Here is a 72,089-nt window from a genome sequence, read left to right as displayed (position 1 = left end):
TGGCGAGCCTAGTTTGTCAATAATCTGAAATGGGCCCATCCATAACCTCTGAAACGTAGTTTGTTTACCTTTTTATTCATGTGCTTTGTCCCATTTTAGAACTAGATCTCCAATTTCAAAAGTTTTATTGTTGACTGAACTTGTATCAAAAGAAGATTTAACCAATTGTTGATGATGAATATGAACTTGTTTTTCTTTATCCCTTTCTTCCTCTAACTTAAAAATTTGGGACATTCTTAATTGTAAAGTAGAGGAAGGTTTTTATTCAATGGAATGGACTAGGGATAGTGATGGAATAGCTAGATTAGGAGGTAGAATAACTTCTTTTGCATACAATAATTGAAAAGGAGAAGTGCCTATAGAGAACTTCTGACTCATTTTATCAGCCCATAAATAAAAAACTAGAGCTTTGTGCCAATTTCTTTGATTTTGGTCACCTATTCTTTTGATTATCTTGAGGAGATTTTTATTAGTAGATTTTGCTATGTCATTTCCTTGAGGGTAATAATTTGTAGAATACTTAAGTTTAAAACCTCTTCTAAGAGAAAATTCAGTAATGGAATTTCTTGAGAAATAAGATGCATTATCAAAAACAAGGGCATGGGAAAGACTAAACCTGGTAACAATGAATTGATTAATAAATTCAATAATATTCTCAGAATTTTCCACTCTGAGGGGTATTGCATCGACCCATTTGGTGAAATAGTCTGTAGCAGTCAAGATGTGTTTATGATTCTTGGAAAAGTTAGGAAAAATATCACCTATTATGTCCAATCCCCATTGTTCAAAAGGTTGTTCAATGTTAACTGGCTATAATGGTAAGGCTGGTTTCTTTTGCCTTCCTAAAGTAGTCTGGAAGACTTTACATTTTTTAACATATGCATGAGTGTCCCTGAATAAATTTGGCCAAGATTATCCGACATGTATAATTTTATGAGTAGTGGTGTCTCCACCATAATGTCCACCTGCTGGTCCATCATGTAGTCCCTGAAAAACCTTTTTAGCTTCAGATTTCTCTAAATATCTCAGCTAAACATAATCATAACTCCTTCTAAATAAGACATCAATCACAAGCTGATATTGATTATCTTTGAATCTAAGAGCTCTTTTCCTCTTGTAATTGAGTGCTAATGGATCATAATCGCTTTTCAAGTAAAAAATAAGATCAGCATATCGAGATTCATTATTGATGGGACATACCTCTGTGATTTGGACATTATTACTTGAATATTCATTAGCTAAGTTGTCATTAGCTCTAGTAATCAACCTGCAAAAACCTTGACCTCTAATAATTTTAGTTGGTTTAATATCTAGGTCATATTCCTGCAAGGAAGTAACCCAATTGGCTCTTTTCTCTCTCAATTATTTCTAGGTAAGTAATTGTTTGACAGCAGGGAAAGGCAAAATTACTTTTGTATGTGTTTTGAAGACTACAAAGGCTTGCTTCTCAACCTTTGAATAATTCAGCTCATCTCCATGTAGATTGGAACTAAAGAATCAAGTTGGAGCTTCAATTTGTTTCTCATTTGGTTAAGGTAGGACTATTGCGTAAGATTGTTGGGAAACAAAAGTATAAAGAATAATTTTTTTGGTAAAATCTGGGGTTGATAACAAAGGAGCATCAATTATTTCTTGCTTTATTGACTCAAATGCTTTTCTATTAATCAGTCCCCATTTGAAAATTGACTTCTTATCATGGTCTGCAAATGAAGTACAATTTGAGAGAAGTCTAGAACAAATCTTATAACAAAATTAATTTGTCCAAGGAAGGATTACATGAAAAAAAAATTGTATGGTAAGGGGATTGTCAGACCAGGAGTAACTCCAGACTTGGCAGAAAAACTGATTCATTTATTTCATTAGGTAGCTATTGTTATATACATGAATGTGACTAATCAGTTCATCTTCTTGATGACTGTTCACATTCCACATTCACCCAATCGCAGAGGATTAGGTGTCAACATTCCCCCCCTTAATCTGAAGGGATGTTGGTGAGTCCAAGCATCATTCTGAATCTTTCAAGCTTTTCTCTTCCAAGCGCTTTGGTGAAGATGTCTGCAATTTGCTCATTTGTGGAATAATGACGAAGATGGATTGTTTTGGCCTCAACATGATGTCGGATCAGATGATATTTAGTATTGATGTGCTTTGTACGATCATGGAACTTTGGGTTCTTGGCCAACTTTATTGCAGAGGTGTTGTCAATCATGAGTGGAGTTGATTGTACTTGTTTAACCTGCAAATCTTCAAGAATTTTCCTGAGCCACACAATTTCTTTTGTTGCTTCAGCTGCTGCCACGTATTCTGCTTCAGTTGTGGAATCTGCTGGAACTGATTGTTTGCGTGATCTCCAGGAGACAACTCCTGATCCAAGACTCATAGCATATCCTGAAGTAGATACCCTAGTTTCTTTGTCTCCATCGAATTCTGAATCAAAGTATCCAATCAAGTTGAAGTCGTCCACCTGTGTATACTTGATTCCAAGGTCTTGAGTTCCCTTCAAGTACCTTAGAACTCTTTTTGCAGCAGATCAATGTCCCTCACAAGGCTTTTGCATGAACCTGGAGAGGATTCCAACAGTAAATGAAATGTCTGGTCTGGTAGTAGTGAGGTAGATGAGACTTCCTACAAGTTGTCTATACTTTGTTGCATCCTCAAATTCCTTTCCTTCAATAGATTTGAGCTTTAAGTTTTGTTCCATTGGAGTAGAAAGAGGATTGCACTCTGTCATGCCAAATCTGTTTAACAAATCTCCAATGTATTTCTTTTGAGAAAGAAATATGGATTTTGGATGTTGGGTTACTTCAATGCCAAGATAGTAATGAACATAGCCCAAATCAGTCATTTCAAAACTTTTTCCTAATTCTTTCTTTATGGATGAAATATAGCTTTCATTGTTCCCTGTCATTAAAAGATCATCTACATATACCACAAGATATACAATTGTTTTGCCAACTTTCTTGACAAATAAAGTTGCATCATCAAGATCAAAATGATTGAAGTTGAGTTTCAGAAGATGCTCGGTTAGTTTTTCATACCAGGCTCGTGGTGCTTGTTTGAGGCCATACAAGGACTTCACAAGTTTGCATACTTTATGTTCATGTCCTTTCACAGCAAATCCTTCAGGCTGGGACATAAAAACATTCTCTTTTAGATCTCCATTCAAGAATGCAATTTTTACATCCATTTGATGGACTTTCCAACCGTTCTGAGCAGCTAGTGCAAAGAGTGTCCGGATGGTGGCCCATTTTGCTATGGGGGAAAAAGTTTCCTCATAATCGACCCCTTCCTTCTGTGCAAAGCCTTTTGCCACAAGCCTAGCTTTGTGCTTGTCAAGTGAGCCATCAGCTTTGTACTTGTTCTTGTAGACCCACTTGCAGCCAATTGGTTTGGTTCCAAATGGAGGATCAACCAGCTTCCAAGTGCCATTCTTTATGAGGGCATCATACTCCTTTTTCATCGCTTCTTTCCATTCATCATGAGAAGTAGCTTCTTTGAAGGAAGTTGGTTCAAAATTTGTAGACAAGTTCAATTCATAATCATAAGTAACATCCATATCAACAGGTGAATTAGAGTCATCTACATCACCTCCATTTTGTCGGTTTGAATTTCTGGTTCCTGTTTTTCCAATTTCATCAGGATGAACACTTTCAAGTGTCTTTGTCAGCCACTTTGGGGACCTTTCTGAGATGGTCCAGGCTACTCTGTTGATTGAGTTGGGACTGAATCAAGATTGAGTCTCCCAATTCTATCAATTACATCACTTAAAGCATCATCCGTTGTTGGAGTTTCATGCAAGGGAGATTGTTCTTCATAAGAAGATTCCACATGTTGATCTAGTATAGGAATCCCCCCTTCAAGATTTGGAATCTGATTATCAAATTCTTGAAATGATTTTGTTTTTGCGAATCTATCCAAGCGATCAAGTTGCCGCTTAACAACATTGTCAGATTTGGATGATTTAAGAAAAATGACATCTCTAGATACAACAAACTTTTTATTTACTTCATCATAGAGGTGGTATGCTTTAGAGGTGTTTGAATACCCCAGGAAGATACACTTACGACTTCTAGCACCAAGTTTGTTTCTATGTACCTTTGGTATCAAAGCATAACAGGTGGAACCAAAGATCCTGAGATGTTTTACCGAAGGAACATGTCCATACCACAATTCATAAGGAGTCTTGTTTCTTATAGCATTAGATGGACATCTATTCTTTATATATGCAGCACATAGAACAGCATCAGCCCAAAACATTATCTTTACATTTTTGAAGAAAAGCATAGATTGTACCATATTCAAAATTGTTCTATTCATTCTTTCTGCTACACCATTCTGTTGGGGATTATAAGGTACAGTTGTTTGATGTTTGATCCCATGTTGGCGAAGATAGTTTTCAAATTCATTTGATGTATATTCTTTTCCATTATCAGTGCGAATAGACCCAATATGAGATTTTGCATCATTTCAATCCATTTATGAAAATTCTTGAATGTTTGAAAAGCATCAGATTTGTTCTTCAATAAATAAACCCAACACATTCTGGTGTAATCATCAATAAATGTCATGATATATTTATTTCCATTTGCAGAAGGAACAGGCATTGGACCACATAAATCTGAATGAATGAGTTCAAGCTTCCTACGTGCTCTTGAATGTGAATCATGAAAAGACTGTTTGCTATGCTTTCCTAGAATGCAAGCATCACATTGCTTATGTTTCCTAGGAATTGTAGGCAAACCAACAACACCATTTTTCTTCAATAAGCGGAGACTGTCATAGTTTAAATGTCCAAATCTAGCATGCCATAATAAAATTGATGGAAGCGTACCTTCTTCATGATGAGAAATATATGAGAAATCTTGTGCATGAGCAGAAGTTCCTTGCAGTTTGAGAAGTCTTTCTTCTTCTATTCCCCTCATGACAAGTGAGTGGTCAGATGCTTTTCTTACCTCAAGCTTGCCATCAAACATATGAATGGAGTGACCTTGCTGGCGGATGTGGACCAAGGACAGCAAGTTTCTCTTGAGCTGTGGGAGATATAGAACATGATCCAGAAGAAAGTCTGGAAGACCAGGCAGTTTAAGCCTGATTGTGCCAAGCCCTGATGGCTTGATTTTTGACTGATCTGCAAAGTATACTGCTCCATCAACATTGTCAGTGAAATCTTCAAAAAAATATTTCCTATGAGTCATATGACAGGTTGCTCCTGAATCAAGCAACCAATCATTTTTCGAAGAAGCAAGTGAAGCATTAAACAAATCTTCATTTGCTCCAATGTTACATTGTGCCTCAATATAGTGAGCGGATTCAAGTGCTTTACCTTTGTCTGTATCATCAGTTTTACCTTTCTGCTGGTTTCTTTTCTGCTCAATTTTGTCCCATGGTAGCTTGCATGTAGAAGCATCATGTGATCCATTTCGTTTGCAGCGAATGCAATGCAGATCTGCTTTTTCTCCTTGAGAATGTCTGCCCCCCCTGCCTCTGAAGTATCTTCCTCTTCCTCTTCGTCCACCTCTTCCTCTTGTAGAATCTTGAGCAGGATGCTTTTCTTTATGAGCAAGGCAAACAGTCTCTTCAGAAGATTCAGGGACTGTCTTCTTTCCAAAGGCTTTCTCTCTTTCAGCAAACTTTTTCACAAGAGAGTCAAAGGTTATATCTTTAAGATTTCCATTTGCTTGTAAAGACTCAAGATAATTGGAATAAGTAGGATAAAGTTCCTTGAGAAAAGCAATAAGAGGGATATCCAGCTCAACCTTAGTGGATTTGATATCATGCATTATGGATTTTACTTCAGATGCAAGAGCAAGAGGATCATTATTTCTCAGTTCAAGAGTGAAGAGTTTAATCATGAGCTGAACAACTTCAAGTGGAGAATGTGAGTCATAGAGTTCTTTGAGCTTTTGTAAAGCTTCAAAGGCAGTTGAATATGATGAAATATGGCGACTTACTTCTTCATTTACAGATGCTGCGATTAATGCATATGCTTTGCTGTTCTTGTTATCCCAAATGACGAGCTCTTTGTCTGATGTAGGTTGTACTAGGTCATTGTCTCCTTCTCCGACACACACTCCCTTCCACAACTCATTGAAGATGAGGGTGTGTTTTATCATCCGGGACCATTCAGGATAGTTCTCCTTGCCAGTGAGAACTATTCCTACCATAGAGATGATTGAATGCATTATGTAAAAAATACTTCTGCTGGAAAAAAAATCCTTACGTTACAGCCTTATGCACTTTATTTTCCTCTAATGTTTGATAGAAGCATCAGCATTTCATTGTACATATCACTTCAATATATCAATATATCATGCAATACTACTTTGAAAGCAGCGCAATATATCACTATATCACTTCAATGTATCAATATATCACTTCAATATATCAATATATCATGCAATACTCAAACTGTGTGAACGTGTTTAGAATTATAAAATCTTTCTTCGTCTCATTTTACATTGAGTACGGCTATTAGGATATTAATATTATGTTTGAAACTAGTGCATAAAACTGATCCCATTTGTTCCTCGATTCTGGAAGGTCGTAGAACTGATCTCTGTAACGCAAACGCAAATATCACCTTTGTCCTCAATTATCATCCTCCCAACGCGGTCATTCGAGGATCTACGTCTCTATACTTGTATCCAACCACGTGGAAACATATTCTCACTCAAGGAGAGAACTCGATACCACAGCAGATTGAGTCTCCCATGCGCAGAGACAGTGTACTCTGCTCCACCGTCAGTCAATTCATAAAATTGTTGTAGCGGCTGCTGCTACCATCCGGAAGCGAAAGAAGAAAATAACAGCGTTCAAAGACGCCTCCTCCAACACCAAGGAATCACCATAATGAAGGAGCAACAAAGACGCAGTGATGAACGTTATAAAACCTTACAAAAAAAATTTCATACCAAAACATGGAAAGCGGCTTTCGTTGCAGAGCCTTATTGGATTCGAACTCTGAACTCCTGTGAAGAAAGTATATTTATATACACAGAGGAGAGAACCAGAAACGCTAACTAAAAGGCAATGTCAGGCTTTGTGTGTTGCTTGCGGTCGGTAGCAGAGTCAGCCAAACCAAACACATTCAAACAAAACCCCTTATTGAGCTATGAAAAATAAAGATCCTCTCTTCTCCTCACAGAAGCGGTGATTCAGTGTGTGGGCACGCAGGTATCATGAGCCAGGGATTGTGGGCTCTATCTTGCATAGTTGAGCCGAGCATCTTGTGTGGAGAGGCAGCGAATTTGGGTTGCGATGGAATCTAGTCAAGGTATTCATGCGCAGAGAGGCAGCGAAAAAAGGGCTATAACCGATGCAATCCAGTCAAGGTATTCATGCGCAGAGAATCAACATTGTTGAGACGCAGGACAGAGGCAGCGCTCAGGACAGAGTAATCAGATGAATGCAATGCAATGGAGGCAGAGCATTTCAGGACAGAGGCAGTGGCAGAGATAAGGGAGTTACAATTATTTTTAGAACTGGCTCTGATACCATGTCAGACCAGGAGTAACTCCAAACTTGGCAGAAAAACTGATTCGTTTATTTCATTAGGTAGCTATTGTCATATACATGAATGTGACTGATCAGTTCATCTTCTTGATGACTGTTCACATTCCACATTCACCCAATCGCAGAGGATTAGGTGTCAACAGGGATTTCATATATTGCCTTAATTGTATCTGGATCTATGCAGATTCCTTATTTAGACACTATAAATCCTAGATGTTTTCCTTCATCAAGAGAAAAAAAAACATTTTTAGGATTTAGGGAGATTCCAAACTTTCTACATCTCTCAAAGATTTGTTTTAAATCATGTAAATGATTACCACTTTGTTTGGAATAAATTGTAATGTCATCCAGATACACTACAACTATCTTATTGATCAAACCTTTGAAAGCAATATCCATAGATCTTTGGAAAGTAGCCCTGGTATTAATCAGTCTGAAAGGCATTTTTTGATAAGCATAAGTCCATCAATGGTCCTGATGTGGTTTTCAGTCTGTCATATAGATGTACAAGAATCTGATTGTAACCTGAAAAGCCATCTAAAAAATACATTAATTCAGAACCAGCAACAGATTATAAAACTTGTTCCATTAGGGCCAAAGGAAAGTTATCATTTTCACAGGCTTTGTTCAAATTTCTAAAATCTATACAAATATGAATATCCCCATTTTTCTTTCTAACTGGCACAAGGTTTGAGACCCACTTGGAATGTCTGACTGGAAAAATGATTTTAGCTTTAAGAATCTTATTCAGTTCAGTTTTAATCTGAGTTTCCAAGTTAGGGTGGATTTTCCTAAGCTTCTGTTGGATTGGTTTGACATTTGAAAGCATAGGAATAGTGTGTTGAATGATGGAAGTGTCATAGGTTTTTAGATCATCATAATTCCATGCAAATATATCCTTATATCTTTTCAACAAATGAATGAAAGCAGATCTTTCATCTGGTGAAAGTCCAAGGCCTAAATTGATGTTCTGAGGTTTATGATCAAATCCTAAGTTAACTAATTCAAATATCTGAGTTGAACTTTGAAGTTTGGAATTAGTTACTCTTTTGAACCTATCTTTCAAATCATACAAATATTTCAATTTAACTACATGTTTGGGTAAATAATTTTCCTCAGAAGATTTATTCAATTGTTTTTCATGTTCATCTTCATTGATAATCTAACTATAATAAGACCCTTCAGATGTCAAAAAAATCGAGATTTCATTACCATCATTAAACACTCACCAATTACTAATATTTTCCAGAATGGAAGGGCGAAAAATCAATTCAATAGAAAATCTATCTTGATTTAAATCTTCGAATGGAATGAGTTTGGAAGCAACATTTGCTAGGAGGTCGACATTATCACTTTGTATTCTTGGAGAAGGAGATATGTTGAATGTAGTGAAATGAGATGTAACTTCTTGGATCAAGGATTGATAATGCTTAAGGTGAATAGAAACACAATGGATGTTGTTTCTAACTTGTTTGATAACAATCTTTACGTCATCGAAAACTTTGAGATATTTGGTATCAAGACTAATAGATTTTTGTAAGCCATGTAACAATGCTTCATATTCAGTAACATTATTGGTACAGTCAAACTCTAGTCTACAAGCTAGCCTAGTTTTTTCTCCATGAGGATTAATCAATATGCAACTAGCTCATCCTCTTTCATTAGATTTCTATCCATCAAAATAAAGATTCCAAAATGCATTGTCATGCTTATTTACAATATTATTTACAACATTAATACATTTAGAAGAATCGGTTTGGGAGAACTTCTCAATTTGAGATGAAACAAAGTCAACTAAAAAAGGAGATTCTTGTGCTTGAAAATTTCCAAAGAAATAGACTCAAAGGAATAATTTCCAAGAATATTGTTTGTAAAAACCATTGATTCATTCGGGGAGTCCGGAGTAGGAGGGGCAATAATCAACCTAGAAGAAAATACAAAAGTAAAATACACATTGTGACATGGTGTTACAACCAAAAATCAGGCCAACGCTCTTGCACTTTGGCAAGGAGTGAAAATATGCTTGCATAAAGGTTTCAAAACTTTGAATATAGTGGGTGATTCCAAGCTAATCATCCAAAAATGTATTAAGCTTCTCGAGAATGCCACTCACCTAGAAGACAAAACTTCCTCAATCATGGTAAGGATCACATACTCGTTAAAAAAATTGAGAAAGTTCACTTGTTCAACATGTTGCACGCCAAAAACCATTTGGTGGATAGTCACGCTAACACGGGGGTTATATTAAGAATCGGTTGAATTTGCATTAACCATCATGTTGTAGTGTTTTCTTCTCAAAGATGTAAGAAAATAACCCACTTAAGATTGTGGATGACAAACAATATCAACAATATAAATGGTTGTTAAATATTGTAGATCCGCAGCACCTGATAGAAACAAAACCTGCCAAAATTATAATCTATGCCACAATCATAGTTAAACAACAAAAGGAAATAGTAATAACTCCAATCATCCAATGGAAACCAGATATACAAAGAATGGTTTTTATTATAACACCTCTGAAGGGAACAAATAAATGTTACCAGTCCCCCTCTATGGGATGGATTCTTGGCTATCCTCAAACGTCTTCAACTTGTGTAGAGTCTCTCCCCTCTATAATGTGTAAACCCAGCAAAAATATGGTGTGCAAAAATGAAAATAATCAGAGTTACAATAGTGAGTGCAATAACAAAAATAATCAAAAAGTGAATAATGAATGGAAAACCATTCTATTTATAACAAGATATTGAGTTATCCTCGAATAATGAGCAATAATAAAAATTATAACCGCATTCTTGGAATAACCACTTGGAATATTTTATTATATTTGTTTAGGAAGGAAAAAGTATCTAAACTTTTATTTAGAAATAATAAATAAATAAATGATTTATTTATCATCTCAAGAAATTAGTTAAGGAATAATAAAAAAATAATGATTTATTTAATTATTCCTAAGGGATTTAGTCAAATTTGACAAAGAATAATAATTAATTAATTATTCTTCGAGAAAATAAAATAATTAATGATTTATCTATTTATTTTTCATAATTGGGTCAAATATGACAAGGAGTAATAATTGAACAATGGTTTAATTAATTATTCCTAGAATAAAATCAAATAATTAGTGATTTATTTAATTATTCTTCATGGGTTTAACTATAAATTACTTAACAAAGGTGGTTTATTAAGTAATTTCTCAAAGTGAAAGCAATTTTACTATGGTAAAATTGGCTTTATATGGTGCACTACGATCCATCTAGTAAATTAGGCTAGATGATCAATTTTTTTGTGATAACACATCATATTACATCATGTCCCATCCCTTAATCGAAGGCTTCTGGACAGCGATGTATATTGGGGGTTGATGAGCCTCGGTATTGCAACAAGAATGCTACAAATCTCAAGGCTACCGAATTTAATTATCAACCCGAGGTTCGTACAAACTTAAGAGGTATTAGCACTATATATACAACATACAATGTGTCCTTCGTTTGTTGTCATGATGTAATAGAGTGCATGTACTGAAGTCAAATCCTAAACTAATTGCAAAAAATGAAATGTTCGAAATGGAACCTTAACCTATTGCAAGAAAGAAAGTACAAGGAAAGAAACATATTCTAATTGCATAAAAATCATGAACTAAATGTAAAAAAAAACCTAACTTAACCATATTTATCACATGTGATGATTTAAACTAACTGAGCATGAAATATGATCTAGAGAGTACTAACTGTTGTGTGCATGTGTAAATATAAAAGAACTCATTTTTTAAATATTTTTGCTTTATGAATGCAAATGTTAATCTTTACTTGATCTTTGGTAGGGGAGACAAGTGTGGAGCAAGAGGGTTAAAATGGTCTTGACGGCATGGAGGTCAAGTAGAGGCCTAATCCCAGCTAAAATGATGATTTTTCTCAATTCGGACTCAAAACAGGCTTTCCTATAGGATGCTATAGTGATTTCCTACAGGATCCCCTGATTTACTACAGGATGTTACAGATTTATTGTACAAAATTATAATTCATCGAATGACCAAGAAAATCTAATCCAAATTGGATGGGAAAAATTTTGTTATAAATAGGATGTCTTAGGTCCCCATTCCAAGTGAAATCACTCAAAAAGACCTCTGTTAACCCGTGTTAGAAAATAGAAAAACATTACTATTTGAAAATCTAGAAATTCGAGAACTAGTGAGCTAGTAAATCTAAAAAATGTCTAACCTGATCAAGTGCAAATGTAGTAGGGTAATTTTTTTTATGAAATAGAATGGCTTTTTTGATCTAATGCAAATGGAACCAACTCGATTGAAGCTCGTTAACATTCTCTAAAAAATAGCATAAATTCATTGTTCTTTGCCACAAAGGAGTTCCAAAAATCTAGATTTGGGAATGATACAGGAGGATCTTGTAAGATCAGTTGCACAGGTTCAGTTCATTATCAGCGTGCAGTTCATGGGCATCGTTCAGACGCCGTCAGTAACATGTGGTTCAAAGATGTGGTCTTTGGGTGATGTCACATTGTGACAATTTGTTGTAAAAGGGTTTTGTAACTTGATGTTCCAAGTCATAAAAGACTTGTATTCAAAACATTGAATTAAAAAATCTATTGACACCTAATCTACAAACCCAAACCCATGTATTCAAAAATGCATTAAAATACATAACTCTATGTTATAAACCCTATCGGCCTATGTAATACATTACAAAACTATGTAATAAACCATATAGCAGTCCTAATCGTTGTCTTGACTGCGTCGAAACCGCGGGCTCATGTGAGCAGTTGGGAGGTTACATGAAATAGTTCCCGCAATAGTTAGCCACATCGGGAACCGCGTGGCATGTGAACACGTTACAACCATGGCAAATAGCTATAAATCGGGTGGAGATTACATAACCGTGGCATGAAAAGTGCAACCATATGAACACGCAACAACAGTTGAATGGAACCGTCGGGGATAAGACCACCAGGTACGCCACAATAGTAGGATGGTATGCGTAATCACATGCATCATCACCAACTATATCCGAAACCATCAGAGGATGACCACGAAGGTGGAAGCTTGTGGTTAGACCACCTGTTCACATGCTGTCAGACAACTAATCTCATGCTGTTAGTTAAACCGCCAGCAGATTATGTTTATTATATGGTTTATTTTGGGTTTTTCATTAAATTTTGTTGCTATGTTAATTCAACTACCATGGAACCTAATCCCTAGGTGTCAAATAATGAAAAGACCGAGACATATGAACCCCTTTGCTAGCTCATTCACTCCTAAATTTGGCATAAGGAGTTCGAATGCATTTGCAGGGTTATAAAAGACAGTTTTTCTCATTGAAGAGGAGGGTGGTTTTTTTTAGTTTTGTATGCAGATTTTGGAGGATATAGGTTGTTTTGTTTTTAGTGTAGTAGGAGCATTGGGAGTCAGAATTGGTAACCGAGATAGGCGTTGGAAAGCTGATTCAGAGAGCTTTATTGTGACAATGACTAGAAGTGTCTGCATGCACATTCAGTTTGGTAAATTTTCTGTGTAAATCGACCTCCTCGGATTCAATCCTAATAAAGTGGCTACCCATCTTGAAACTGGACCCGGAGACGTAGTCCATTAGGGACGAAATCTGTAATCAATCTTGCTACCTGGTATTGCTATGTATTTGGTGTTTTCACTTTTTTTTTGCATCTTTCTTATTTTTATTATCCGTTGTAAAGTCTTTCTTCTCAATTGTTGGCATTTTGGCACAGGTGTGGCGCTATGGTACAGGTGTTGTCCTTGATGGCAACTCTCTTTGATGACAGATCTCAGTCCAGACTACAAGAATGAAGAGAAATTTCATATACGCAGGTTCATTAAGCCCAAGATTCGTATACACGCCGGTATGCTATATACTAAGTCGCGGATACGCAGGCTTGCTATATACGAAGTCGCGTATACACGCAGTTTCATGAACAGAAAAGAGCGTACATGTCGAGAAGCTTCCCTTTGGTTCGTGGTAGTTAGTCCTCGGTACTTGAGCCTATGTTTTTGGACCAAGGTATCTTGACAGTCATGTTGATCCCGAGTTTTGAAGTTGATGCTATTGTATTACTATGGTTTTGGCCCGTGGTATTGAGGAGGGCCTAATGCTATATAAGGAGAAGAAGATTATTAGGCTAGTGTATCGAAAAAGTCTTGAATATATAATGAAGAAAGAGATCTAGTATGCAGGTTCTGGGTTGATGATACATTGCTTGATCTGAGCTAAGGAGAGATCACATCGGTTGATGGAAGGATAGATCGGGATCAAATTGTTTGAAATGAACTATCGGTATATGGTTGACTACGCATATTTTTAGATCTGCATACTGACGCAATGTTATGTTCTGAGTATGACTGATGACTGGTACAGCTGCAAGTTATGAGAAATTATTTTTAGATCTGTACGTAGGTTGGCTTCGGTAAAAGTGCGTGTATACGCGGGTTTATTTCATTGAAGTAGCGTATATCTTTTGAAGCTTAATTTTTGGGTTGCAGTTGGGTCTGTCTGTTATTGCAGGGTTCTGTAGTCTGCTCTGTGTTCTGGTGACTGGGTGTTGACAGGGTTTTAGTGGTTCAGTGATTCAAAGTTTGATGATGCTAGTATTGGTTGTTTTGTGCTTCTATGATTTGCTATGAAAAGTGAATGAATCGTGGTCTTCAGATTGAAATGTTGTGCTTCAGGAGTATCCAGTCTCAAAATTGATGAAAAGTGGTACCTGAAGGAAAGAAGATTGTAGGCCAGCACCTACGTACTAGTATCTTAGCTAGTACAAGAGCAAAGGGGGTTGGAGCTTCCTTCCAAGAGAGTTTGGAAAACGAGAGAAGGTTGTAGCCTTCTGCAGGTTGTAGCATGCGTACTGGTATAAGGCTGCACCAGTACAAAAGATTGTAAACTGAAGTTTCTTATTAAAGAAAGATAGAGACGACTTGCGGCAGGTGGTTTTCACCCACATTGGGTTTCCACCTTATATCATGGTGTTCATGTGTGTGGCTTTTGTGTGATGATCTGTTCTGCACCTGTTTACTTTTAATATGGTTAATAATGTCATGATGCATTTACTAAAGATAAACTAACTGAAGCATAAGACTTATGGTTATACGCTGGTTGCTTTAGACACAATAGCGTGTACACGCTGGTTCACTTAACTGAAGTAGCGTATATGTTTCTGAGTATTGAAAAAGTTTTATTGATCTGATAATACTGATTCACCCCCCCTCTCAGTATTATTTCCAACAAAGCAGTTCTCACAGTTTAACCATCTTAAGTTAACATTCAGTTCACTATTGGCATAATCAATTTTATTTCAGTTTAACATATGATCATTTTAGATCATATAATTTGGTATCAAAGCAGGTTGCGTTTGCAAAATTTGTCAGTGAATTTTAACCAGGTCAAAGTCGCAACGTGGAGAAGGAATTCTCAAGCAGATTAATCCAAAGATTGGAAAACGAAGAGTCGTTCATAAGTCAACCATGAGAGGATCTGATGCAGGTGAAATGCCAAAAACTAAGATGAGTGATGAACAGTTTCAGAAAGCATTCTTGACTATGCAGTAGATGTTGGGAGAACTTTATGAAGCTAAGAAGGCGAGAGAGGTAACTTCTTCTTCAAAGACATCAAAGAAGGACAAAGGTAAAGGTAAGGTTGATAAACATCCTTCACCTCCATCATCTCCATCCTCATCTTCTTCTTCTTCTTCTTCCAGTGCAGAATCTAAAACAGAAAAGAGACCTAAGAAAACATCTCTTTTGAAACTTGATGTAAAATTTGAGTTACCTATTTATGATGGTGAAATGAATCCTGAAAAGCTAAATAACTGTATTAAGCAGTTAGAAGTGTATTTTTGTATTTAGAACATTTATGATGATAAAACGAAAATTCAGTTAGCTACACTTAGAATGGGGGGAACATCTTTAATCTGGTGGGAAAGTAAAACTCAAATTGATGTAAAGCGGAAAGGTAAAGTCATCTCTTCATGGTATAAGTTTTTAAAATCTCTTAGGAAACAATTCTATCCTTTAGGATACTTGCAGCAAGTTGTTATTGATTGGAAGAATTTGAGGCAAGGTAAAGGGAAAAGTGTTCAGGAGTTTACTCAGGAGTTCAGAAAGAAAGCATTGGCGCTTGGTATATCATTGGATACACATGAAACTTTATTAAAATACATCAGCAGTTTACATTCATATTTTCAACATACATTATTGATGTTTAATCCTGATGATTTTGATGAAGTGTTTGTTCACGACATACATATTGAATCAAGTGGCAGACCATTCAAGTTTTCACAGAAACCATCCAGGCATTTGGAAATCAAGGATTCCAAAGACAGCAAGAAGAAGGGAAATCTGAAGGGAAAGAGATCAGTGACAGCTCAGAAGGAAGGTTAAATACCTACTTGTACTCATTGTCAGAGGATTCGACATGATGAGTTCAAATGTTGGAAACTTCACCCAGAACTCAGACCAAAGAAGTTTCAGAAGAAGAAAGGTGAAAAGAATGCCAATACAACAGTCCAATAATATTTGGGCTCTAACTCAGGTGATAAAGGTAAAATAACTGCAATGGTTTCAATAGGTAAAACTTCTAATACTGGTTCAAGTTCTAGCACTTTTATACCTTCTTTAAACCAAAATCATCTAAATGAGGATAAAAGGGTTGAACTATTTCACATAAGGATAACTTCTAAGCACATAAAGATAGATACATTATTTGAGAGTGGATCATAGGCAAATTTAATATCTAAATATTTAGTTAAGAAATTGGGTTTGGAGACACATAATCATCCAAGACCATACCCTCTAGGTTGGCTAAATAAAGAGACTCGGATTAATGTCACAAAGTAGTGTCAGTAAACATTTGCCATAACAAATAACTACATTGATGAAGTGGATTTAGATGTGATTCCAGCAGATATATGTTGAGTAGTGCTATGAATTCCTTATCTCTATGATCGTGATGCAGTATTTTATAGGAAAGAGCATAAATATCATCTTAAGAAAGATGGGATTGAATTTATTGTCAGGGCACATAAACTTAAAACACACTTGGATTTAGTTTTAGTTAATTAGATGAAGAGCTTAATAAGTTCAAGTAAGAAATATGTATTTATTGTGGTAAAAGAACAACATAAGGATCGACAGGATGTTTTTTCAGGTTGTGAATCTTAGTTCAAAGATAGATTGGTTAAAGTGGTAGATTCTTTTCAAAATCTATTTAAGGAACCAAAAAATATTCCTCCTAAAAGAGAAATACAACATGAAATACAATTAATGTCTGATGCCCCTCTTCCTAATATCGGAATGTATCTCCTATCAGTTATAGAGAACGAAGAAATAAAGAAACAAATACAAGAATTGATTGAAAAAGGTTTTATTCGACCTAGTTCATCTCCATGTGGCTCACCCATAATTTTGGTTCCTAAGAAAGACGGGACATGGAGAATGTGTGTCAACTTTAGGGCCTTAAACAAGATAACAATCAAAAACAGGTACCCTCTTCCCAGGATAGATGATTTATTTGATCAATTGAAAAATGTTGTCTATTTCACTAAGTTAGATTTAAGAAGTGGGTATCATCAAATCCGCATAGCAGAAAATGACTCATGGAAGACTGCATTCAAAACTAGACAAGGACTATTTGAATGGTTGGTAGTGCCTTTTGGTTTGTGTAATGCACCAACAACTTTCATGCGGGTTATGAATGATTTTTTCCTCCCATACATTGATAAATTTGTCATAATCTACTTAGATGACATTTTGATTTTCAGTTCCAGTATAGAAGAGCATGTTAAGCAAGTTTTCAAGGTATTGCACAAAGAAACATTGTACCTTAAACTTTCCAAATGTGATTCTAGGAAAACTTCACTGAATTATCTTGGTTACATAGTTGGAGGTGGAAGTTTAAAAATAGATCTAGCTAAAATCTATGTGATTGTTAAGTGGCCAAAACCACAAAATGTGACTGAAGTTAGAAGTTTTTAGGTGCAATTCAGTATTGGAGAAAATTTATTGCTCAGTTTTCTTTGATTGCTTCACCATTACATGCTTTAACAGGTTCTAAAGTTCCCCTTCAATGGGGAGGTAAGCAACAAAAATATTTTGATACACTTAAGTAGAAAATAGTCACAACACCAATCTTAGCTTTACCAAATATTCAACAGCCATTTGAAATTGAAACAAATGCTAGTGGCATGCAATGGGTGCAGTCTTACTTCAAAAAGGAAAACCAATTTGTTTTCATTCAGAAACTTTTTCTAAGGCATTAATGAATTATCCGACATATGATAAAGAACTATTTTTTTTGGTTGAAAGTGTTAAGAAGTGGAAAAATTATTTAATGGGTAAGGAAATAACGATTCACACAGATCATTAGCCGCTTCAGTACCTTCAGTCTCAAACTAAGTTGTAAAAATCTCGTCATTACATATGGATGGGATTTCTTCAGCAATTTCACTTAGTAATTAAGTACAATAAAGGTGTCACAAACAAAGTAGTTGATATGTTGTCTAGACCATCTTTGAATTCTTTAGTAGTGCTGCATAGTAGTTCTTTAAATCATGAAAGTTATATAGAACAATATAGTATGGATGTTGATTTCAAAGATATTTATGAATCACTAACTCATGGTGCTCAGGTGGAAGAAATCAATTATCATGTTCATGATAGGTTGTTATATCATATGGGTAAGTTATGCATACCACAAACAGAAAGAGCCCATGTTTTCTGGGAAGCACATGTTTCTCGCATTCAGGACATTTTGGAGTAAGAAAAACAATAGCACAAGTTCAAAGGTATTGTTACTAGCCTCATATGTATGAAACTGCTACTAAATACATTAAAGGATGTGTGATGTGTTCAACCAGAAAACCAGGAAATCGAAAGATTGGTTTATACATGCCACTTATAGTTCCTTTGCGACCATGGAACAATATTTCCATGGATTTTGTTGGAGGACTTCCTATGTTCAATAGAGGGCATGATTACCTGTATGTTGTGGTGGACTGATTCAGCAAGATGTGTATTCTTGTTCCATGCAAAAAGCAAGTGACAGCTGAAAAGACTGCAAAGATGTTCTTCGATTAGGTATGGATTCATTTTGGGTTACCTACTTCCATTATTTCTGATCAAGACCCCCTTTTTGTAGGATAATTTTGGTCCATTTTATGGAAACTCATGGACACAAAGCTGAAGAAGAGCACATCTTTTCATCCACAGACCGACGGACAAAATGAAGTGTTGAACAGGACAATCATGCATATTCTCCGAGGTTATTGCAGTAAACATCCTAAGTTGTGGGATGAATCTTTACCTTATGTGCAACATGCTTACAACCAAGCCTTACGTTCATCAACTAATCAATCGCCATTTGAAACATGTTTTGGGTATCTACCGAAGTCACCAATGTATCTCATGTTTGGTGAAGAGGACAAAGTGGGTGAACATGATGATGTCAACAAAGCAGTTAAGTTCATTCAACATATACATGCAGCAATGCAGGATCAGTTAGAGAAGAGTTAGGCCAAGTATAAAATGTTCCATGACAAGCATCGAGTTGATCATCATTTACAGGTTGGCGATCAGGTATGATTCTATATCAGTAAAGACAAGTTGAAAGGAGAAGGTAAGAAACTGAAACCTATTAGGTATGGCCCTTTCAAGATTATGGAAAAGATTGGAAATAATGCATTTCAATTAAATTTACCTCCTTACATGTGAATTTACTCAGTTGTAAATGTGGACAATCTGAAATTTATGAACCTCCGATGATCATGGATCCCGAGGAAGATACATAGATTCCCACTATTGATGATTTGGCACCTAAGTATATGAATAAGTTGCAGGAAGATATCATCTTGGATAGGAATATTCGATCTTCAAGGCATGGAGATGTTGAATATCTTCGAGTAGGAGTCGAGGGCATGAATCTGAGCAAGGCAAAGTGGATGGAAATTGAAAAAGTGAGGGAACTGTATCCTCACCTGATATCTGTTTAAAATAAAAATTTTGTGGTCCAAAAGCTTTCAAGTGGAGAGGATTGATCTAGGAGGATCTCGTCAGATCAGTTGCGCAGGTTCAGTTGATCATCAACATGCAGTTCGTGGGCATCGTTCAGTCATCGTCAGTAATGTTTGGTTCAGAGATGTGGTCATTGGGTGATGTCACATTGTGACAATTTGTTGTAAAAGGGTTTTGTATCTTGATGTTCCAATTCATAAAAGACTTGTATTCAAAACATTGAATTAAAAAATCTACTGACACCTAATCTACAAACCTAAAACTACAAACCTAAACCCATGTATTAAAAAATGCATCAAAATACATAACTCTATGTTATAAACCCTCTCGTCCTATGTAATACATTACAAAACTATGTAATAAACCATATATCAGTCCTAACCGTTGTCTTGACTACGTCAAAACCGCAAGCTCATGTGAGCAATTGGGAGGTTACATGAAACAGTTTCTACAGCAGTTAGCCACGTCAGGAACCACGTGGCATGTGAACAGGTTACAACTGTGATAGATAGTTGTAAACCGGGTGGAGGTTACATAACCGCGGCATGAAAACCGCAACCATATGAACACGCAACAACACTTGAATGGAACCGTCAGGGGTAAGACTTCCATGTAAGCCACAACAGTCGGAGGGTATGCGTAATCAGATGCACTATCATCAACTATTAGCCGGAACCACTGGAGGATGACCGCAAAGGTGGCAGCTTGTGGTTAGACCTCCTGTTCACATGATGTCAGTCAACCAATACTGCGCCATTAGTTAAACTGCCAGAGGATTATGTTTATTATATGGTTTATTTTGGGTTTTTCATTAAAGTTTGGTGCTATGTTAATTCAACTACCATGGAACCTAATCCCTAAGTGTCAAACAATGACAAGACTGAGACATATGAACCCCTTTGCTAGCTCATTCACTCCTAAACTTAGCATAAGGAGTCTGAATGTATTTGTAGGGTTATAAAAGACAGTTTTGCTCATTGAAGAGGAGGGTGGTTTTTTTTAGTTTTGTATGCAGATTCTGGGGGATATAGGCTATTGCGTTTTCAGTGTAACAGGAGCATTAGGAGTCAGAATTGGGAACTGAGACAGGCGTTGGAAAGCTCATTCAGAGAGCTTTCTTGTGACAGTGACTAGAAGTGCATGTGTGAACATTCAGTTTGGTCAATTTTCTGTGTAAATTGACCTCCTTGGATTCAATCCTAATAAATCGCTTGCCCATCTTGAAACTGGACCTGGAGACGTAGTCCATCAGGGACGAACTCCGTAATCAATCTTGTTGTCTAGTATCACTGTGTATTTGTTGTTTTCACTTATTTTTTGCATCTTGCTTATGTTTAACATCCATCGTAAAGTATTTCTTCTCAAACAATTCTCATGGTTTAAGCACTTTAATTTAACATTCACTTCATTGTTGACATAATCAATTCTATTTCAATTTAACATATGATCATTTCAGATCAGGGAAGAAAGCTAATCCAAGTAGGTCAATGATTAATATGACATTAAAAATATTTTCCAAGGATGAAATGATGTTTTTGATCCAGCAAAAGAACTTACATTAACCATTTAACTCAATCCTACAACAAGAAATCATTAATACTAAATGTAGAAGCAGAAAGAAATAAAAACAAGAGATGCATGTGAATAAGAAGTGAAAAAAAGGAAAGACAATGATACAAAAGGACTCTGAGGCTCCTGGGATGGCCAAACCCAAGGAAACTCAGAGACCTATGGAGAAGAACAAGATTTAGAAGTTGAACATGACATCAATCTTCATTATTTCATCAATACAATTACATCCTTGCAAGAAAATACAATGGAGCTTCAAAAATACGAGTTCTCTCCACAAGAACACTAATGAAAATCTCTCCCTAGAGGCAAATTCGACTTGGTGCTTATACAAAATGATTAGGAATCATTCCCCATGAACGGGGGAAGATTTCCCCACCAAAATCCCTTGATTAGTGGATCTTGTCCCCAATACTAGGAATCTATATTAAATGGCAGGGAACACATTCCTAGATTTTCTCAATCATTGGAGCTCCAAAATTTGTGCCATAATTCCATAATATCTTGTTGATTTATTATTTATTATTGATCCTCCTATGGTAGTGAACAAGTCCCTAAATTATCTCCTCCTCCAAATCTTCATAATCTGCCCAATATTCTCATAATATTCCACAAAAATAAATAATATTAGGCACAAATATGCAATTATTCATAAACCTTCCTAATGAATTTATTAAAGTTAAAAATACATTATCTAATATGGAAAGAGAGGTTTAATGTGTTGAAGGATGGTGATAAGCCTTAATTTGTGTTTAGTTTAGAGGCATGGGCCTTGATTTATGTCTAGTTTAGAGGCCCATCATACCCCCCTACTGAAAGTGTTGCTCATTCTCTCAGACACTTAGTGACCTCATTGTGCCTCATCCATGGCCCTGGTGGCCTCTCTCTTGTGCATTAAGAATCTTGGATGTAATTCCTACAAGGACAATCCCAAAAACATATTTGTGCAAAGAGAAATCATTGTTTCTTGAGGTCATTACCTTGCTTTCTTGCCCTTATTCAAGATGGGTTCTTGAATATTTTTTAGTTTAGCAAGGTCTTCCATATCCTTATCAACCTTCTACTACCTTGTTCCACCATTTGGACACCTCTAAAACCTTCAAATTTCCTTTAGATGAGAGCTAGGACATCATGTAGTAATTCATGTCAAAACTACAGGAAACCCTTTTTGAGCATAAATGATATTCTAAGGCTAGGACAGGCCCTCAAATTGACTCCCATGTCTATTTCCCATTTTTAGGCCCTGGAAAAAAATCTAGAAAGAGATTGGAGACCTCTTGGAAAACCTCTTTTCATCATCGCAGATTGAGTTCTATTTTGGTGGTGAATGCCTCATTTCCTTTTGTTACCTTCTTCTTCTCTCGTGTGGCCTAGATGACTGCATAATGGCCTTGGAGTTCTCTATTTTGATTAGGTCTCTCTTAAGCTCTGGCATCTTGGGGTTTACCATAATTTGTTCATTTCTTCCTTATTGTAGCAACATTCTGCCTTCCTGTAGTAGTCATTCCTCCTCTTTCAGGGTCTTCAAACTATATGTGAGTGATGAGGAATGATGAAGAGGGATTGGATGATGATGCTAGGGCTCAAAGGGAGTAGTGTAGGTTTGTGAAAATGGAGAGGATGATCTGTTTGTTTTTTTTCAAGAATGAAATGGGATTGATGAATGATGAAAAGATAGTGAATATGAAGTGGATTTTTTGCTTGGAGTGTTGTGGTGACTTGGCCTTTGCAAAATTTTCTTCTTTTAACTGTTCTCCTCATTCCTTGAAATCATCACCCTTCATAATTTGACTTTTCAAAATTGCATGAGTGAAGGAATGAGCTACAATTAACTAGTTGAAGGTAGTTGAGACTGCTGAGCCATCCTTAGCTTATAAAATTTCATCTCTCATGCATTGACAACAAATTTCTAACTATAATATGCTCAAGAGAAGAGGTCAAGAATATTGCATGCCTGTACCTACCTGATGGCCTTCCTGTAGATGTTATTTGTTGGAGAGTGAAATCCTTTCTTGTATTTCATGTATGTGTTTTTCTCTTTTTTTCTCTGATGTTGTTCCTTGATGTGCAAGTACTGGATGGTGAAGTTGATGAATCCTCACTATGCCGGTGGGTTCCCTCTTGTTAAATCCCCCTGTCATGTTTCTCTAATGGATGTGGAGGGTTGTATATGTCTCCTTATCAAATTTAATGGATGAGGAATTTTAGATGAAAATTTTGTGTATACAATTCCCCTAGACTGCAATATTTTTCAACACAATAGAAGGCTTTTCTATATTCTTTTCACATGGAAAAATGTGGGAAAGTTCAGCTCCTACCTCCTTATCACTTTTTGATGAATCCAACCTCTATTTCTCCCTTTTAAAACTGCTCACTTCCAATCATGTAGGTGTTGTTCTATATCCTGTAGGATCTCCTATAGGATCCTATAGGTTTTCAGGGAATCTTGTAGGTTTTCAGGACAGCCTTAAGTAGCCGACTTGTTTTTTCCATATCTCCCAAATGGTAGAATGGATTGACCTAAAACTTTCTGAGCATGTTTCCATAATCATTATGCACCTCCCCATAAAACAATTTCAATAAATGGATGCACGGATCTCCAGAAAAACTAAAAATGGTTGAAGGTGATGGAGGCTGATTTCTTATAAACCATGCCCAGGAATTTTCTAAAATTGCTTGGGCATGTTACCATCATCCATATGCATCTCCCCATGAAATCGATTTTTAAATGAATTCACAGATATCGAGAAAATGCAATAATGGTTATAGGTGATGGAGGCTAATTTCTCGAAAACTGTGCACTCGAATTTGTTGAAATTGCTTGAGCATGTTACCATCATCCATATGCACCTCCCCCTGAAACAAATTGGCAAATGGATGAATGGTTTTCAATTTATGGCAAAAACAAATTTATGCTCTATGTATTTTTGTTTCCTGTAGTAAAACAGAGCGTCTTGTAGTTTTTTAGGACAACAAGCAAACTGAATGTTAGAAGCTTGAGAATGATGGGTGGATGGTGAAAATAGATGAGGGTGATGGACTGGCATAGCCTTGGCCTTGTTGGAGAATTTGAGCAAAGGAGGAGAAACTCAAAATTTGACTTCTTTTGCCTAGGTTTGACTTATTTTTTCTTTTGGTACCAACTTCTTTTTTTTCTTTTTCTTTTTTTGCTCGCAGATGTTGGAGAGTAGATGCATTCATCAGAGATATACATGGAGCAAAGATTTTTTTATTATTTTTTTTAGGCCTACTAGCCGCCTCAATGAGGTTTTCAACTAGTAGGTCTACCTAGGCGCCTCAAATTTCACCTAAGATCTTTTTCTTTTTTCTCTTCTTTTTTTTTCCAACCCATTGACCACCTCATGGAGGTTTTTAATCAATGAGCCAATCTGAGGCACCTCCAAGGAGGTTTTCACCTTAGATTTTATATTTTTTTTCTTATTTTTCAATTTTTTTTCTACCCTACCCTACTTGAAAAACAAAATCACTTCCAAGTATAAGAATACTTCCAATGGAGGCATGTGAACATCAAGATGACAGAAAGAATGATGTGTAGGCTTGAAATGTATTCTTTGACATGTACCTAGATTTTAGAGACCAAATGATTTGACTTTGAAAGGATTAAGCATAGTTGAAGAAGAGAGTGATGCTCCATCTTGTTGATTTTCTGGAACCAAACCTCAATATAACTTTGATTTCCTTGGTTTTCTTGCTTATCTAGATAATTATTCATGTCTTCTTCTACCATGACCTTCAAATCTTCTTCTTTTTGCTAATTGTTCTCTTGAATATATGGAGGATTTGATGGTAACCATGAGGGAGCTTTCTCAATCTCTAATTTTTATGTATGCTCTTCATCAAGTGTAACCCATGATTCTTTGATCTTCTCTTTTGAATCTTCTTCTTCTAGATGTATTCCTTCAATGATATCAAGAGAATCTCTTTTTTTCAATAATGTTCCTCAGCTATGGTGAATACCATTGATCTCAAGAGGAGATGTTTCGAAGTGTTGTACATCAGCATTGTAAGTGGGCTGAGCTACTTCAATGTGTGGGTTTGGAAATGGTGGTACAGGTAGTTGAGTGGGAGTGTATATTTGAGATGGATGTGGTTGGGGTTGTGGTTGTGGTGGAGATGAATGGTAGGGATAACATGGAGTTGGATATGGAGGATATTGAGGAAAATATTGAGGATATTGTTGATGGATCCCATAATTTCCTTGCCAACCTTGTTTCCAAGATTGGTTTTGGGGTTGAGATGGCCAATGTTGCCAAGGAAAGGGTGTGTTTCAATTACTTTGAGGTGGATATGCATAACCTTGAAATTTTGAATTATGCTATTGCATCATACTAGGTTGACTAGGCTTCCATGGTCCTCTTGGAGCTACATAACATAGTTGTATTGTCAATTGACTTGCTCCATTGTCCTCTTGGTAAACTTCCTTCAACCTTGGTAATGATGGACAATGTTTAACATCATGTGATTCTACATGGACAACACAAATATCAGCATCTTCTTTTTCTTCATATTGCATTCTTAACATTTCTACTTCTTTGGTTGGATTGCTAAGAATTTTTGTTTTGAAATCATCAAACAAATTTCCAAGTTTAGCTTGACTTACCAATATTGATGTTGATTTACCTACTCTTTCCTTTCCTCTTGATATGTGTCAGACCAAGAGGTAACTCCTCAACACAATTCATTGTATTCATTCAGGTTGGCCTTTATTATATACATGAGGGAGAGACTGTTCATTTCATCTCCCGGTAACTTTTCATATTTTATATTATTTATTTACATCAATTACACTTATTCACCCAATCCTGATGATTAGGTATAAACATTCCCCCCCCCCCTAATCTGAAGGGATGTTGGTGAGTCCAAGCACCATTCTGAATCTTTCAAGCTTTTCTCTTCCAAGCGCTTTAGTGAAGATGTCTGCAATTTGCTCATTAGTGGAACAATGGCAGAGATGGATTGTTTTGGCCTCAACATGATGTCGAATCAGATGATATTTAGTATTGATGTGCTTCGTTCGATCATGGAACTTTGGGTTCTTGGCCAACTTTATTTCTGAGGTATTGTCAATCATGAGTGGAGTCGATTGTACTTGTTTTACCTGCAAATCTTCAAGAATTTTCCTGAGCCACACAATTTCTTTTGTTGCCTCAGCTGCTGCCACATATTTTGCCTTTGTTGTGGAATCTGCTTTGTGTGATCTCCTAGAGACAGCTCTTGATCCAAGACTCATAGCATAACCTGAAGTAGATACCCCAGTTTCTTTTTCTCCATCGAAGTCTAAATCATAGTATCCAATCAAGCTAAAGTCATCCACCTATGTATACTTGATTCCAAAGTCTTGAGTTCCCTTCAAGTACCTTAGAACTCTTTTTTCAACAGACCAATGTCCCTCACAAGGCTTTTGCATAACCCTGGAGAGGATTCCAACAGTAAACGAAATGTTTGGTCTAGTAGTAGTTAGGTAGTTGAGACTTCCTACAAGCTGTCTATACTTTGTTGCATCCCCAAATTCTTTTCCTTCAATGGATGTGAGCTTTAAGTTTTGTTCCATTAGAGTAGTAAGAGGATTGCATTCTGTCATGCCAAACCTGTTCAACAAATCTCCATGTACTTATTTTGAGAAAGGAATATGGACTTCAGATGTTGAGTTACTTCAATACCAAGATAGTAATGAATATATCCCAAATCAGTCATTTCAAAACCTTTCCTCAATTCCTTATTTATGGATGCAATGTAGCTTTCATTGTTCCCTATCATCAAAAGATCATCTACATATACCACAAGATACACAACTGTTTTGCCAACTTTCATGACAAATAAAGTTGCATCATCAAGATCATAATGTTTGAATTGAGTTTCAGAAGATGCTCAGTTGGTTTTTCATACCAGGCTCGCGGTGCTTGTTTGAGGCCATACAAGTATTTCACAAGTTTTCATACTTTATGTTCTTGTCCTTTCACAGCAAATCCTTCAAGTTGGGACATAAAAACATTCTCTTTTAGATCTCCATTCAAGAAAGCAGTTTTTACATCCATTTGATGGACTTTCCAACCGTTCTGAGCTGCTAGGGCAAAGAGTGTCCGGATGGTAGCCAATTTTGCTATGGGGGAAAAGTCTCCTCATAATCGACCCCTTCCTTCTGTGCAAAACCTTTTGCCACAAGCCTAGCTTTGTGATTGTCAAGTGAGCCATCATCTTTATACTTGTTCTTGTAGACCCACTTGCAGCCAATTGGTTTGGTTCCTAATGGAGGATCAACCAGCTTCCAAGTGCCATTCTTTATCAAGGCATCATACTCCTTTTGCATCGTTTGTTTCCATTCATCATGAGAAGCAGCTTCTTTGAAGGAATTTGGTTCAAAATCTGTAGACAAATTCAATTCACAATCATAAGAAACATCCATATCAACAGGTGAATCAGAGTCATCTACATCACCTCCATTTTTCCGATTTGAGTTTCTAGGTCCTGTCTTTCCAACCTCATCAGGATGAACACTTTCGAGTATCTTTGTCAGCCACTTTGGGGGACCTTTCTTAGATGGTCCAGACTGCTCCGTTGATTGATTTGGGACTGAATCAAGATTGAGTCTCCCAATTCTATCAATCACATCACTTAAAATATCATCCATTGTTGGAGTTTCATGCGGGGGAGAGAGTGCTTCAGAAGAAGATTCCACAGGTTGATTTAGTATAGGAATCCCCCCTTCAAGATGTGGAATCTGATTATCAAATTCTTGAAATGATTTTGCATTTGCGAATCTCTCCAAGCGATCAAGTTGCCGCTCAACAACATTGTCAGTTTTGGATGATTCAAGAAAGATTACATCTCTAGATACAACAAACTTTTTATTGACTTCATCATAGAGGCGGTATGCTTTGGAGGTGTTTGAATACCCTAGGAAGATACACTTACGACTTCTTGCACCAAGTTTGTTTCTATGTACCTTTGGTAGCAAGGCATAACAGGTGGAACCAAAGACCCTGAGATTCTTTACCAAAGGAATGTGCCCATACCACATTTCATAGGGAGTCTTGCTTCTGATAGCATTAGATGGACATCTATTCTTTATATATACAACACATAGAACTACATCAGCCCAAAACATCAATTTTACATTTTTGAAAAACATCATGGAGCGCACCATATTTAAGATTGTCTTATTCATTCTTTCAGCTACATTGTTCTGTTGGGGATTATAAGTCACAGTTGTTTGATGTTTGATCCCATGTTGGCGAAGATAGTTTTCAAATTCATTTGAGGTGTATTCTTTTCCATTACCAGTGCGAATAGATCCAATATGAGATTGTGCATCATTTTCGATCCATTTATGAAAGTTCTTGAATGTTTGAAAAGCATCATATTTGTTCTTCAATAAATAAACCCAACACATTCTGGTGTAGTCATCAATAAATGTCATCATATATCTGTTTCCATTTGCAGAAGGAACAAGAATTGGGCCACATAAATCTGAATGAATGAGTTCAAGTTTTCTATGTGCTCTTGAATGTGAATCATGAAAAGACTATTTGCTATGCTTTCCTAGAATGCAAGCATCACATTGCGTAAGTTTCCCAGGAATTGTAGGCAAACTAGTAACACCATTTTTCTTCCACAAGTGGAGGTTGTCATATTTCAAATGTCCAAATCTAGCATGCCATAATAAACTTGATGGAATTGTACCTTCTTCATAATGAGAAATGTTGTACACGAGCAGAGGTACCTTGCAACTTGAGAAGCCTTTTCTTCTTCTATTCCCCTCATGACAAGTGAGTGCTCAGATGCTTTTCTTACCTCAAGCTTGCCATCAAACATATGAATGGAGTGACCTTGCTAGCGGATGTGGACCAAGGATAGCAAGTTTCTCTTCAGCTGTGGGAGATATAGAACATTATGTAGAAGAAAGTCTGGAAGACCAGTCAATTTAAGCCTGATTGTGCCAAGCCCTGATGGCTTGAGTTTTGATTGGTCTGCAAAGTATACTACTCCATCAACATTGTCAGTAAATTCTTCAAAAAAATCTTTTATATGATTCATGTGGCAAGTTGCTCCTGAATCAAACAACCAATCATTTTTCCAAGAAGCAAGTGAAGCATTAAACAAATCTTCATTTACTCCAATATTACATTGTGCCACAACATATTGAGCGGATTCAGGTGCTTTACCTTTGTCTGTGTCATTATTTTTACCTTTGGGTTGGTTTCTTTGCTACTCAATTTTGTCCCAAGGTAACTTGCATGTAGAGGCATCATGTGATCCATTTCTTTTGCAGCGTATGCAGTGCAAATCTGAATTTTCTCCTTGAGAGTGTCTGCCCCCACTGCCTCTGAAATATCTTCCTCTTCCTCCTTGACCATCTCTTCCTCTAAAGAATCTTGGGCAATATTCTTTTCTTTATGAGCAAGGCACACAGACTCTTCAGAAGAAGATATGATTGAATGCATTGTAAAATCTAAGTGCTGTAAAAATACTTCTGCGGGCAAAAAAAAATGTGCTTTTGTGGAGACAAAAAAAAAACTTATGCTGCTAAAAAATTGATTCTAATATATGATATATGGAGACAGAGGTATTATGTGATATTGTATCCCCTAGAACACATGCCATTGATCATCGAATGCTTCAACATATGTGCTGTTAATGGATTTCAACCATTAAAAAAGGACATACCAAACGACAACAATATTTGAATAGTTTCCCCAAAATTTCTAAGTCTCCAAACTTTTCCTTATGATTCTCAACAAGCTGGGATTATTTCCCCTCTTTACTTTTCCTAAAGCAAATTCGAAACCTTGTCTTTCATGTACCCATCGCTCTAGCCTGGCTCAAACTCGAGCATTAATCGACCAATTGCAGTGAAAAATGGAAGGATTTTTTTTAGTGGATGCAACAAAGTTGTTGCAATAGCTTCACAATAGGCATACATAGTCCATCGTTCAACCAGCCCAACAAAAATGACCAATGCACCAGGAGTTCAACGCATTCTTTAAGACTATTCAACACTGCTTCAATGCATTACTTAGAATAGCAATCGACTTTCAAAGAAATAACACAAAATTTCCAGATTTTACAGGAGAAGTTTCATCACACAAAGATCAGTACGAGCCAACACATGCAGAACTCAAAATGAGGACAATAGTAGGAAAATACCAGTCCTTCACTAAGGAACAATCCTTCTTCCTGTTGTGGCACTCTGATTTCTAAAACGCGTAGGAGGGGTGTTCTCCATGGTGTTGCCTTCTGGAATGTCAACGACATACGTCTCCAGGACCACAATCTAGGTGCGGGCAGACTCTGTGAACTCGTTCAGTATGGTCACTGAGTTGTAGTTGCGTAGCCGGTTCTCGCCTCCGAGAACGCGGAAGCTGATGGTGTGGTTTGTGGGGTCCAACTTCTCCAGGCACTCCGTGTAGCAGCTTTTGGAGCACATATTTTATCAAAAACGCTTTCAACAATATTCATTGTATGATGGGGGAGAAGATTATATTGGGAAAGTATGTGAAACACGCCGGGATAGGCAAAGGATCATATGGCAAGGTTTAAAAATGCACAGTGAGAGAAATTTTAGCTCTCAAGAAAACCTGTTCTGGGCAGCACCTTTTGGCTCTCTCCCTTTACGGAATCTGTGGGACGAGACGGAGCTATTCTTTCTCAGCATTGTGGGGATGTGGAGGATACGTGCTATGGAGATGGGCATTTTTTTTTCTAATGACAAATTCACAATGTTTACAGAGATCATCTAAGGTAGAGGTGGTAGCCACTGCGATGAGAGTCTCGATTTCATCGACAAGCAGCGAATGAAACCGTTTCAGAATTATGAGTCGACTATATTCTAGGATGGGAGGTAGCATTAGAGCTGCTAGGCAGAATCAGTAGAATAATAGTGAGAGAGATGTCAATCTGCATAGGCAGATTAGGGACTTACAAAGCAGAGGGAAGCTAAAAATGGCGCTGGCTCTGATACCATGTCAGACCAGGAGGTAACTCCTCAAAACAATTCATTGTATTCATTCAATTTGGTCTTTATTATATACATGAGGGAGAGAATGTTCATTTCATCTACCGGTGACTTTTCATATTTTCTATTATTTATTTACATGAGTTACACTTATTCACCCAATCCTGATGATTAGGTGTCAACAATATGTGTTTGCATGTTTCACAAATTTCTTCAAATGATAATTGGTATACATCACCTCTAATCATAAGATCAAGGAGATTAATCCATTCATCCCTAATTATTCTAAGTAAGAGTTTTTTTAGTGTGTCGGATCCTAAATGATGTAGTTTTTCCCTCTTAACATTATACATGAACCTCTCTATTAGATCCTCAATTCTCTCATCTTCTCTTTGATTCATTCTAAAGATTTCTTCCTTAATATCATGATCTTTATATTTTTCTAGAAATATATTTTGCATATCATTCCATGATCTTATTGAATTAGTCCTTAAACTCATGAACCATTTAAGAGCTCTACCCTTCAATGTTGTTGGAAACAATCTCATTTTTTGAGTTTTTAATAAGTAACCATAAGATCTACAAAAATTTTCAAATTCAAAGAGAAATGTTTTCGGATCCTTTGACGTTAGACCATGAAATTTTGGAAGAAAAGATGGAGGGATGTTCTTCATGTGCACACTACCATCAGTATCTTGAATGGGAAATCCGAGAGGATCTTCCTCATTGTCATCATCTCCATCCATTTCTTCTACATTCTTTGTCATCTTCTTCTTCTACCTGCAAAAGTGAATGGTGATGTGGCTCTTACTGCACCACGTGATCAAATGGGGGGGTGGGTTGGTGTTGGATATTTTTTTGTTTTGTTTTTATGATTAAATGAAAACACTAATGCAATGCACTTTTCTATTTTTGAAATGAAATATGCCTAATGCAACTTTTATTTTTTTTTGTAAAAAGTGAAAAGAAATGAATCAGCTAGGGAAGAAAACAATGCATACTTTGACACCTCCCCGGCAACGACGCAAAAAAATAATGAGCCTCGGTATTGCAACAAGAATTCTGCAAATCCCAAGGCTACTAACTTTAATTATCAACCTGGGGTTCGTACAAACTTAAGAGGTATCGGCACTATATGTGCAGCATACAATGTGTCCTTCCTTTGTTGTCATGATGTAATGGAGTGCATGTATTGAAGTCAAATCCTAAACTAATTGCAGAAAATGAAATGTTCGAAATGGAACCTTAACCTATTGCAAGAAAGAAAGTACAAGGAAAGAAACCTATTCTAATTGCATAAAGATCATGAACTAAATGTAAAATAAACCTAGCTTAACCCTATTTATCACATGTGATGATTTAAACTAACTGAGCATGAAATCTGATCTAGAGAGTACTAACTGTTGTGTGCATGTGTAAATATAAAAGAACTCATTTTTTAAATCTTTTTTCTTTATGAATGCAAATGCTAATCTTTCCTTGATCTTTGGCAGGGGAGACAACTGTGGAGCAGAGGCTTAAAATGGTCTTAATGGCATGGAGTTCAAGTAGAGGCCTAATCCCAGCTTCAATGATGATTTTTCTCAATTCGGGCTCAAAACAGGCTTTCCTATAGGATGCTACAGTGATTTCCTACATAATGCTATAGTGATTTCCTACAGGATTCCCTAATTTACTACAGGATGCTACAGATTTACTATATGAAATTAGAATTCATCGAATGGCCAAGAAAATCAAATCCAAATTGGATGGGACAATTTTTTTTATTAAATAGGATGTCTTAGGTCCCCATTCCAAGTAGAATCACTCAAAAATACCTCTATTAACCCATGCTAAAAAATAGAAAAACATTACTAGTCGAAAATCTAGAAATTTGAGAACTAGTGAAAAAGTAAATCTAAAAAATTCCTAACCGGATCAAGTGCAAATGCAGTGGGATAATTTTTGTTATGAACTCTAATGTTTTTTTATCTAATTCAAGTGGAACCAACTCAATTGAAACTCATTAGCATGCTCTAAAAATAGCAGAAAATCATTGTTCTTTGCCACAAAGGAGTTCCGGAAATCTAGATTTGGGAAGAAAGCTAATCCAAGTATATCAATGATTACTATGACCTTCCAAATATTTTCCAAGTATGAAATGATGCTTGTGATCCTGCAAAAGAACTTACATTAACCATTTAACTCAATCCTACAACAAGAAATCATTAATACTAAATGCATAAGTAGAAAGAAATAAAAACAAGAGATGCATGTGAATAAGAAGTGAAAAGAGGAAATATAATGATACAAAAGGGCTCTGAGGCTCCTAGGATGGCAAAACCCAAGGAAAATTATAGGCCTATGGAGGAGAACAAGATTTAGAAGTTGAACATGACACCAATCTTCATTATTTCATCAATACGATTACATCCCTACAAGAAAATACAATGGAGCTACAGAAATATGAGTTCTCTCCACAAGAACACTAATGAAAACCTCTCCCTAGAGGAAAATTCAACTTTGTACTTATATAAAATGATTAGGAATCATTTTCCATTAATGGAGGAAGTTTTCCCCACCAAAATCCCTTGATTAGTGGATCTGGTCCCCAATACTAGGAATCTGCATTAAATGGCAGGGAACACATTCCTACATTTTCTCAATCATTGGAGTTCCACAATATGTGCCATAATTCCATAATATCTTGTTGATTTATTTTTTATTATTGATCATCCTATAGTAGGGAACAAGTCCCTCAATTATCTCCTCCTCCAAATCTTCATATTCTACCCAATATTCTCATAATATTCCACAAAAATAAATAATATTAGGCACAAATATGCAATTATTCATAAACCTTGCTAATGAATATATTAAAGTTAAAAATACATTATCTAATGTATAAATAGAGGTTTAATGTGCTGAAGGATGGTCATAGGCCTAAATTTATGTTTAATTTAGAGGCATGGGCCTTAATTTATGTCTAATTTAAGGCCCATCAGGGGTACGGGTCGTCAGATCATTAAGGAAGCAGTTAAGGAGGCCATCTCTTCAAGGAATCTCACTATGATGGTAGTTAAGAAGGATATTCCCCCGATGTACCTATGTTGTACCTTGGATACAGGGTCAATAGGTGGTGAGGTGTCGTCGGGTGGAAATTCATGTATGTTGACAGGTTGGTCATGAGGCATTGTTTTCTCACATTTACATTATAATTGATTCCCATGGGGATGAAGGAACCATCTTTGCTTGATTCTGGTTTCAAACGATGGAAAAACACGGTTGGAATAGGAATTGAAAACACTTTGCATTGTTTCACATTTATGAAAGATAAGCTCGGGAGGAATGTCGGGATGGATTGGGTCGTTATATACCTTAGCTAGCTCCGGACAATTAACCACAAGATCTTCATCATGCAGAAACGTCTTGCTAAAAAAATGTCATCTGCAAGAAATGGAAGTGGGGAGGATCTGGTTTTGGAAGCTTGGGGTCCAGCCATGGCATGGGGCATGTAAGTGTTGAGAGCCTGGTGGAGGGTTATTGCAAGCAATTGATAAGGAAATTGTCAAAGAATTGAACAAAAACATGGCAGTTATTTATCCCCAATTATTTGGTTTGGGTAAAGGCTAGGAACTAATAAAAAAAACCATGTAAGTTCTGCACATGGATATTCTTAGTGTCCAGCAGAAGGTTGATAATATTGAAATCAAGTTGGAGACAGCCACAGTTGGAGTTTTAAACAAAGTGCTCAAGGTTGGAAATTCATCGTCCATCAATGTTGATAATGTCGAGGAGGTTGATGTGGGGGCTCTGGAAGAAGAAGAGAATGCTTTTGTTGTTGTTTCTTCTGTGAGGGTTCAAAAAGAAGAAGAGATTGAAATGAAGGAACTAAATAAGTCTATGGGTGAGACTACGGGTGATGATGTTGAGACTGATAGTAGCTGATTGTATTTGTTTTAATCTCCATATATGCAATATCCTTGTATATAATATACAGGAGTTTTTTGGAGAACATATAGTTATAGTTTATCCAATAGAATGTATGTAAATAATAGGGGTAGCAAGAAGGTCCATACTCACTGTAGTGAGAGGGAAGATTCAAATAGAACAAGTCTGAATTTTGTAAGGGACCTGTCCCATTTCCATTCAATATAATGAAAATGCTATATGTTCCTTTAAAAGAAAAAACTATTGATTCATTTTATTCATCAAAATTAGTCACTGAATGTTTCATGTGTTTTTCCCTATCAACACGAATTTGATTGGGTTTTCCACTATAAGGAAGCCACATGTGTGGCCAATCAGTTGCAAAGTAACCATGAAATTTTTCAGACTAGTCTCTTCTTAAATAAGACCATAAAATTCAGGAATGTCCACAATTAATATATCTATTATTTGAAAAACCTTTGAATCGGAAGCTAATCTTATTAAAAAAAAAAAAAAATCAGGAATGTCCATAATTAAAATATCTATTATTTGAAAAACCTTTGAATTGGAAGCTAATATTATTAAAAAAGAATTTATTTCTCCCAAAATTTTAATATTTTGTGAACTAATTGAACAATCTCAACAGCAGAATTTTGTGGTGAGATATTCAATTTAAGACATACCTCATAAGGCATGACATTTGATTATCACCAGAATCTACTAGACAATTTGTGGGCCCCAGTATTGCAGCAATAATGCTGCAACTCCTGGAACTCCCTTCTTTAATTTTATCAACCCGGTAGTTTGTAACAAACTTGGAAGCGACGGTGCTGTATGCACAAGTACTAGCTCTTGCCGCAGCTGTCACTTGGTCAGCTGGCACAAGTCCGCTAGGAGCTTAAGCCAACTTCTATGAGCTCTTAGAAGAAGCTTTTTAATTGATGGATGAAAGCTAACTCGAAGGAAGTTAATCTAATTGCAAAAAGAAAATGAAGGCCAAAGAGGAACGCAAACCCTAGCAAACCCTAATTCTACCAGCTAGTCCTACCGACGAAAAGGAGAGCATGCAAACTACTGAAAGAGATGCCATTACTTCTAGGAAGGCAAAATGCATGTGTCTAAGTTATCACTATCTGAAGAAAACATCTTTTTGTATTTTTGATTAAGTTATTAGAATTATCATGCATGTGCTTTTAACTAGCTTTTCACTGTGCAGAGGTGGATCAAGGAGGAGAAGCGCTTGGGAAAGGTTGGGAAGGTTCAAAGAGGGTCTAAAGGGTCCCTAACACCCTTCCAGAGAGTCTCACAAAGTTTGGCTGCCAAGAAACCGTGTTTATGAGCTTCTACAGGAAGTCTGCAGGGGTTCTACAGGATGTTCAGAGATTTCTACAGGATGTTCTGAAAAGAGGATTTTGGAGAATGGATGGAGGGAAAAAGGTGGAGGAACAAGTATGGAGGTGAAATAGGGGTGTAGGGGAGTTCAAGACTTGGAGGTTGGAGTTGAGGGGAAGGTGTAGATGGTGAGATTTGTTCAAGGAGGGATGAAACGATGTTGTACAAGAAGATAAGAATCATGGCAAAGTAAGCGAATGAGGTAAATGTAAGGTAAGGGTTCTAAGTGAAGGATGAAACAGGTAGGTTGGATGGAGTATGTGCAGGTAAGGAAGGGTAATAGGTACTCTGCAAGTGGTTTTTCAAACTGAACAAACAAAGACATGCAAGAAAACAAAGATCTAGTTATGCTACCCTAATATGATCTAGCTAACAGTAACAAGAATGGACAGCAGCTTTATTTGCAAGGAAACCATGTATATTAACTATGAAATGAAGCATTCAAAGATCTAAACATGTAACCAACTTCTGAAAATGAAAACCAAACACTAATGATTGCATGGCAAAGCAAAGTCAGTGTTTTTGTGGGCAGCAAAGTCATCCTAGTCACAGCTCCTGATCCCACTGAGGGAGAGGTGAAACCACAGATGTTTGTTGGCCCTTTTCTTGAAGCTTTTTCTGTTAACAACCTATCAACTAAATCTGAGCATGAAAAGCTATTTTACTCATCAAAAAAACAAACTAAATAACAAAACGAGATTTAGATCTAAACAGCAGATTGTATTCTAAGAATGCAGCGAAAACACATAAAGATAATCAAAGGAGGTACTGAGCGCTTGAGATGGGCCCAACCCCAAGAGCTACAGCCTCCTAAGAGAGATTTAGAGCTGGTGCAAAGCTGGATTCATCTTTATTGATCAAGAAATGAAGAGTTACATCAAAATTGTCCACAAGGAGAACTTGAAAATGAGCTGACAGCAAAACTAATCTATTGCCCAAAAATCGAACTACAAAATGACTACAACAAGACTATGCAATGACTAACTACCAGCTACAAAATGACTAACCACTAGCTACAAAATGACTGACCACTAGCTAACCCCAAATGAGGCCCTAAGCCTTCTTATTTATACAAATTGAGGACCCAACAGTCCTCCTAAACTTTAGGGACTCGGCTGCCCAAGACTTGTAGTTAACAGCAGTCCTACTTGACTTTCTTGGCTGCCCTTGTGCTAATTGATTGGGTGGCCCTTGAACTCCGAGCTGATGGTGGAGAATTCGAGGTAAGGGCCCATAAATGAAGGGGACACCTTCCTACAAATCCTCTCCCTTGTTCTCCCACGAATTTGGCTGCCAAGTGCTCATTAAGACCTTCAATTTTGTCTCCAAGTTAACCAAAAAGGCTACACAAAGCACCCATTAGACTTGTTGGCACAATGACTAACCAAATTCACTCTATTAGCAAAAATATAATCAAAAACATGCAATAAACTAATGAGAATGGTGGATTAAGTCAAATTAGGAGGTTGAATGAGCCCAAATAATTATCCATTTTTGGGGCTCATCATCACCCCCCTACTGAAAGTGTTGCTCATCCTCTGAGCAACCAATCCCTCTCCTCATCTTGATGGCCCTAGTGGCCTCCTTAGCTAAAAGCTCGGCCAATTTCTCCTTTTGCTGCCCTTTTTCCAAACTTCCTGTAGAAAGTCCTGTAGCTGAGTTCTGGCTTCCTGTAGAAACAGACAGCACCACTATATCCTGCTTGGCTGTGGGTGATTTTCCTTTCAGCTTGGTTGTGGCTATCCTAGACTCAAGCCTGTAACATCCCATCCCGGGGTAAAGCACAAACCATTTCAGGAGAGAGCACACGGACACGATCAAAAATACTCAAGGATCTGTTAAGCGGGGAACGATAAAACCTCATCTGTTGCAACTTCAGACCATCAACAGCCCATACTATAACTCCTCGGCCCTATTTGCAAGACTATCAGCTTCAGTGTTTTCTTCTCTGTAGATATGTGAGGAACTGCTGTCATTAGCCATCCTTATTGCATCTGGAAGCAGTAGGTTCTGATTATTGTATATCCTCCCCTCATCCATTCCATCAACGGCTTTGAGTCCTCAAAGAATCGCATATCGTCCACCTGCCTCTCCTTTGTGACTGCCAAAAGAACAAAGACGGCCCTAACCTCTTCCCAGTTTACTTGCTGACCTGACCAAGGCCACATACTGCCAATAGAATAAAGACAGCCCTAACCTCTTTCCAGTTATTCGTGCCAATTAGATGATGAACAAAGTTCAAACCCTTGCTTAAAACTTGAGCAATGGCAACAGTCCCTATTGTTGCTTCCGCCTCAGAAATGACTCTCCACCAATTTTCGAGCCAACCCTTATAAGCATTCTCATTGTAGCTCCTATTTTCCCTTACCCTGGCACCAAAACTTGATGCTTGGGGCTGAATAGCATGACCACAGACAACCGTATTAACTTTCAATCAGTAAGGCAGCTCTTTGATAATGTCCCCTTAGAATATGATAGACCAAGCCATCTGCCACCAAAGACAAGTACCAATCTTCATAACTTTTCGACTGATAGCTACACCTTGTTTGAGTCCATCTGTTCATTTTTCACTGCAGCGCACAGGACCTTGCAAACATTTTCAACTGAGAAAAGATCTTACATGCTCAGATAAAAAAATGAAAAATGACTCCTCCATACTTCACCTTGCAATCTTGAACATTTCCTAATGCCAATCACAACACATGCCAACGATAGGTACGAACATTGCAAGTTTGGACTGAAGTCTACAACTTACTTTAGTCCATCTGTAATTTTCAGGCACCACTGATCTCAAATTTTGCAAATGACCTTGATACCTTGCAGCAAGCTTTAAAATGCCATCACTTAAAGGATGTTCCATGAGCACTTGTTCATTTTTCACTTTGTTGCACAGGTACTTGTAAAAAAATGTCAAAGCACACAGAGAATGCAGCATGCACGGATTGAAGCAGTTGAGAATTGGTGGTCTTTTTGGGATAACAAGAGACACCTTTAGAAGTTGAATTACCTTTTAGATGGTGGTTTACAGTGGAAGAGATTGTTACTAAAACCAATTCTTATCCTAAAGCTTGCAAATATCCAGTTCCATATGATGATGACAGTAGACTGGATGATGGAAGGCTTGTTTATGACTGCACCACAGAAAGTAGCCAAAACAAAAATATCAGAGTTGCAGAGTCTCAGGGTTGTATGTTTTGCATTGGTTGTTGTCAAGAACGTGGAAAAATTAATCAGCGGATGGTGAGAGTCAGTCGAGCATTTTTTAATTGTGGCGTGATTTGTGGCGAGGTGGCAGAGACGTGTGCTGGCCCATGCAAACTGTTGGTCCTCTGCAGTGCTTAACTGTTTGTTCTCTGCCTATAATCTCATCCATCAATCACACTGAAGTTTAACTGTCCATCACTACCTGTTTCCCAATTTTCTTCCTGAGATGGCTGAGCACGTGTGTCAATTGCACCCACCGAGCGCTGTTTGAACTGGACGAGGGTGGCCAGTTAGCTGGCCACCGATTTTTTTAATCCCAACCATCTCATTCGTTCTTGCAATGCTTAGATTAGATTCATGCAAACAGAGGAACAAGTTTAGTCACGTACCTGCAAGTCGTGCGTGGTTGCTTTGCTGCATGCATGTGTTGATCTTCATTTGCTACATGCATGTGTTGATGTAGTTGCATGGTGGCTTGATTGATGATTCATGGTTGTTTTTTCTTTGTGCAGGTGTCCTCTGGACAGATGCATGCTGCAGGAGTCCATTTCCACGCTCAGATCTGCACCTTGAAGCTGCTGCTGCTGAATTTTCACCAGACCAGAACTTATTTTCGCCATTGCTCCCAAACGGTGAACCGGATTGATCTGAAACTTGTTGAGCATGTTCCTATCATCATGATGCACCTCCCATAGCAAAATCGTGATCAATGGATGCACGGATTTCGAGAAAAGTGGAAAATGGCTGAAGATTTCAGAGATCGATTTCTCGGAAACCGTGCATTGGAATCGGCTGAAACTGCTTGGGTAGCTTACCATCACTCATATGCATATCCCCATGAAACAAGTTTTGAAACGGATGCACGGATATGAAGAAAATGCAAAAATGGCTGATGGCAATGGAGGCTAATTTCTTGGAAACCGTGCACCGGAATTAGCTGAAACTGCTCAGGCATGTTGCCATCACCCTTGTACAATTCCCCATTAAACGGTTTTTCAAATGGATGCATGGTTTTCAAGTTATGGCAAAAACAAATTTTGTTCTAGGTATTTTTGCTTCAAGGCATTTTGCATTTTTGTTGCATGGTATGAAAAATGAATTTTGGTTGTGATGCAGGTATGGAGATGATGGAGGAGGAGTTGGAAGATTGCATGAGGACTTCTGAACCCTTAAGGAAGCTACCATGTTTGCCAAACCACTTTTTCCAATCCATGTCCAGTTTCCCATAATTTCTACAGGAACTTCCTGTAGAAGCACAATGAGAAGCACAATGAGGTGGACAAATGATCGAGAAAGGCAAGGGATGGACACACAAGTGCTTGTAGGCCTAATCAACAGATTCCCACCATCAGATTCCACTTTAAACTTGAATTTGGTTCGTCCAAAGGTTCTACAGGATGTTTCCTGTAGAAATACAGGACTTCCTGTAGAAGGCACAAAACTCCCTTGGACTTGGTTGTGAGTGATCCTCTTGCCCTGCAATGTCCTTGCTGCAACCTGAAATTAGCCAATGGAAATTAGTTTTATTTCTCTTTTTCTCTTTCTCTTCTTTTTTTTTGAAAAACAACTAGGGCGCCTCATGGAGGTTTTCACCCAAAGATCTTATTCCCTTTTTATTTTCTCTTCTTTCCAACCCATTGACCGCCTCATGGAGGTTTTCAATCAATGAGCGAATCTAAGGCGCCTCCGAGGAGGTTTTCACCTTAGATTTTGATTTTCTTCTTATTTTCATTTTTCTCTCTTTTTTTTTTTTTTGTACCCTACCCTACTTTGAAAAACAGAATCATTTTCAAGTATAAGAATACTTCCAATGGAGCCATGTGCACATCGAGATTAGAGAAAAAATGATGTGAAGGCTCGAAATGCATGCTTGGACAACTATCCGGACTTTAGAGACCAAATGGTCTGAGTTTGAAGGGATCAAACATAGCTGAAGAAGAGAGTATTGTTGCAACTTAGTGATCTTCTGAAACCATATCTCAATATAGCTCTGATATCCTTGGTTCTTTTGCTGATCTGGATCATGTTTCATGTCACCCTCTAACATGACTTTCTCATCTTCCTCTTTTTGTTGATCTTTCTCTTGAATACATGGAATATTTGATGGTAACCATGAGGGAACTCTCTCGATCTCTGATTCTGATCTCTTCTCTTCATCAAGTGCAGCCCATGGTTCTTTGATCTCCTCTTTTGAATCTTCTTTTGCCGGATGTGGTCCTTCAATGCTTTCAAGATAATCTCTGCTTTGCAACACTCTTCCTGAGCTATGGTGAAGATCATCGAGCTCAAGAGGAGTCATTTGGACATGTTGTGTCTCAGCATTGCAATTTTGTTGAGCTACTCCAATGGACAGGTTTGGAAATGGTGGTATGGGTAGCTGAGTGGGGGCGTAGATTTGAGATGGATGTGGATGGGGTTGTGGTTGGGCAGGCATTTGGGGTTGCCTTGGTGGAGCAGGAGGTGATGGTTGTGGATGAACAGGTGGTGGAGGAAAAGAAGCAGGAGGAGTGTTGTATTGGGGCCTCCACCCCTGATGAGGTGCATTCCACTGAGGCTGTGGCTGAGCATAAGAGTGAAATGAATGAGCAACTGGTTGGGCATAATATGGATCTAGGAAGGAACAAGGAGGAGGTGTGAACCAAGAAGGATGAGCAGGGGGACCCCAAGAAGGCATGAAAGTGGCTTGATAGGGGTCATAATAGGTCTCGGATGTCCCTTGCAGTTCCTGCTGGTAAGATCTAGGTCCATGCAGCCTCCTTTGGTTCATATAATGGAGTGGTTCAGTGGCTCCTTTGGCTCTCTGATATGCAACTTTAAGTCCAGGCAAGGAAGGGCACTAATTTGTAGGATGGTATTCTTCACAGATGAAACACACTTCTAGGGAGTGCATTGGACATTCGGTCCTAGGATGCTTTCTAGTGCACCTAGGACAAAAGATGACCAAAGCGCTCTTGGCTCCTTCTTGCTTCCTTTGGATCTGTAAGGTATCCAGTTGCATGGCAAGAAACTGCCTCATATCACTCTTGAAATCTTCCATTTGAGTTGCAAACTCATTCTTGGACAAGGTATTGCTCCCAACATTTCTACTTGTAGCCATTTGCTCCAGAGGAATGTTTTCTTCTTCTTCTACCCTAGAGGTTCTTTAGATATGCCTTGATGTCCATCCAAGGGTTCTTCTTAGTCACAGCCATCGAAGAAGAGAGAAGGTTGGTCGTGTGAAGCAATGGGGGGTGTTGTGAAATCATTTTTCTAACTTATCTCTACTCCTACAAGGCATGAAAGGAAATCTTTTTGATTGATTTTTGTATTTTTCTTCTTGTACCTGCAAAACTAAAATAGATTGAACTGCAACTAACTATCTTGCTGAAATGAAAATGCGGAATTGAAATGCTAATCTACGCTTGCAGAAATGAAATTGCAGAATTGAAATGCTAATCTATGAAAGCGAGAAATGCTAATCTACTTTTGCATAAACGAAATTGCATAATGGAAATGAAATAAACTACTTAGCAGAAGATTGTAGTGGAAAATAGAAGAAAAGCAGCAATCACCAATACTCTGACACTTCCCCGGCAACGGCGCCAAAAAGATGGTGGGCCCCAGTATTGCAGCAATAATGCTGCAACTCCTGGAACTCCCTTCTTTAATTTTATCAACCCGGTAGTTCGTAACAAACTTGGAAGCGACGGTGCTATATGCACAAGTACTAGCTCTTGCCGCAGCTGTCACTTGGTCAGCTGGCACAAGTCCGCTAGGAGCTTAAGCCAACTTCTATGAGCTCTTAGAAGAAGCTTTTTAATTGATGGATGAAAGCTAACTCGAAGGAAGTTAATCTAATTGCAAAAAGAAAATGAAGGCCAAAGAGGAACGCAAACCCTAGCAAACCCTAATTCTACCAGCTAGTCCTACTGACGCAAAGGAGAGCATGCAAACTACTGAAAGAGATGCCATTACTTCTAGGAAGGTAAAATGCATGTGTCTAAGTTATCACTATCTGAAGAAAACATCTTTTTGTATTTTTGATTAAGTTATTAGAATTATCATGCATGTGCTTTTAACTAGCTTTTCACTGTGCAGAGGTGGATCAAGGAGGAGAAGCGCTTGGGAAAGGTTGGGAAGGTTCAAAGAGGGTCTAAAGGGTCCCTAACACCCTTCCAGAGAGTCTCACAAAGTTTGGCTGCCAAGAAACCGTGTTTATGAGCTTCTACAGGAAGTCTGCAGGGGTTCTACAGGATGTTCAGAGATTTCTACAGGATGTTCTGAAAAGAGGATTTTGGAGAATGGATGGGGGGAAAAAGGTGGAGGAACGAGTATGGAGGTGAAATAGGGGTGTAGGGGAGTTCAAGACTTGGAGGTTGGAGTTGAGGGGAAGGTGTAGATGGTGAGATTTGTTCAAGGAGGGATGAAACGATGTTGTACAAGAAGATGAGAATCATGGAAAAGTAAGCGAATGAGGTAAATGTAAGGTAAGAGTTCTAAGTGAAGGATGAAACATGTAGGTTGGATGGAGTATGTGCAGGTAAGGAAGGGTAATAGGTACTCTGCAAGTGGTTTTTCAAACTGAACAAATAAAGACATGCAAGAAAACAAAGGTCTAGTTATGCTACCCTAATATGATCTAGCTAACAATAACAAGAATGGACAGCAGCTTTATTTGCAAGGAAACCATGTATATTAACTATGAAATGAAGCATTCAAAGATCTGAACATGTAACCAACTTTTGCAAATGAAAACCAAACACTAATGATTGCATGGCAAAGCAAAGTCAGTGTTTTTGTGGGCAGCAAAGTCATCCTAGTCACAGCTCCTGATCCCACTGAGGGAGAGGTGAAACCACAGATGTTTGTTGGCCCTTTTCTTGAAGCTTTTTCTGTTAACAACCTATCAACTAAATCTGAGGATGAAAAGCTATTTTACTCATCAAAAAAACAAACTAAATAACAAAACGAGATTTAGATCTAAACAGCAGATTGTATTCTAAGAATGCAGCGAAAACACATAAAGATAATCAAAGGAGGTATTGGGCGCTTGAGATGGGCCCAAACCCAAGAGCTACAGCCTCCTAAAAGAGATTTAGAGCTGGTGCAAAGCTAGATTCATCTTTATTGATCAAGAAATGAAGAGTTACATCAAAATTGTCCACAAGGAGAACTTGAAAATGAGCTGACAGCAAAACTAATCTATTGCCCAAAAATCGAACTGCAAAATGACTACAACAAGACTATGCAATGACTAACTACCAGCTACAAAATGACTAACCACTAGCTACAAAATGACTGACCACTAGCTAACCCCAAATGAGGCCCTAAGCCTTCTTATTTATACAAATTGAGGACCCAACAGTCCTCCTAAACTTTAGGGACTCGGCTGCCCAAGACTTGTAGTTAACAGCAGTCCTACTTGACTTGCTTGGCTGCCCTTGTGCTAATTGATTGGGTGGCCCTTGAACTCCAAGCTGATGGTGGAGAATTCGAGGTAAGGGCCCATAAATGAAGGGGACACCTTCCTACAAATCCTCTCCCTTGTTCTCCCATGAATTTGGCTGCCAAGTGCTCATTAAGACCTTCAATTTTGTCTCCAAGTTGACCAAAAAGGCTACACAAATCACCCATTAGACTTGTTGGCACAATGACTAACCAAATTCACTCTATTAGCATAAATATAATAAAAAACATGCAATAAATTAATGAGAATGGTGGATTAAATCAAATTATGAGGTTGAATGAGCCCAAATAATTATCCATTTTTGGGGCTCATCAACAGTTATGAACATTTTTATTAAAATATCAAATCAATAAGAAGGGAAGAGTATGGGAATTTGATCTATCTCCAATCAAAATGGTATATGATGAATAAATCTTATCTGAAGAGACATTAGGAGTTTTTCTTGTCTTTTTTGAGGTTTTTCTAATGACAGCAGTAGGTAATGGAGATGCAAGAACTGCATTCAATTCTTTAAATAAAATCTTATATCGATATTTTAATTTACTAACCTCATAAAGAGAAATGTTGGCTTTGACCTTTTTCATGTCCTCAATAATATTATATTCCATAGTGTCAGATATTATCAAATTATTGGATGAATAAGGGGATTTGGAAAGTAGTTAGAAGGGAATCTAACGAAGGAGTAGAAGATTTATTAATCACACTTTTGTCCTTATTAGGGAGAGCAAGGGACTTTTGTTTTTTATTTTCTAGAGATGAATCAGCAAGTCCCTTACTTCTAGTACTTACTAGTGGGGCCTTTTCTTCTTCTTGATTTTCCAAAGTAGTTAGGATGAAATCCCATAAACCATAAGCTTATGGTAACTCTTCTTCTTGGAATTCTTTAGCAGATAAAGTTGATTCTTCATCTTCATCATCTTGATAGGATTTGGAATTTGATATAATGGCATGTGGTTGTGATTGCGATGGTTCAGTCCTTTTGAAAGGTCGAAAGCTCTTTTTAGAGTTTTCAGCTACTTGTTTTTTAATTTCTACCATTTCATTTGACATTGTTTTCAGAACCTTTTGTAATCCTTCTAAGTCAAAAGGATCCTTAGGAGCTTTCTTCTTGAATTCATCCTTGAAAGTAACTTTTTTGGCTTGATTTCTTTCATCATGTGCAATTTTCTTTTCAAGAGAAAGGATTCTCTTTTCTACGTATAAAGCTTCTTTCATGTTATCAAGCAAAATTGTTTTGTTATCTTTATCTACAAACATAGCATTATTTGAAGGAAGAGCAAAGATATACCATTCAATCTGCACATAGGTCCCTAGTCTAGAGGTGGCTGGGATCTTATTCAACAATTTGTTGAATCTAGAATTAAAATATTTGATTTTTTTGTTTGAATTGGCCTTAAGATTTGATAAATCATTAATCAAAGTGGCAGTTGTTCAGTCATCACCAAGTTTAAACAAAAATTGCTCTTCGAACATATCCCAATTCGTTATCGATCTAGAAGGAAGAGAAAAATATCAGGATCCTGCAAATCCTTCAAATGTATATGGAAAGAGTCTGACTACACAATATTTTTCAATGACTTCATTCATATTGATGGCTAACATGAAATAATGAAGATGTTCTTCTACAGGGAGACCATCATCAAAATTAAACATAGGAAGCCACCTCTCTGGGTGTTTGAGAAGAGGTTGTAATGGTGGAGCCATTTGTACTGTCCCAGGATTATTCCATGGTTTGTTGGTCATTATGGGGGTACTTGGAGTAGAAGAAGTAGTGTAATATGAGGGGGGGTGGCGATGTTTGAGCCATTGTGGAAGATGTTCCTGTAGTACTACTGATTATATTTACACTATATAATTTTGTTTGAGGAATCTAAATGGATAGGATGAGAGGTTGATTAGAAGAAGGCAAAGAAGTAGAGGAAATGGAAGGTTCAAGTGGAGGATTAAAATGGGAATATAGTGACGTTATCTCACTAGCAAAAGAATGAGTTTCTATAGTAATTTTCTTTCTCCAATGAGTGGTTAATGGTAATTCAAAAGGTTTAAATCCAAGTTTTTCACTCTGGATTTAGTTAATACACTAGAAGACTATAAGGATGAGGAAACACTTCCTTTAGATATATCGCTTTGAACAATTTTCTCTCCAGAAATGGAAATTCCTTCCAATTTTTGGATTAAAGACTGAACTTCAGGGGATTTAGTTGGTATTTGAGAAGAAGTTTGGCCAACTGACTCTGGAAGTGTGCTAGGAGTTTTAGTGGTTTTTTGAACAACTTCAGATCTTGGATTAGGAGATTTAGAATGTGATCTGGAAGTTGGTGGTGATTTTGAGGGAGAATGACTCTTAAAATGGCCTTTTTGCTTGAGAGAGGATTTTCTTGCAATTCATAGTCTGAAGGCCCTCCTTCTAGCGCCAAAAATGTTGAAGGCTCAAAAATATGTGCCTCAACATCAGGGAAAACCACCCGTTCGGGAAATTAGGGTAGCTCCTTTTGTGTTTGGAATGGTGGCTCCGAATGCGATTATGAGACCAGTTTCCCTTAATAAAAGATATAAAATTGGATGTGATATTTATAAATGCGGGGCTGATTATGTGAATGAAACTAAGAAACATAAATATAAAGATTAAAAATATCTATCTCAGGAAAGATTTTTATGGATATGTGACTTACAAAGATCTCACATTAAACATGACAATATAGATTATCAAATCTTTTGTGAGGTTAAAATAGATAAAGATGGCTAATCTAATTAAATAGTTAACTATATTAGTTGTTGAAACACATCACATATATCAAATATTTTTGTTCATTCATATACTTAAGAGTTTTCAATTAAACACATCAGTAGTGATAAAGCTTAATAGTTTGTAGAAATGTATATGAACAACACAACTATAGTAACCATTCAAATGATAAATAGAGTGCTAAAATTCAGATAATAGTACCCGACAACATTGACTATTCTCATAAGAGAAATAGAAATGGTTCCACTTTCTATTAAGACTTCTTCAAGATATGGTAGTGCAAACTAGAAGATTTGTCATAGAAATTCTGAACCCTTCCCCCATAACAATGAAGGGGATTTATAGTTTGTAATCAAAACATAAATCTAGAAAAGTACCATAGAATGTTGAACTGGTTTTAACAAACCATACTAAAATTAAAGTAAAATACAATAGTCACTTGCAATTGCAACAACTTGACTCTCCACTAATTTCCCCACTCTCACATATATCTGTCATTGGCTTTAATTCAGGTTTATGATGGAGTCGTGCACGCCTCTATGCAGTGGATAACAAATTGTTCAGTGTTGAAAGTAAATGAGTGATTATGTTGGAGAGAGATTTTAGAATCAGCGACTCAGAATATGTAGTTTGATTGGGAAATGTTGATGGCATTCCAAGTAATTCTTACCATACTTATGTTACCAATTTTTACATCTAGCAAGAACCTGATGATTTCTTTAGCCGAAGGATTGATTTGTTGCCCATGTGTTGGTCTTTTTCAATCTCTGTTACAACAATCCCTTCAATTTAGAACTGCATTGTGGCACATGGTAGAAATTCTTCAAAAATCATGGCTCAAACTGTTACTTTCTCCTTATCGACCCTGGGTTCATCCCTGTTACAGTAAAATAGAGCTTTTATTAAACACAGATGCAAACTGAATTGAAACTTAACATAATAAAATCCCTGCAAAACCAATGAAAACACACTTTTCGGTTATTATAACAGTGGCACCCTGGACATGACAAGTGGTGAAAATCGTATGGTATTGGAGAAATGGATATCAGCAGTCTTAACAATGGGCACAAATGAAAAACATCGATGGAGTGGATGTGATATCGTAATGAATTCCTTTTAAATAGTGTATCAAATCCATAATCAAATCAATGATTTAAAACAGTTGCAACCTAACATACCCTGCAAACTTGTGATATGACAGACGCAAAACCACAATCAACTCAATTTAATATCAATACCGCATCCATTTATCGGCACATAACTTCCGATAAACGGATGTGATTTTAGATTAAATTCAATCTTATAATTGTGTCAGGTCTGAAGGCGATGACGTAGGTAGAGATCATCCATCAGAGATTTTTAGACGTGTGCCATTTAAAAATTTCTAATAAGCAGACGTGGTTTTGTATTAAATCAAATTTATAACTATATTGAGTCCATAAATCAGAGACTGGATCTTACCAAGGATCGAAATTTGGAAGGGTATGATGTATGGGCATATCGGCAGAGTGTCATATCAGAATATTAGCGGGATATGAATATCGGAGTTTCAAAGATGTTTCACAATTGAAAACCTCTAACCACCGATATCGGAGAGTGGAAGTAATGACGTGGAAGTGGGACCTCCTGTAGGCTATATTATATTATGGTCAGATTTTGGGTTTTACAAAATTCAAACCATTTAATAATTTCAATTTCAATATGGTTCAGACTTCGTCATTTGTTTTATTAAACCCTCCCAATAAAATACATCCACTATTAAATGGGCCCAGGACTTATGATATCAGAGTGAATAGCATGTCGGACATCATAAAAAGATATTTTGAAGTGTTGGCATTATGATTCTGGTATGGCTCTATGATACAGATGTTGTACTTGATGGCAACACTCTCAAGTGGCAATGCTCTGATCAGGCTCTCAAAATGTTGGAAATTAAGAGGTACGCAGGAGTATAGTTCAAAAGGTGCGTACCCGCAGGTACGCCGTGAAGGGACTGCAGCCATACACGCAGGTCACCCGTTCATGAGGTGCGTACCCCCAGTGCACTTACTTCAAGGCAGAGAAGCGCGCTCACGTGGGGTTTCTTATGTTTGGCCCGTGGTATTTAGCCCGCCGTTCTTGATTCTATGGTTTTGGCCCGTGGTATTGTTTTATATTATTATTATTATTGAGCCCCATGTTTTGGGCCCCTTGTATTGGTTATCTATGGTATTGATCCATGATTTTAGGAAGAGCTTGCCTATATAAAGCAAAGGAGATCACTTGGCTAAGTATCTTTTGCAAATTGAATATCTTAAGATCTGAAATATTGGGTTATTGTTTTAAAAGCTTGATCTATATAAAAGTAAAGTTGAAAGCGAATCTGTGAAGGGTGATCTCTCGAGCGCATGAACAGATCTGAGCATCTGACTATCTGTGGCACACTGGGGGACTGCCAATTCAACCCTAATCAGAGGTACGCATGTGATTAACGGTGCAAGTGCGTGGGTACGCAGAACAGAAGAAGGAGAAGTGCGTGGGTACGCAGAGCAGAAGAAGGCGCAGTGCGTGGGTACGCAGCGCGACAGAGGTTCAAGTGCGTAGGCACAGGGAAAATACGCGGCGCTTCAGAAGCCGCAGGTGCGTAGGTACGCGGCGCGATAGCATCTGTGGGTGCGTGGCTACAGTAGCAGTACGCGGCGCGATAGTATCTGTGGGTGCGTGCCTACAGTAACAGTACGCAGCTCGATTGAAGAAACAGTGCGTGTGTACACGGTGCAGCAGAAGGCTCTCTGCGGGTATATGCAGGGGAGCAGAAGGTGAAGTGCGTAGCCACGCAGGCCAGAGAAAGAAAAACTGCGTATCTGTCTTAAGATCTTTTGTTGACTGAATTTTTTTGTTGATAAGGTGTTCTGGGTTTAGTTTACTGTTATTGTGGATCTGGTTACTGCAGTTGACTGGGTGATTTACTTGTACATGTTGATCTCTTGATGTTTATGGATCTAGTTTGAAAATTTATGAAAAGTGTTCCTTGAAAGAAAAGAAGTAGGGGGTTGTAGCTCCCTTCCAGGAGAGACTGGAAAACGAGAGAGAGTTGTAGCTCTCTACAGGTTGCAGCCTGCGTACTGGTAAAGGACTGCACCAGTACAAAACCATTGTAAAAGGAGTTTCTAATTTGAAAGAAGATAGAGACATATTGCAGCAGGTGGTTTTCACCCACATTGGGTTTCCACCTTACATCTGGTGTTCTTTGGTGTGACTATCTATTTTCTTTGCTCATGCTCATTATTTTATGGTACTGACATGCAAAAATAATTCAAAGTATAAATAAGGAAGATTTATTAAAAGAACTTGATAATACTGATTCACCCCCCCTCTCAGTATTATTTCCAACAATTGGTATCAGATCAGGTCCTTCAGAGAAGCTTGATCGCTTGGAGGAAGATCATTCATCATGAGCAACTACGAGAGGGAAGCATCAATCAGGCCACCAATCTTTAATGGGACAAACTTTAATTATTGGAAGGTAAGAGTTACTTCCTATCTTCAATCTCTTGGTACAGAAGTTTGGGATATCATAGATACAGGCTACACTTTTCCTTCAGCTACTCCTACAGATTCAGTCGAGAAGAAGAAATATGAAACAAATGCTAAAGCAGTCAATACTCTACTAGGATGCTTATCTCAAACAGAATCCGTAAAGGTTATGCAATATAAATCCGCAAAGGAAATATGGGACAAGATTGTCTTGAGCTATGAAGGAGATGAACAGGTAAAGCGTGCTAAACTTCAAACCCTCAGGATTCAGTATGAGAATCTCAGAATGTATAATGATGAAAGTGTGGCTAACTATTTTCTTCGGGTAGATGAGATTGTTAATTGCATGAAAAACTTGGGTGAAGAAATAAAAGAGGCTATTGTGGTTGAAAAAGTTCTAAGATCATTGTCCCCCAAGTTTGAATCTAAAGTCTCTGCAATAGAAGAAAAGGAAAATCTACGGATTCTTACTATGTCTCAGCTACACGGAATTCTAACTGCTTATGAAATGAGAAAGGGAGGTCCATCAGATAGAAGAGAAGCTGCTTTCAAGGCTTCAGGCAAAGGAGACTATTATGGATCAAGTCACGTGCCAAAAGAAGAAGAAGAAGAATCAAATTTTGTTAGAAATCTTCAAAGGGGTACTGGAAGGTTCAGAGGTAAGTTACCTTTTAAATTCTTTGCTTGTGGAAGAGTAGGTCACTATGCTGCGAAATGTCCTCATAAGGATAAAGGAAAGGAACCTGCTAGATGGAACAAGAAACAGGTTGCAAATAAGAAAAGCTACTACACTCATGAAGATAGTGATGGTCTATCAAATAGTGATGAAGATGAACGAGGTAATGACTATAAACTTTTAATGGCATTTGAAGATGATGATTACATGGATGCTATAGATGTGGATAGCTTTCATGAAGAAATTTCTAGACTCAAGACATGTATAGAAGAAAAGAATATGATCATTGATACTCTACAATTTCAGATTGATGAAAAAGAAAAATATCTTGAAAAGTTAGAAGGTGAAATTGTTGGTCTTAGAAAATAGATTGAGAAAACAAAGGCTATTAATCTTAAGTTTGTCAAAGGATCTGAAACTCTGGATGAGATCATCAATGTACAGCGTTCTCCACTAAACAAGACAGGTCTGGGCTATAATGGAGAAACTTCTCAAGCATCCACCTCAAAGAGTTATCTTGATGCAGCAAGAAGGAATGAGCAAAAGCACAATGGAGATCACCAGGTAAAGCAAGGACCAATTACAAACAAAGACTATCAGGCAAATCAGGGGCAATCCGTCTTAAGGATGAACAAAAGCTACAACCAGCCACAGGTAAAATCTTCTCAATTTGCTTCAATAATGAATGACAGTAGAAATTACAATCGTTTGGCCGGAAGATTTGATAACCGCAGAAGTTTCTTCAATGGACAATGCTTTTCTTGCCATAACTTTGGTCACAAAGCAGCTCAATGTGTTGCATATAAAACGATCATGACTAGAGAAGCTCAAAAACAAAGAAGTATGACCGGGATTACAAAAAGGACCTATAACAACTTTTCGGTTCTTGAAAATGAAGTTGAATGTTCCATTTGCAATAACTTTGGTCATGAAGATTCTGAATGCAGGAGCAGGTTTCAGAAGGAACAAGCCTCAAGCACCAAAACATGGAGAATAAAGGAACCACAAACAGAAAGATGTGGGATAGCATTTTATGCAGAGGGACAGGAAAATCTATGGTACATTGACAGTGGATGTTCGAAGCATATGACAGGTGATAAATAAAAACTTGAATCATATTCTGCTTTAGAAAAGGGAAAGAAAGTTTCTTTTGGAAATGATACTCCTGCAACTATAAAAGGAAAAGGCACTGCTCAGTTAAAAGAAAAGGTCAAAGCTGGAAATGTTTTGTATGTTGATGGATTGAAGCATAATCTTCTGAGTGTCAGCCAGATGTGTGATCAAGGAACCGAGGTGATATTTAGACCAAATGGATGTCTTGTTCGTGATCTTGATACTGGTAAAACGGTGATCAAAGGTAAAAGAACTCCAAATAATCTATTCATATTTGAAGAAGGACAACAACAATGCTATCTAAGCAAGGATGATGAACACTGGTTATGGCACCGGAGGTTGGGGCATCTAAGCTTTTCACAAATAAGGAAAGCATGCAAATATCAGGCAGTTCGCGGTCTTCCAGATATCAAAATTCCAGACAACACCATATGCAAATCATGTCAGTTTGGAAAGCAAACCAGAACTAACTTTCCAGAGAAGGAAGGATCAGCTAGCATGCCTCTTGAGCTTGTACATACAGATGTATGTGGACCATTCAGGAAAAGGACACCTCGAGGAGAAGAATACTTGATATTATTCATTGACGATTTCTCCAGGTTTTTCTGGTTAGGACTTATGAAGCACAAAGATGAAGCATTCGAAAAATTCAAATCCTTTAAAGCCTTGGTTGAAAATGAATCAGGATACAAAATTAAGTGCCTCAGATCCGACAGAGGTGGGGAGTTTACCTCAAAATGAATTTTTCGATTTCCGTGAAGAACATGGGATAAGAAGAGAATTCTCTACAGCTAGAACTCCTCAGCAAAATGGAGTAGTGGAAAGAACGAACAGAACAGTCCAACAAATGGCTCATGCTATGCTTGATGAGTCTGGAACTCCCGCAACTTTCTGGGGTGAAGCTGCATATGCTGCGGTTGTTATTCTGAACAAAACAAATGTCCGGGTGAACAACACTCAAACTCCTCATGAGCTCTGGTATGGTGAGACCCCTTCGGTAAAGCACTTCAAAATCTTTGGAAGCAAATGCTATATTAAGAATACTGATGAGCAACTTGGCAAACTTGAACCTAGAGCAGATGAAGGCATTCTTCTTGGTTATTCTCCACACAACAAAGCATACAAGTGCTACAATAAAAGACTTGGAAGAATTGTTGACAGCATTGATGTAGTGGTTGATGAGAAGGGATACATTCCTAGGCAAGTAAATCATGAAGATATCGAAGAAGATGAAGACTACCCTCAAAGACAGAATGATGAAGAAGAAGAACCTCAAGAAGAACCAGAGGAGCAGATAAGGATAGAAGAGAAGACTCCATCCAGATATGTTCAGAAGAATCATCTAGAATCTCAGATTTTGGGGCAGAAAGAAGCAGGTGTACAAACAAGAAGAACAGTTGCAGAAGCTTCAAGCTATTTGGCATTACTTTCTTCCACTGAACCACAAAATGTGAAAGAGGCATGCAAAGATGAATGTTGGGTGAAAGCAATGGATGAATAACTTGAGTAGATGGAAAAGAACAACACTTGGGAGCTGGTTCCTAGACCAAAGGATAAGAACGTTATAGGGACAAAATGTGTCTTCAAAAATAAATTGAATGAAAATGGAGAAGTAATTAGAAACAAGGCCAGACTTGTTTGTAAAGGGTATGCGCAGCAAGAAGGAATAGATTTTGAAGAAACCTTTGCTCCTGTTGCAAGACTTGAGGCCATCTGAATGTTTCTTGCTCTCTCAAGCTTTCAAAACTTCAAAGTATTTCAAATGGACGTGAAATCAGCCTTTCTGAATGGAGACTTGGAAGAAGAAGTATACATTGAGCAGCCAGATGGTTTTATTCTTGGAAATGATCCAAATCTTGTATGCAGATTGAAAAAGGTTCTCTATGGTCTCAAACAAGCTCCAAGGGCTTGGTACTATCGCTTGGACAAATATCTTCATCAACAAGGTTTTTCAAAAGGATCAACAGATAGCAATCTTTATATAAAAGTTGAAGACGAAAAATTGCTAATACTTGTTGTGTATGTAGATGACATTATCTTTGGGAGCAATGAAGAAGCTATGAGTCAAAGCTTTGCCTTGGTAATGCGGAAAGAATTTGAAATGTCCTTGCTGGGAGAACTGACATATTTTCTTGGTTTGCAAATCCAACAAAAAGAAGGAGGGATCTTTTTGTCCCAAACCAAGTATCTCAAGCAGATTTTGAAGAAATATGGCATGGAAGATGCAAAACCAGTATGTACACCCATGGTCACAGGATGTAGCCTCAGTGCAAATGATGACTCAGCAGCAGTGCATCAACCAACCTACAGATCTATGATTTGAAGTCTACTTTATTTGACAGGTACCCGACCAGACATCATGCATGCAGTGGGAATAGTTGGAAGATTTCAAGCAAATCCTAAGGAAACTCATCTTCAGGCAGTGAAGAGAATCTTTAAATATCTTCAAGGGACTCAAAATTATGGCTTATGGTATCCTAGAGATACAGATCTCACACTTCATGCTTATACAGATGCAGATTGGGCAGGAAGCGTGGATGACAGGAAGAGCACAAGTGGTGGTGCGTTCTTTATGGGTTCCAGATTAGAATCTTGGTTCAGCAAGAAACAGAGTTCGATTGCCTTGTCTACAGCTGAAGCAGAATATGTTGCTGCTGCATCTTGCTGCACTCAACTCCTTTGGATGATGCAGACCTTGCAAGACTTTCAAATCACTTGTACACCACCTATCTCCATCTTATGTGATAACACAAGTGCAATCAGCATTTCAAAGAACCCAGTCATGCATTCAAAGACCAAGCATATACCGATCAAGTATCATTTTCTCCGAGAACAAGTACTTGAACAAAAGGTCAAGTTGGAGTATGTTCCTTCTAAGGAACAAGTTGCTGATATACTCACCAAACCATTGCCCAGGGAGACCTTTGAATACCTCAGGCAAAAGCTGGGGGTTGTTGATGCATCATCTTATTGAATCTCTTCTGATGGTTGGTTGTACGCAAGGTTCATTTGGGGTATATGCGTACATTTGCTGGGTTGCGGATTGGTTGAAGATCGAATGGCGCAGGTTCAGGGGGAGCATATAATGCATTGTTGGCATTATGGAGGAAGTACATCATGGATGTTGATCTGAATATTGCTGCAATATGTCTCTATCTCTTTCATGGTCATTTATGGTGTTTTGGTGGCTTATGGTTCTTATTTGCAGATCTGGTTTATAGTCAGGGGGAGCATATTCTTAGGGGGAGCATAACCCTTTGCCCTTGATGTCAAAGGGGGAGAATGACGTTGAGGATCTTGAGGTTGCCATCAAGTCCAAAGGGGGAGATTGTTGGCATTATGATTCTGGTATGGCTCTATGATACAGATGTTGTACTTGATGGCAACACTCTCAAGTGGCAATGCTCTGATCAGGCTCTCAAAATGTTGGAAATTAAGAGGTACGCAGGAGTATAGTTCAAAAGGTGCGTACCCGCAGGTACGCCGTGAAGGGACTGCGGCCATACACGCAGGTCACCCGTTCATGAGGTGCGTACCCCCAGTGCACTTACTTCAAGGCAGAGAAGCGCGCTCACGTGGGGTTTCTTATGTTTGGCCCGTGGTATTTAGCCCGCCGTTCTTGATTCTATGGTTTTGGCCCGTGGTATTGTTTTATATTATTATTATTATTGAGCCCCATGTTTTGGGCCCCTTGTATTGGTTATCTGTGGTATTGATCCATGATTTTAGGAAGAGCTTGCCTATATAAAGCAAAGGAGATCACTTGGCTAAGTATCTTTTGCAAATTGAATATCTTAAGATCTGAAATATTGGGTTATTGTTTTAAAAGCTTGATCTATATAAAAGTAAAGTTGAAAGTGAATCTGTGAAGGGTGATCTCTCGAGCGCATGAATAGATCTGAGCATCTGACTATCTGTGGCACAGTGGGGGACTGCCAATTCAGCCCTAATCAGAGGTACGCAGGTGATTGATGGTGCAAGTGCGTGGGTACGCAGAACAGAAGAAGGAGAAGTGCGTGGGTACGCAGAGCAGAAGAAGGCGCAGTGCGTGGGTACGCAGCGCGACAGAGGTTCAGGTGCGTAGGCACAGGGAAAATACGCGGCGCTTCATAAGCCGCAGGTGCGTAGGTACGCGGCGCGATAGCATCTGTGGGTGCGTGGCTACAGTAGCAGTACGCAGGGCAATAGTATCTGTGGGTGCGTGCCTACAGTAACAGTACGCAGCTCGATTGAAGAAACAGTGCGTGTGTACGCGGTGCAGCAGAAGGCTCTCTGTGGGTATACGCAGGGGAGCAGAATGTGAAGTGCGTAGCCATGCAGGCCAGAGAAAGAAAAATTGCGTATCTGTCTTAAGATCTTTTGTTGACTAAATTTTTTTGTTGATAAGGTGTTCTGGGTTTAGTTTACTGTTATTGTGGATCTGGTTACTGCAGTTGACTGGGTGATTTACTTGTACATGTTGATCTCTTGATGTTTATGGATCCAGTTTGAAAATTTATGAAAAGTGGTCCTTGAAAGAAAAGAAGTAGGGGGTTGTAGCTCCCTTCCAGGAGAGACTGGAAAACGAGAGAGAGTTGTAGCTCTCTGCAGGTTGCAGCCTGCGTACTGGTAAAGGGCTGCACCAGTACAAAACCATTGTAAAAGGAGTTTCTAATTTGAAAGAAGATATAGACATATTGCAGCAGGTGGTTTTCACCCACATTGCGTTTCCACCTTACATCTGGTGTTCTTTGGTGTGACTATCTGTTTTCTTTGCTCATTCTCATTATTTTATGGTACTGACATGCAAAAATAATTCAAATTACAAATAAGGAAGATTTATTAAAAGAACTTGATAATACTGATTCACCCCCCCCCCCTCTCAGTATTATTTCCAACATGAAGGTCATTAACATGAGCATCATTTTAAAAACGCCAATATTGAATTCCCGATATCCTATGTGGCAATTCTGTGGGGTCGATTTTTGTTATTTCTCCAATGGAATGTGTTTATCATTTATAGGATTAAACCCTTTGAAAACTCAATCATAGAATGTTTTAATTGTAATATTTCTTAAAAGGAAATGTTGCTATGTTCAAAATACTCCAATAATTTTTTTCCAATATGGAATTTTAACAAAGGTTGGTGTTTGTGAATATGTATTATGGAGTTAAACTCCGATAAAGGAGACTTAAGGTTCTGATAAGGGGGATTTTATCATTTTAGTCAAGTTTTTGGACGGATGACACTAATATTCTCTTTTTTATTGAAAATTAAAATATTTTATCCTAAATTAAAAAAGGGTCCCTCATATTTTATTAGGTCTACTATTAACCTTATGGGGGGGTTGTTGAGTAGTACAACACAATCCAACAAAGCTCTTCTTCATCCAGATAGCCTCACAAGTTACTTGACTAGCAGCCATGTACTTTGCTTCTACTAAACTGAGTGAAACTGATATTTGCTTCTTGTTGTAACATGAAGCTTCTATTGACCCAACACTGAAGATTCCCCCTAATGTGTTTTTCTTATCGGATGGACTCCCTGCCTAATATGCATATGTGAAGCCTTGAACCTCCACTCCCTTTTTCTATCTGTACCTATTGATGGTATTGGACCCGCTAACATGTAAAGGGGATCTCCCTGGTAAGAAGTCCCAATTAGACCTCAGACCATTTGGTGTAGGAGTCCTAGCAATGGGTCGTAAGGTAATGTCTTGACCGCGATGTCGCACAGAGGAAAGTAAGATAACTCTGTTAGTAGCAAGGGTGTGACTGATGCAGTGAGTCAAGGAAGGTGTATAATAGGTTCTAACACTTCGAATGGAGAAGAAGGTGAAGGTGAGTTCCAGGTTGAAAGGGATCATTCCTAACTCGACTAGGAACACACAACACAAAAGGACGTGCACAACTTCTGATGGAGCAGTCCACTCGGATGCGACAATCACATCATACAAGATAAGATAACACTTACAGCACTCACAGATTAGTCTGAGAAGAGTGCAACGGTTGTTACAACAAGGTTCATGTGAAAGGTCTGTCTGATGTCTGGTAAAGCAGTTGACATGGACGGTGACAACATTAACAACATATACAACACATTAACAACAAGATTCATATAATTACATACAAATCAGTTCATACACAAATATGTAAGTTAAACAACATATATCATTAAGGCAACCCGAACAGTCCAACTACAATAACAACATATGCATGAAAATGTGATGGTTCTTATTATATAAAGAAGTGTAAGTCACAACCATACAATACACCCATGTAAGCCTGCTAGCCCCAACAATGGAATGTTACAGCCACATCTGCCTGCTCCTCCAAAGAGATGAACTAGCTCTGCTAGGTCCCTATACTACTAGTGTAACCCCTTATTGTTATTAGTGCAACCCCCTTATTATATTATTGTGCCCATGTCATCCCCATATTTTTAATATTGTGCCCCATAGAAGCCCACTATTGTTATTTTTGTGCCCTTACATTATTATTGTTATGTCAGCTCTGATTATATTATGAACCCTTAGACTCCTATATATAGAAAGAGGGCCTTGTCATTTGTATCATCCAAGAATTGATCATTTATGTAATGTAAAGGAGGTTTCCCCCTCGAAGAGGCTTATTTCTAAGGCATTGATCTATCTTTTCAATCTTTTTGTGAGCTGGTTTCATAACATTTGGTATCAGAGCTTTGGATTCTAGGGTTTCACTGCTCCAAACAGGTCATCATGGAATTTTTGCTATAACTTTTTTGATACTAAGTTTCAGAAGCTAAAACCAAAACCCATTTGATCCGAAATCATTCTGAACCTCGGTCTCGAATTTTGGATCTTTTCTCTTTATATTTTTGGAAATATGATCTGAGGAACTTAGGGTTTTTGCAACCTCTAGAATTCCATCTCAAATAGTCCATCATGGAATTTTCGCTATAACATTATTTCTACAACGAATCAAACTCTAAAATTAACACCCATTTGAGCCTAAATCATTCTAAACCTCGGGTCTGAATTTCATATATTTTCTCACTATATTTTTGGAGATATGGTTTGAGGAAGTTAGGGTTTGTGTAAACTCCTGAATTACATTCCAAACAAGTGACCTTGGGAAAATCATCATAACTTTCTCTTTGAGCATTAGATTGGAATTTCATAAGAAGTTACAAAAAGAGAACGGCCTGTAGTTTTCTTTTTATTAATTTCAAATATGAAGGTCGAAAAAATGATATGTGTCACTTCGTACAAGTTCGCTACACTGAAAAAAAAGTATATAATTAGGTCATCTTGGGAGATTGGACATAACTCTTTCTTGGAGAATCCAATTTCGATTAGACTAATGTCATTGGAAAGAGGACGTAGAGGGCTACCACAGGTTGCAACTTCAGACCTTGGAGATCTGAAATTTCAGAGTTACAACATATTCAAGAGCGAGTTCCTAAAATCTAGAAAAAGATATATGAGGAAGTTTGATGGGAAGGATCCATAAATTGGATACTACAGATGGAGCAATATTTTGATCTACATGGTGTACAACTGTTACAAAAGGTACATATTGCAACTTTATATTTAGAACCGAATCAATTTTTATGGTATAAAGGGCTTTGTTCTCGTAAACCACTTGTCACTTGGCCAATTTTCACGTAGGAAATGATAGCACATTATGAGGATACAAAGAGCAACACCTTCTTTAGCCAATTGATAAATCTCAAACAAAAGGGTTCAATGGAAGAGCACATTGAGGACTTCAAAACATTGAATATAAGGGTAAATGATATTCCATATAAACAAAGGATTGATGTTTTCATAGGGACTTTAAAGGATAAAATTCAACATGAGGTTCATCTTTGGGAACCTGATTCATTAGAGAAGACATTCAGGTTGGTAAGAAAAATTCAAAGTGGAATTATGGAAACAAGGAATTTTACCACTCACAGCTATAAATATGGAAGTGTTTTTGCTCCTATCCTTCCACAACTTATAAGGTTTACAACACAACAATTGGAAGAAAAAAGAGAAAAGGGGCTTTGTTACAATTGTGATAGCAAATACACTAAAGGTCATAAATGTGCTGAGAATAAATTATTTTACATATATTGTGAGAGGAGGAAGAAAATGATCAAGAAATATCAAAAGAAGAGGATATAAACTAGGAACCAACCTCAGAGAAAGAAGAAATGAATCTGACCATATCTGGTAAAGCATTGGCAAGAATTACGACTCCTCAAACTCTCAATATAGAAGGACATATCAAGAAGAAAAATGTTCAAGAAGTGAAAGATCACATCGAGCATCAAGAAATGAATCCGACCATATCTTGTAATGCATTGGCAGAAATTACCACTACTTAAACTCTCAAGATAGAAGGACATATCAAGAATAAAAAGGTTCAAGCAGTGAAAGATCACATTGAGCATCAACAACAAGTTCTCCAGCTTTTTGTTAGAAAATTATATATTACGGAGCAATGGAACACATAAAATATTGCAGAAATATAAACACAGAAAACGCACAAAACAAGAGAGACACAGATATACGTGGTTCACCCAGTTTGGGCTACGTCCACGAATAGCCAGTCCTTCCTTTCTATTATCCAGCAAAATGAAGAGACACAACCTACAGCAAATCCGCTGTAATATCCTCTGTTTTCTCTCACAGTCTCACCTCTCTATTTCTCGCTCACATAGAATACACATCTATCACACAGCCTCAAATACAATACCCTCATACAAAGAGAGGGGTTGCCTTCTAGGGCAAAAAAACCTAAACAAACATAAGTTCTACCGTCAGATCATCCGCTTAATGAACGGCCCAGATTGACTAGAAATTACTATACTTTTACAAGGCAATTTTACATTTACTTTTAGCTTCGGGGGCGCTGCCCCCGAGCCCCCGCCGGGGGACTACTGGCCCCCGGACTCCCCAGCCAGGGGGGATGGGCCCCCCCGCACCCCCACACGTGGAGGGGTGTACAAAACTACTTGGGGTATACATCCGGCTGAAACAAAGACCTCTGAACAATCATGCTCCACACACAACAATCTCCCACTTGGAGAATGATTGTAGCAACTCCACCGCTGCTTCATTTGCTGGACAATGGCTCCTCTTTGGACCTGGCTGTTTCTCATCTTCATCGTCATCCTTGAAGACCAATTGAAACTGAGCATGTTCTCAGTTTCTCCCTGGTTACAACTTTTATTAGCATATCTGCAGGATTCTGGCTAGTGTGTATCTTTTCCAGCTTCAACTCTCCATCTTCCAACACTGATCGTATGAAATGATACTTGAGCTGTATGTGTTTAGTCCTGGAATGAAATGCTGAGTTCTTTGCAAGATGAACGTCACTTTGGCTATCACTGTATAACATGCCCATATCATGCTTCTTACCCAACTCACCCATAAACCTTTGTAACCAAATCATTTCTTTACTAGCCTCTGTAGTAGCAACATACTCTGTTTCTGTTGTTGAAAGTGCAACAACACTTTGGATTTTTGAAACCCAACTGACAGCTGTTCCTCCAACAGCAAATACATATCCTGTAGTGCTCCTCCTGTTATCTCTGTCACCTGCCATATCTGCATCAACATATCCTTGTAGGGAGATGTTTGAACCACCAAAGCATAATGCTTGATTTGTGGTACCTTTCAAATATCTGAGAATCCATTTCACTGCCATCCAATGTTCCTTTCCTGGATTGTTCATGTACCTGCTTACAACTCCCACTGCATGTGCAATATCAGGTCTTGTGCAAACCATTGCATACATTAAGCTTCCAACTGCTGATGCATATGGAACTTTAGACATATAATCCATGTCTTCTTGGGTCTTTGGGCACATTTCCTTGCTAAGTTTGAAATGGCTAGCAAAAGGTGTACTAACTGGTTTTGCATTGTGCATGTTAAATCTTTTCAACACCTTTTGTATGTACTCATTCTGAGACAAAGTTAATTTACGATTTTTCCTGTCTCTAGTTATTCTCATACCAAGGATTTGTTTTGCAGCTCCCAAATCCTTCATTGCAAATGAATTTGCCAATTTTCTTTTGAGCACATTTATTTCCTGCATGTTAGATCCTGCAACAATCATGTCATCTACATACAATAACAATATAATATAGTTGCCATCATTTTGCTTTTTCAAATAAACACAATGATCAGAGTGACATCTAGTATAACCTTGTTCAGACATAAACTTGTCAAATTTTAGATACCACTACCTTGGAGCCTGTTTTAAGCCATACAAGCTCTTCTTCAACCTGCACACTAGTTTCTCCTTCCCTTTCACCTCATATCCTTGTGTTTGCTACATATATATCTCTTCCTCCAAATCCCCATGGAGAAAGGTTGTCTTTACATCTAACTGCTCAAGATGCAAATCTTCAGCTGCTACAAGACTTAAAATAGTTCTGATTGAAGTCATTTTAACAACAGGAGAAAATATTTCATCAAAATCAATACCTTTCTTCTGTGCAAACCCCTTCACCACAGGTCTAGCTTTATACCTCTGTTTTCCTCCATCTTCTTCCTTCAGCCTGTAAACCCATTTATTCTGCAATGTTGTTTTACCTGCAGGCAACCTGACTAAGTCCCAAGTCTGGTTATGTGCTAAGGAGTCCATCTCTTCTTTCATGGCTTTCTCCCACCTCTTCCTGGTTTCTACCTGCACTGCTTCTTCATAACATTCGGGTTCACCAGAATCAGTCAGCAATAAATAATATAATGAAGGAGAGTATCGTTCAAGGGGTCTACTTATCCTGGTAGATCTTCTAACACCACTTTCAGGTGTTTGGGGTGCCTGTTGCTGTTGTGGTGGTTGTTGTTGTTGATTATTATTATTTTCGGGCACCTTTACCTTTTCAATGATGTCATCAAGAACTGCGTATTCCTTGTTTTCGTTTTCTTTCTTCTTTTCCTGCAACTGATTCTTATACAAGACCTTTTCATTGAATATTACATCTCTGCTCCTAATGATTTTGTGATTTTCATAATCATATAAGCGATAACCAAAATCATTAACACCATATCCAATAAAGGTACATTTCTTTGACTTTGCCTCAAACTTTGTTCTATTTTCTTTATCAATATGGACAAAGGCCTCACAACCAAAAGGCTTTAAAAAAGAGTAGTTTACCTTTTTACCTTTCCATGCTTCCTCCGGAACACCACCATCCAAGGAACTTGAAGGCCCTCTGTTTATTAGATAAACAGCAGTATCTACAGCATCTGCCCAAAACTGTAAAGGCAATCCTGCATGCAATCTCATGCACCTTTCACGCTCCATGATTGTTCTGTTCATCCTTTCTGACACACCATTTTCTTGTGGTGTTCTTGGAACTGTCTTCTCTCTATGAATTCCATGCTCTGAACAGTACCTATCAAACTCTTTGCTGCAATATTCACCTCCATTGTCTGATCTAAGACACTTCAATTTCTTTCATGTCTCAATCTCAACCAAAGCTTTCCATTTCTTGAAAGTATCAAATACATCAGATTTATTCTTAATACAATAAATCCAAGTTTTTCTAGTTGCATCATCAATAAAGGTAACATAATAACGAGAGCCACCAAGAGATGATACCTGAGCAGGTCCCCATACGTCTGTATGCACAAGCTCTAATTTTTCGTTCTTCTTTTCTTTCCCAACTCTGAGAAATCTGACTCTCTTCTGTTTTCCATAAATGCAGTTCTCACAGAAGTCCAAATCAACATTCTTCAAACCCGGCAACAAATTCCTTGAGTGAAGAATCTTCATCCCCTTTTCACTCATGTGTCTGAGCCTATGATGCCATAATGCTGCATCTGCTCCTTTGGAAGTTAAAGCATTAACAGAGTTAGAAATACCATTACATAAATACAATGTACCAACCTTTTCGCCTTTTGCTATTACCAAGGCTCCTTTGGTGACCTTCCAAGCTTTATCTGTGAAAGTTGTCACACAACCTTCACCGCCTAACTGCCCTGTTGAAATCAGATTTTTCTTTAGATCTGGAACATGCCTTACCTCCTTTAATAGCCATTGGTTTCCATTTTGCTATTTCACAAGAACCTTACCCATTCCAACGATTTTACAGGGTTTATCATCACCCAGATGAACTTGTCCAAAATCTCCTTGAACATAGTCATGAAAGTATTTCTTATCAGGTGTGGCATGGAATGAAGCCCCTGAATCTACCACCCAGGAATCAGTAATATTTTCGAAAGAAAGAATCAAAGCATCTTGTAACACCTCACCTGTCACATTTGCTTCATGATTGTTTTCTTGTTGTGCATCTCCTTCTTTTCCCTTCCGAGATCTACAGTCTTTCTTTAGGTGTCCTTTCTTTCCACATTTCCAGCACACTATTCCCGATCTGGACTTGGATCTGCCTTTCCTTGATTTACTGCGATATCCTGAGCTCTTTCCTCTTTCCATTTTTCTTCCTCTAGACTCTGCACTCAAAGCATTTCCTGATGTCTCACCGGAGCTTTTCCGTTGCATTTCCTCGCTAAGGATAGGACCGACAACATCATCAAACTTTAAAGTACTAGATCCAGAAACGGAATTACTAATGGCCATTACCAAACCATTCCAACTTTCTGGTAATGAGCACAAGAATAATAGAGCTCTAACTTCATCATCAAAGTTTACCCCTATAGAACTTAACTAACTTGTAACTGTATTAAAATCATTTAAATGGTTTGCAACAGATCCACCTTCCGACATATTCATATTAAATAACCGTTTCATAAGAAATACCTTGTTTGAGGCCGAGGGTTTTTCATATAGTTTCGACAACGCCTGCATCAAACCCTCTGTCGTGGTTTCCTTCGAAATGTTGAAGGCGACTGACGCAGCAAGGCACAACCGTATTGTTCTGAGTGCCTTTATATCGAGAAGGTTCCATTCTTCGTCTCTCATACCCGTCGGCATCTTTGTTTTTCCGCCCAATGGTAGGTATAGATCTTTCTGATACAGATAATCTTCCATCTGCATCTTCCACAGCGAGAAGTTTTGGCCGTTAAATTTCTCAACCCTAAACTTACCATCTTCTGCCATTGCTCCCACTCGAACTAGGAACTCTTCTTTCCTGCGAGTTTATCAGCCAAATAGACCTTCGGCTCTGATACCAGTTGTTAGAAAATTATATATTACGGAGCAATGGAACACATAAAATATTGCAGAAATATAAACACAGAAAACGCACAAAACAAGAGAGACACAGATATACGTGGTTCACCCAGTTTGGGCTACGTCCACCCCGAACAACCAGTCCTTCCTTTCTATTATCCAGCAAAATGAAGAGACACAACCTACAGCAAATCCACTGTAATATCCTCTGTTTTCTCTCACAGTCTCACCTCTCTATTTCTCGCTCACATAGAATACACATCTATCACACAGCCTCAAATACAATACCCTCATACAAAGAGAGGGGTTGCCTTCTAGGGCAAAAAACCCTAAACAAACATAAGTTCTACCGTCAGATCATCCGCCTAATGAATGGCCTAGATTGACTAGAAATTACTATACTTTTACAAGGCAATTTTACATTTACTTTTGGCTTCGGGGGCGCTGCCCCCGAGCCCTCGTCGGGGGACCGCTGGCCCCCGGACCCCCCAGCCGGGGGAGATGGGCCCCCCCAGACCCCCGCGGGGGGGACAAGTCCCCCCCGCACCCCCCCGCGTGGAGGGGTGTACAAAACTTCCTGGGGTATACATCTGGCTGAAACAAAGACCTCTGAACAATCATGCTCCACACACAACACTTTTAAAGGATAAAGCCACTTTGGTGCATAATCGAATGAAACAACAGGCAGATCAACATCGCAGTGAAAGAAGTTTTGATGTAGCTGATTAGGTATTTTTATGGCTACATCCATGCAAACAAATGTCCCTCAAGCAAGCTATTTATGAGAAGGAAATGTTGGCAATACTACATGCACTTAAGAAATGGTGATCCTACCTAATTGGAAGACACTTCAAGGTAAAAACAAATCATGATAGCCTTAAATACTTTTTAGAACAAATATTATCTTGAGAAGAACAGAAAAAATGGGTCACAAATATGTTGGGTTATGACTTTGAAATCATCTAAAAAAAGGTAAGCAAAATGTTGTTGTAGATGCACTCTCATGAATGGATGAGGATGTGGAAGCATTGTTTTGTGTTATTTCTATTATCCAACCAGATTGTATAAATGAAGCAAGGGATGAATGGAAGAATGACAAAAAAGTGTGGCCACTCATTCAAAATTTGTAGAAGATCCCAGTTCAAATAATATTGCTAGAACTTGACGAGGAAGGAAAAATCATATTGGAACCTAAAGCAGTCACAGAAACAAGAAATCAACAGCTACGAAATTGATCAATTTTAGAGTATCTAGTGGAAGAACTTACCCGCTGAAGATTCCACATGGAAGGATGAGAATTTTATACAGAATCATCCAGAACTACTCAAGCGTTGAGAACAACACTTTTTGAAGGAGAGGGGCATGTGAGGTCCCTATACTACTAGTGTAACCACTTATTGTTATTAGTGCCACCCCCTTATTATATTGTTGTGCCCATGTATTCCCCATATTGTTATTATTGTGCCCCATAGAAGCCCACTATTGTTATTGTTGTGTCCTTACATCATTATTGTTATGTCAGCTCTAATTATATTATGACCCCTTAGAATCCTATATATAGAAAGGAGGTCTTGACATTTGTATCATCCAAGAATTGTTAATTTGTGTAATGTAAAGGAGGTTTCTCCCTTGAAGAGGCTTATTTCTAAGGTGTTGATCTATCTTTTCTATATTTTTGTGAGTTAGTTTCATAACAATATCATGTAGTGGAGAAGCCAAGGCGCGTTACAATATTGTCCAAGTTCTTTCCAATATAGTCTTATGTGAAGCTTGGTTGACCAAAACCTTGTACAATGAGTTATGAGGGACTATTTATAGCAAAGGGTGGGGTGACCCTTGACATTCCCCTTTGTGACCATTCAACTACCCTCATGACTCTTCACCTACTCTATGACTGTTACATCCACTCTTGACACTCAACTTACACTTGACATGACTCACCATTACAATGCACATGTACCCATGTGAACAATGGCTTGAACAAGCCAAACCAGACATCATTCTGACTTAGACAACTATAGAAGTCCAACTAGTCGACATCCTTATGTCGATCAACAGTAACATATTGATGCCAAGATTGGTAGTCCTTGATAGTGTCCGTGTGTTCCACTGTGACATCTGTCTGAAACCTAAACCTTGCCTCCATAGCATCCGGGTACACTGTTCGAGCTCCTCTGTCCAACTCGTCTGAAAGCATACGCATCATTGTCTTCAACGTGGCTGGACCAGCAACATACTTGCGCATGATGTCTACACTGATAGGCAATTTTGGGCTGGTGGCAATGCACATCAACTCATCGAAGTACGAGTCAAGCTCCTGTTTGACCTACTTCTTGGTCTTTTCCTGGGTGAGAGTCCCAAGTGATGGGATCGCATGTGTGTGCACCAGAACTTCCATGCTCTTGAATACTTATGCAAGGGAAGTAAGTATGCTAGTGATAAGTTGCGATAAGTCCTCATAGTTCCGAATCTAACTCCGGATACGTGCTTTTAGCTCGACTGCATTGGCCCTCATCTTCTTTGGCAAGTGAAATGGAGCTCCCTTGTGCTTCATCATCCATGCTTGCATGCTATCAACGGAAGCATGTATGTTCTTCAAGATGCGTGAGCTTCTCGCACATCGATGTTGTCATCCGTGGAGATGAATGACTACTTGGTGCATGGTATCAAACTTGGAGTACAATGCTCGCATAAGTGTGTCCAAGGACGATACTTCATCTAGTATTGCCTTCTTCAGTGCAGCTCGAGTGGACATTGTCACCAAGTCACCTCCATGCTTGGCCACTTGTAGTTCCTTCTCCATTCGCTCATTCTTAGCTATGAGGAAATGAACAATTGAGCTAGTGGCTTTGGCATACACTCTAGTTGCATCGGCCAAAGCAGCTGGATGCTTGTGCACATTAGTCACGATCACTTGTTATTCAACTTGTGCAGGGGATGTTTGGTCCTCCAAAGTTATTACCCTATGTGACTACACAACTCTGTGGTGAGATTCATCAAAGGAGATGTTGTGCACCTTTGCTTCTGGCTGACCACCAAGGATCTCAGTGCCTCCTTGGTCATTCAAAACTTGTTCATCATTTGGATGCATTGAAGCGGGTGAGTCGACCTCTCTGTGGTGAGGCATGAGGTCAGTATCATGTTCCAACTCCTACTGCTCCATGTCTACATACAACTATTCAAGAGCCTATTCTATCTCATAAGCAAAGTATTTCCCCTGCGAGGGTTCACCCTATTCGCCCAATGCCAGTTGTTCATATGAATCAACTAATTGTACGAGTGCTACTTCGCCTGTCGTCACATGATGCGCCCCCTGTTTTGTCTGCTACTATTGTGCTTCCTTCTCCTGTTGGCGCAGCTCTTGTTCTCTTCAAAGTTTCTCCCTCATATCATGCAACTCCTTCTCTCCTTCTTCCATTCTCTTCTTATCCCTCTGCCTTCGCACGATGCGCTTGTCATGCTACTGCCTCTTTGCTTGAATAGTCATAGCTGCTTGTTCTACAAATGGATCTACTCGAAACTTGCAGCTTTGCTCCTCCTCCATGTGTTCGACAATCTTCCTCTTCCATTTTTCATGCACAGGTATGCTTGGCTCTGCTACCTCTGTTGTTTTTGCTACTCCTTAATGCTCTCTGTGATGCTGCTTCATGTTGTTGTGATAACCACTCTATGGTGAAACCGACCTATTCATTGGGTCTGGAGGAATTGTAGCAATACCTCCATGAGTCTTCCTTGGCCCAATGAAATGCCCCATGGATCCAACTGAACTGAACTCTCATGTAGTGATCCTTCACAATGCAATGTGGGTCATATGAGTTGAAGCTTCAGAGGTCAAACAGGTACTTCTTCATCTATTTTGCTTTGACATCCACTTGCTTGATGCTCTGAATCTCATATAACCCAATCCGCAATGGAAGAGAGGACCAAGGTGCCTTATTCTTCCGCTGCAGTCTAGTTGTCAATCCTACTTAGATATGATATGCTACTTCCTACATGACAAGCGCGTCCAAAGCAAACTTTGGCAGAACATGCAGAGGCTTCTCCGCACTAAACGCTCAGAAGAAAGTGTCGAACTGTAAGGCATACCAATCTGCAATGCCTAACAATGCCTTCATCACTTCCTCTGGCATGTAGGGTGGATCTTGTTTGAATATCAACATGTACAGTGGGGTGACAAAATGGTAGGATAGTCATATGATTACTCCTTTGAAGCTACATTTGAACCACAACTTGAAATACATTTTCACAACAGTCTCCGCCGGTGACCATGCCCACTCCAAGCCCAGGAACTCATGTCGGGCACAGACTGCATCTAGAATGTAGGTGGACATGTAAATCTCTGCATGCATACCTTTGGGTGACTGTCGAGCCTTCGTGACTTGTTCCTTCAGCTGATGAGCCAGTATGTCGAACCAGTTGCATGGTCTTCCTTCTCTAGCCAGTTGGTCCAGTGTGATCACCCAACTCTAATGAAAGGTTTCAGTTCTTAATTCGCCACTCAGTCGACATGCGAATATGACTAAGTATTGGTATGCCTTTCTCAATATCATTGTCTTGTAGATCTGGTTGGGTGTCATCCTAAAGTGTGTTGGCTCCTTTACCCAGTCCTTCATAATATCTCTGGAGTGAGCTCTGTTGTTGGGAAAGCTAAATGGAAGAGTGATGACAGTCATGGGCTCGAACATCTGATACATCTCATTGTAATCTTGTGCCTAGAAGGTTGCAAGCTTTGTCCCACTGACACTGCTCAAGGTCATCGTCTCGGGGTCAGTGTGAGATACGATCCAGTGAATCATGTCCGCACATGGGAACACAGGGTTTTTGCATGCAATTCGATACAAGCCGAACTTATGAATGTTCACATACACCTGACGGTCTTTGAGGTCTTCCCAAAAAGTGCCTGTGAATGTTTCATTAACCTCTTGCTACTTAAGTTTGATGTCCTTGTCTAGATACAACTTCGTATCTTCATAGGTCGGCAAACTAGAGGACACCTGCTCAGCTACTACTCCAAATGCAATACCATCAGTGTCCTGAGATCCTATTCTCTTGGAATCCATTGAAACAAATGAACACTTAAAAGATCTAGAAACAAGCAACATGTTATGAAACCAGCTCACAAAAAGATAGAAAAGATAGATCAACGCCTTATAAATAATCCTCTTTAAGGGGGCAACCTCCTTTACATTACACAAATGAACAATCCTTGAATGATACAAATGACAAGACCTCCTTTCTATATATAGGAGTCTAAGGGGTCATAATATAATCAAAGCCGACATAACAAAAATAATGTAAGGGCACAACAATAATAATAGTGGGCTTCTATGGGGCACAATAATAACAATATGGGAACTACATGGGCACAAAAATATAATAAGGGGGTTGTACTAATAACTATAAGGGGTTACACTAGTAGCATAGGGACCTAACACAACATGCATGGCAAGAAATATGTCAGTGAAAACAAAGTAAATCCGGGGAAGGACACAACACATACATGGGGAACTAATGGGTAAGATTGCGCAAATTTTACTAGAAGGCTGAGTGGTTGGCTACCAAAACTATGCAAAAGGCAGTATGGTTTGTCTGGGAGGTAGGACTGGTTTTTGGATCTACGAAATGTGCAATCCAGTCAGGCAGTTGGCTGTTGGGATTGTGCAATGCACAATTCTAACTGGGAAGGACTACTTGCCAAGGGACAGATTTGCGCAATTTCTTAGAACAAGCAGGCATTGTCCTCTAGAAATGTGAAAAACAACCCTAGAGGCCATTGCTGGGCAAGAATGCACAAATCTAGAGAGGAAGGTGAGCCTTCCTTCCCTAGATTGCACAATGCAGCCTTAGTGAAGGCAAAGCTCGGGCCAAGGTTGGCCCGACTCGCCGACAGGCAACTGAAAGCAAGTAAAGATAGTG

Source organism: Pinus tabuliformis, chromosome X (assembly GCF_031772625.1).
Source record: "Pinus tabuliformis cultivar Carrire ecotype Pingquan chromosome X, CPIR1, whole genome shotgun sequence".
Classification (NCBI taxonomy): Eukaryota; Viridiplantae; Streptophyta; class Pinopsida; order Pinales; family Pinaceae; genus Pinus; species Pinus tabuliformis.
The sequence above is the reverse complement of the archived record's forward strand: the minus strand, read 5'-3'. Positions refer to the sequence as shown.